This window comes from Melozone crissalis, unplaced genomic scaffold, assembly GCF_028551555.1.
Source record: "Melozone crissalis strain CALT ecotype California unplaced genomic scaffold, PUWL_Pcris_2 ptg000033l_1, whole genome shotgun sequence".
Classification (NCBI taxonomy): Eukaryota; Metazoa; Chordata; class Aves; order Passeriformes; family Passerellidae; genus Melozone; species Melozone crissalis.
Genome location: NW_026535811.1, coordinates 7,519,080 through 7,585,584, shown reverse-complemented (window position 1 = coordinate 7,585,584; position 66,505 = coordinate 7,519,080). Strand labels below are relative to the sequence as shown.

The 66,505-nt window shown below is 37.7% G+C and overlaps 2 protein-coding genes across 4 annotated transcripts; one reads left to right on the top strand and one right to left on the bottom strand.

Annotated features, from left to right (window-relative positions):
* Positions 1-30,631: 30,631 nt before the first annotated feature.
* On the bottom strand, positions 30,632-42,566 carry RIBC2 (RIB43A domain with coiled-coils 2). Its single transcript, XM_054282046.1, has 7 exons — positions 42,450-42,566; positions 38,990-39,071; positions 37,222-37,566; positions 36,506-36,624; positions 35,292-35,510; positions 33,779-33,945; positions 30,632-32,684 (listed from the first exon to the last, which is right to left on the bottom strand). The coding sequence occupies exons 1-7, from the start codon at positions 42,564-42,566 to the stop codon at positions 32,603-32,605; spliced, it is 1,131 nt and encodes a 376-aa protein (XP_054138021.1). The 3' UTR covers positions 30,632-32,602.
* Positions 42,567-43,127: 561 nt separating this feature from the next.
* Positions 43,128-66,070, top strand: SMC1B (structural maintenance of chromosomes 1B). Of its 3 annotated transcripts, none has more exons than XM_054281978.1 (25): positions 43,128-43,236; positions 44,836-45,024; positions 45,484-45,596; positions 46,334-46,537; positions 46,935-47,173; positions 47,643-47,901; positions 48,815-48,955; positions 50,013-50,095; positions 50,589-50,796; positions 50,975-51,160; positions 51,505-51,684; positions 52,587-52,733; positions 53,310-53,447; positions 53,935-54,051; positions 55,619-55,725; positions 56,475-56,616; positions 57,392-57,537; positions 58,640-58,793; positions 60,166-60,264; positions 60,947-61,103; positions 61,866-62,020; positions 63,373-63,524; positions 63,675-63,744; positions 65,153-65,263; positions 65,484-66,070. In XM_054281978.1, the coding sequence occupies exons 1-25, from the start codon at positions 43,128-43,130 to the stop codon at positions 65,595-65,597; spliced, it is 3,720 nt and encodes a 1,239-aa protein (XP_054137953.1). In that variant the 3' UTR covers positions 65,598-66,070. The 3 variants fall into 3 exon arrangements, with proteins under 3 accessions (XP_054137953.1, XP_054137952.1, XP_054137954.1); XM_054281977.1 differs by having other exon boundaries at positions 58,640-58,803; positions 60,173-60,264; XM_054281979.1 differs by lacking the exons at positions 63,373-63,524; positions 63,675-63,744.
* The last annotated feature ends 435 nt before the right edge of the window (positions 66,071-66,505 follow it).

Sequence of the window (66,505 nt, the reverse complement as noted above, 5' to 3'; positions counted from 1 at the left end):
AAAATCCCTTCTTCCCTCCCCCTACTCTTAAGAAGTCAGGATGAGAATTTCAACCCAAATGAGGCAGCTCTGATTTCTCTCCCCTCCCTTCTTCTTCATCTTTTTTTTTTTTTTTTGACCTCCTTATCTTATTTAAACAGGAACACAAACACTGATAGTGGTCAAAGGACCCAGTTGGCAATGCTGTTGCTGAGATCTTTCAGATAATGAGAGGGATAATATTTGCAGGCAAATGGAGATGGAAACACAGAGAGTTCAACACCCCTGTATACTTTGCCCTCGATTTTACACAAACAAAGAGTTGGGAGTCATTGTGCGTCTGCTTGAAGGTTCCTCGTGTAACTACTCAATAATGCAACTTTTGAGTGTCTCTCCTCAAAATGTCCAAATGGAAAAAGTGTTTAGGGCAGTAAGAGTTGAATGTGTGTTTTGTTCCTCACCCAGTTTTTTGTACTTTTCTAACACAAGAACATAAATACCACCATAAGGCCAAGAGTCCAACTATCCCAACAGTCTTCAGCCACAGTTGTAAAGTAGTGGAAGAGCATGAAGAAAAACACACAGTAATTGTCACAATTACTCTCCCAGCCTTCAGTTCCTTTGAGTTTGGAGCATTTCCTCAGGGAAATGTGTATTTAGTAGCCCTCAGTGAATTCCTACTCCAGGTATTTATCATGTCCCCCCATGAGTTCTTGTAAAACTTTATAATCCAAAATACCCTTTGGCAACTGGTTTCATGGACTCACCAGTGACTGTGTGAAGGGCCATTTCCTTTTGTTCCTTCTGAACCTGGTTCCAAAACCCTTCTGGTGCTGCCTCCCACACATGCTGCAGAAAGAGTTATCCAAGAACTGACCTCCATCCCCACTCAAAATGTCCACATTGTCTTCCTTTAACTGCTGGGATTTTTGTTTGGTTTGTTGTTTTTTGTTTGTTTGGTTGGTTATTTGTGTTGTTTTTTGGGGTTTTGTGTGTTTTGGTTTGTTTGTTTGTTTGTTTTTTGAGGTGGGGGTTTGTTGTTTTGGGGGTTTTTTTGTTTGCTTTGGTTTGGTTTTTTGGGTTTGGTGCTTTTGGTGGTTTTTGTTGTTGTGGATTTTAGTAGGTTTTTTGGGTTGGTTTTCTCTGTTTTATTGGGAAGGGGCAGCTGGAAAAGGGGAAGAGGGTTGGATGGCTGATTTTATTTGGGAGGGGGGATTTTAACTGGGGGATTTTCTACCATAAGCTATTAGTCTCTTTCTCTCTCTTTGCATGTCTATTTCTCTATCTCTCTCTCTTTGTTAAATGCCCTGACTCAGTTTAAAAGGATTTTACATCAGCTACAGTGGGACCTTTCCAGTGTTTCATTCCAACCTCCAAGCTACCATTTTTCATGTATCAGACAGCTGGGAGAGACACCTCACAAAGATTACACCTTGTCTAAAATTCATGCCAGTTTACTGAACCAGAGAAATCCCTTCTGTAATAACTCTGGGTTCAGTTCAATATTGCCTTTTTTCACTCTACATTAAAACCTCCCCTAATTGATTAAAGGTGGGTAGAAAGAACTTCACCCAGCATGCCTAAAACAGTGTAAAGTCATACATAATAGCCTGTCCACACATGGAGTTCCCCTGATTAACACCATGTGTGGACATTTTTACTCCAGAGTAAGAATTCCGTGTTGCTGTTTAGTTCACCCCCACAAACTGTACCAGAAATGAGGCAAATTTAAATAAAAGTTTTAGAAGCATTTCTAGCAAACATCATGGCTGTGGCCATCTGCAGATCTGACAATAGGTTTCTCCTTGGTTTGGGGTGGGGTTTTTTTGCTTAATGCACATTTCTACTATAAATTGGCACTCTCACCTACAGTCAGAGTGAGAGGCCTCGAGTACATGTGATTCCAATTACTGACCCCAAGCTTTGTAATGAGCTGAGCCATGCACTGCAGGCTCCATCCAGAGGTCCTGGGAGTCAGTGGAAAGCAAGGGCTTATGAGAGGGAACATTTTGCATAACCACATTTTTTTTTCTCTTATATCTGTTTGTGAAAGCTGAGTAATCTTTTGTATAGCTCTAAAACAAACAAATTCCTTAATGAGGATTTTGTTTCTACTTCAGAAGAATAAAAATCATTTGCAGAAGCTCAGATTAATGAGTAATGACAGCGTAACAAATCACTGCACAAGTCATTTCCAAGGGTCCTGTTGAGAGTAGATACATGCAAGCAGATTGACAAAGAACTTAGAACTATTTTATCAAATCCAGCCATCTATGGCAGCAGGTTCTAAGCTCCCTTTTGGCTCCTTAGGAATTCTTGAGATGGCCTGATTGTCTGTAAGGGCATCAACCTCTGTCTAGTGAACAAAGCTGACACGAAGTCCCAGCTGTTGTGCCTTCCAGCTCATCTCTTTTACTGCAGCTCCCAGAGCCTGATTTTTTTACCTCCCCACTTATCTGTTCCAGAAATTGAGTGAAAGAGCGGGAAATGAAATTGCACCGTCTTCCGTGTTTTCAGGAACAATGTTGCAAGGAAGTTAATAGAAGTCACCTAGAAATTAATTCTAACTGTAGGTTTTTTACTGTAAAGGGAAACTCCTTGGGCCCCATGGCAAAAAATGAAGCTACATATTGGCTCTTGTTATGTGCTGCATTAAAGATGCATAAAAAGGCCTCTTTTCCTACTTAACAGGAAGAATACATCACTGATTGGTACAGACAACCCAGGATTCATGTGGATCTTACCATCTCCCACTGTAAATATAAGACCTCAAACTCTACAGTAGGTAAATCCATGGTTGTTGGAGAACAAATGACCACTCAGCTTGGCACCCAACACTAGTATGAGCATGGTACAACTGACATTCAGCCTTTTTCCTGCCTAGAGCAGGAAAAGGAAAAGAAACTTAGCCCAGTTTTCGGAGGTGGATGCACAGTAATCCTTGGTTATTTTTTGAAATGGCTACTGTCATTACAGATAGCAATTTCTTGCTTATTTTGAGTAAAAATCAATGTAGATTAGTTTTCACTAGCTCTCTGGGCTTGTATTCATGTTGAAGTTGTCACTTTGTGCATCACCACTGATCAACAAAGCCCCTTGGGCAGTATCACTCGGGGATACTTTATATGGACTTTCCATATCCTTGTCTGGAATTAATTTGGAATAAATCAGGATGCAGGCACATCCCCATCCTCAAATCCCAAACTACAAAACATCATACCAAATGGCTCCCAGCCTAGGTAAACAAAAGGAAATGGGAGGGCTGTGAGCCTCTGTGAGCCTACAAGTCCAAAATTTCACCTCCAAGAAGGCCCACCCAGACACCACCACAAGGCTTGTTAGAGCATCTTGTAGCTAAAGGCAGAGCTGGAATTCCTTCTACAATAATTACTATGTCATTCATAACAACCCTAAATTTAGACTCTTTTTCATATAAATTGTATTAAATATAAATAAAAATACACAAATAAGTAATAATAAATATTTATAAAATATAAATATATAATATATAATATATAATATATAATATGTATAATATATTATATATATTATATGGCTTTTATATAGTATATAATATATATTACAATATATATTATTTATATATTTATATTATTCATATAATGTATATTATATATGATATTGTATATATTATAATATATAATATTACATACATATTTAAGTAATTCTATATGTTAATATATGTCTATGTATAATTACATGGATGCCAGTAGTCCAAGCTACTATGTCATTTGCATATGCAAGAAATACTGATACAAGGGAATCTACCTGGGCTCTATGTTTCAAATCCCTAAAGACTGTCAGAATAGGCTTGGCTTACCTTCAAGAGCTTTCCTTGTCACAGACAAAACCTCTTTTCACTCTTTGCATGGATCAGTTACATATTCCAGGCTGGGACTCATAACCCTGAGTACTTTTCAAGAACATTGCTTCTAAGCATATTGAGGTTTTGCCCACTTTGGAGTTTGTATCTATTTTTCACAGGCTGCCTACATTTTGTTTTCTCTCCTTTCTGATTTAGGGAAATAGTTATAGCACTCTTGGACACTCAGAACACACCCTGGTTGTCCATTAATATGGATGGGGACTGCTTCTAAGACAAGAGGGGAGTTTATCTGGCCATAAAAGAACGCTTTGATGATCTATGTAATTTCCCTTGTGGCATTATTTGTAGAATTCAGGAATAACTCAATCTGACATTCATGGGGCATTTCCTGCCTCTCCTTCTAGAGATGCATCCTCCCAGCCTCTCAGATCTCACTTCCCATAAATTTCCTTTCCCCTTCTAAACTTTCTCCTGTCCCCACACACTGAACTAGCTGGATGTGGGGATGTGCAAGGTGTTTTCCATGACCTGAGCACCAGGAAGGCTGGGATCCTTTGGATAAGCTGGAGAACAGTGTGAGTCATGCACACACAGGTAGGAGGGGACAACAGCATCTGCTTTGGACTCTGCTTGGAGCCTCCACAACAGCAGAGATCAGTTGCTATTTAGCTGCAGTCTAAATAAAATCTCATTATAAAAGGAGGGCAAAATCCATCAGTGAAGTAGATGGCTGTTCTGGCAAAGGCCATTTCCCCTCCTGATAACCGTGGTAAATCTGAACTCCATCCCTTGTCAAACAAAATTAATATCTGAGTCTGTGACCCAATGATCTTTGGGCACCAGAAAATATACAAATGAATATAAGACATTTCAGTCTTGAATAAATAAAATCCCAGAGTCAGTTGTACCCACTAGCATCAAACCAGGAGTAGTTTTCTATGTTTCCTCATGGTCACTGAAGACCTGCATCATTCAGTGCTGGTTTTTCATTGTTTTATGAATTTCCTATATTATTACAAGTCTTTTTGCACCGTTCTAATAAATAAGAACCCATCCTACCCGACTACAAACAATTCCAGCTTGTCAGAAAACCTTTATCTTACCAGTAGAAACTGATTTAAAACATTATAATGTAAGCAGGCAGTCAGTGGAAAGAGTATGAACACTGATAGAACTCTGCAACAAATTCATGTGTACTCATTTCCTCCTTCTCCCCCAGATTCACAGACAGCCTGTTTCTTTTCCTCAGCCTCAATTTCCTTATCAGAGGTTCTCAAACTTTATTTGCTCATGTGCCATATCTTTTAGACTTCACAGCCTTGGGCTGCATATCTCTGTCCCAGGCACCCAAGATCAGTCTTGGTGGCCTGATTCTACAAACAAATGTTAATAATACTGTTTACAGGGAGTGTGGCTTGCATTTACAAAATGCTGACACAATTCTGAGCAGTGGCTATGAAAGGGTACCTTAATAAACATGAATTTAAAAGTTATTGTAGTGCAGCAAACTGTTTAGAATAAAAATATGATAAACTTACCATATTTTCTGGCACAATTCCACAGAAACTGTTTGATACCTGGTGTGTGTGAAATTGGTACACACTGGGTTTCAATTGGGAGGGTGAATGGATCAGAAGATCCATGTACAGCTGCAAAGTATAAACATGGAATGAGCTTCATGTTCCATGCTGGGTGTGCCCTGTGGTTCTCAGTTTCATTTGTTTGTGCTCCAGCATTAGCCACAGCCTATGGGGATGGGGAGGCTCAGAGTCTTTGGAGAGCTATAGTATACTCCAAGTTTTGGATAATATTGAGCTTTTCTGTCTGTCAGGGACTATGTCATACCTTTCTTAGCTCCTGGCTGAGCTCTGGAAGCAGAGTAAGCAACAAGGTTTTGGTTCTGGCTAAAAGAACTTGAAACAACTAACTCTTTTTTTTCCAGACTACTCTTTCCTTACACTCTTATTTATTTTGACTTTGATCTCACAACTGTTCTTTGATATAGTCCTAGAGTTTGGGATTGAGTCATTGAGACATTCCTGCAAGGGGGAAGAACAGCCCTCAAGTGAATATATGAAAATAGGATATGGCATACAGACAGATAGCAGCAACTCACACCAAAAGGAGGTAGGAAAAACATCCAGGTTTCTCACAAAAATAACCCCCCACACCCTGAAAGTTCTAAATATTTAGAAATTATTTATCCAGGAGAAATATGGCCTGCATAACTGCAAGTTTGAGCAGAATTTAACAGACATTCTGTTTCTAGCTCATTCTCTCTGGCTTCTGAGATATCTTTTGGCCAAATACTGGAACTCTTTGTGCCTCATGTTGTCTATAGGGATAACCTGATTTGCAAAATGTTTTGAGTTTCATAAAATTAAATAAGGTGCATAAGAATTAGGTGTTAGAAACTAGCAGCTTTAAGCTATTAACTTCCCAAGATTGTGGCATGAAGTATTTTGGGCCAATTATAATTCAACTTCCATTTCTCCTATTTCAAAGCAGCATCCTATATAGTCTATATTACAGTAACATTAGTGTTTAGAATAACTCTCATATTTCCTCCAAACTTAGAAATGAACAGACAGGCACATTTCCAGCTGAATAGCAGATACAGACATTTACTAGATAGTTATTTGTACTTCTGAAATATTCCACAAACACACAGGCTGCCATTATGAAGATCTAATGTCAATAATAGTTGCATTGCAAGTCAGAAAACAGGGTTCTTTCAAATAGGTGTATTTGGGTGCTATATAAATGGTGTCTTACCTCTCCTGCAGCAAATAGGTGGTGTGAAAAGCACTTGCAGAATCATTTACATGTATCCAGAAAAAGAAATGCCTTTATTCATCTCCGTTTATTAATATACTGTATTTAATAGCTCTGCTAAAGACAAGTGAAAGCTTGGCTCTATGGAAATCATTGGCAAAATTCCCACTGACTTCAGTGAGGCCAGTGCTGTTAACTCTTCCCTACAAGGAAAATCCAGATTGCCTAGGAAGCTGGCCTGCCTCTGCTAAGACCTCAGTCCAGGCTGCTTACAAGTTGAGCTGACTTTGTACAATTACGAAAGCTGTTATTCTTGAGAATTTGCCAAATCCTCAAGACAAAACTAGCATAATAAATTATCCCCAAACTTTTACCCTGGAGTAAAAGAAAACTTCTCATTTTATAAATGAAAGCACCTATGTAGACTTCCATATTCCAGTGGTTTCACTGACAGTTTTACAGAAATTAAAAAATTTATTATTATTTCCAAAAATAAACTCATGCTTATTAAACGAATACTGATGAAACATTATGTCTCCAAGTTTGACATCTCATTATAAATACACTAAAATATATAAAATTTGTTGAAATATAAGTATATTGTTTTGTACCTTCTGAAACTATCAGAATTAAGGATGATCTATAGTCTGTGAGGAAAGGCTAAGTAAATTGGGATTGTTCAGCCTGGAAAAGAGAAGGCTCTGGGGTGACATAATTGCCCCTTCCAGTACCTGAAGGGAGCCTGGAAGAAAGATGGAGAGAGAGTGTTTACAAGGGCTTGGAGTGAAAGAACAAAGGGGAGTGGTTTCAAACTGACAGAGAGTAGGTTTGGATTGGATATTGGGAAGAAATTCTCTGCTGTGAGGGTGGGCAGGCCCTGGCACAGATTGCCCAGAGAAGCTGTGGCTGCCCCATCCCTGGAAATGTTCAAGACCAAGTTGGACAGGGCTTGGAGCAACCTGGGATAGTGGAAGGTGTCCCTGCCCACGGCAGGGGGGTGAAAAGGGATGGACTGTAAGTTCCCTTCCAACACAGATATTCCATAATTTCAATACATATCTATTCCAGACCATTTACTACACCAAAACATTCGGTTTCCTTGTTCCCATCAAAACACAAAGATGACTTTGTGAATAGGAAAAAACCGCAAGGAACTTAATTTAATGTGGAACAGAAAATTCAGCAACATTGTGATACAACAAACCCCCTAAAAATCCAGCTGAGGAGAGTTCTCTGTATAAGTTATTTGAGGATTGTCCATATTTAGAGCTCTCTGTTAAACACACAGAAAGCAGATCCATGTTAGTGGTCATTGACTAAACTCTCTGTGTTCCTTTGTAAAGTCTTTGTAGCTGCTTTTCTTTCGGACTCTGTAAAGCTTCACAGTAGATGTTCAAGTACTGTTTTTCTGATCATAGCTGGAAGAAATTGGTCTGTTTGCTCTGAAGCAGCAAAGCTAAGAATAGCTTTACTTTGCAAAGAACTGCCACTGAAGAAACTGGCAATATTTCTGTTGGAGTGGTTCTCATGGGATGGTATGTAGCCTGATTTCAATACAGCCAAACACTTCATCTTTATTTAACAGTCTTATTAACTTCACTGGGATTACTCACACGCCTTAATTTATATTTGCCCTTAAATTCTTTATTGAACGGGGTTATATAAAACATCAAAAAAAAAAAAGTCGACTCATGTTTTTCATTTTCCAAACTGCATGTTAAGAACTTCATAATCATAGTGAAGTAGTTCTTCACTATGATTTCTGAAGCCAGAATTTGCCAGACTCCATCATGGGTCAAAAGAATCTTTTCCACACACATGCTGTTCGTGCCTCCTTCTGTATTTTCTGACAGCTCACAGAATCTGACGTCCTTCTCATTTCACTGCCTGTCACAGTGAGCTGTTTCCTTTCTTAGTAAAGTCAGCCTTACTACAAATGTTGGTAAATTCTCTTCTGGTTTGCTGTTCTGTTTCTAGTAAAAAAAAAAAAAAAGCCCATGCTGGAGTTTTCACTGCCAGATTTTTCTTCATTCCTCAACTGAGGATGAGAACCCAAATAGTAATGTCAGCGTTGCTTTCATATGTCAGTTATATGTAGATTTCAAAAGAAAAGGAAAAAAGAAAATTTCCCCCTTATATTCTGAGTTTATTTATTCTGTGAAGGAGGCAATGACTGTTTTTTTTAAGAGCTAGCAATCTTGGCATTCATCTTTTCTTCAGAATTTACTTTCACAGAGAACACACACACATACACACAAGAATGTGTTTGTATCTCAGGTAAGTGTATCCCATATTAATTTTCTTCATGAGTGAAGATCCAGGAGTAGGAACTTTCAGGAGATTACAGACAAACCCATTACCCCATTGTCTCAACCCCCTGCCTGTTGTTCATTGTGTTTTAGCTAAAAACAGTCATCTCTTCCAGGCATGGTTCTGCATAGTGGAATCACTCCTTTATTTGCTTATGTGGATTTTAGCTGGCCACTCCTAGAGGATCTAGCACTGTGGAGTGACATTTGTAAAACCAGACCCCTAAATATTCCCTTCATATTCATATAAACAGCAACTAGCAGTAGTAATGGTCTATGAAATATTAATAAAAGCCTAAAGAATTCGTCTGTTCTCTCTTCCTACATTCCTGGGCTCCTCCTCATACAATATAATTAATATTTACCTTAGACATCAGATAAAATACTGGAGCTTTAAGCTGTCAGAACTGCTAATACCTTCTCATCAGATTGATGGCTTTTGAGATGAAAGATTAACTAGAGATCTTTCCTGCTAGAAAGACAAGTTTGTTCTTAAGAGAACTGCCAGGATAGAAATGAGACTTAATTATGTATGTGATTTCAAAAAGCCCTCATTATTTTACCAGCAGGATGGCAAGGTCAGAAAGTAGTTATGAGAAAGATTTTATCCCCCTTTATAATCTTTCAGAATTATATTATTTTTCAAGCTTATTGTGAATATTCACAGCATTTTCTAATGCTTACCTACAGCGTGATGTCCCAAATTGCCCTTCCATCCAGACATATGAAGAGAGAGGAATGTCAAAATATTTCTTCCCACATTTTCTTAACTGGAAGGTCCTAGAGAAAACTTCTGTCCTGTCTATGAAGCTTCCATTTAAGACATGGCTAAGGAACAACAATTTGTACTTTTCTTCCACCATGGACCTCTGCATCCCCATGGATCCCCATCCCCTGTGGGTGGATTTCTGCATCCCCACGGATCCCCAGGGGTTGTGCATGGATCTCTGCATCCCCTGTGGATCCCCAGGGCCTGCAGGGGCTCAGCTGCTTCACCCTGGTCTCACCACAGCTGCAGAGGAATCTCGGCTCTGGCCCCTGGAGCACCTCCTGCCCCTCCTTCTCCACTGACCCCAGTGTCTCCAGGTTGTTTCCCTCCCACATTCTCACCTCCTCCTCTTTATCTGGAATTAAAGCTGCCCCACTATCTTTGTTTCGATTTTCTTCTCAAATATGTTATCCCAGAGGTGTTACCATCGTCTCTAATTGGCCCAGCCTTGGCCAGTGGCATGTCCATCTTCAGAGCCATCAGATATTGGCTCTGCTGGACATGGAGGAAGCTTCCAGCAGCTTCTCACAGAAGCCACCTCTGTGGATCCTCCACTACCAAAAAACAGACTGTGCAAAACCAACACATCAACAGACACAGATGAGAAACATTCACATCAGCCTGCAGCAATTTTGAGCCCTGTATTATGACCACTTGAGAACCAGAATGCACACACAATGATCCCTCTCTATCTCTGTCCCACGGGACACTCTTCAAAATATGGTTTTTCAAGATTTATTTAGAATATAAGAAAATCCTTAGGCAATGTGGGTTTGTCTGGCTTCCATTTTCATGTGTTTGTACTAAGTTTGGCTTTGGCATTCCTGTGTGCCACCCAAGTTGTATTTTATTTGGAGGCATTTTCATGTTGCTCTCTACTTCAGAGGACTCAGCAAAGGAATACATGTTTTACACTTTGCAACATGGAACTGGAACTGCCACTATAGCATGTATAACTACATTTAGATATTGAATTGTCTAGGCACTCTTATTTATCTCAAAAACAGGATATGTATTTTCTGGGACAAACACAACCACCTTCTCTTTTGACTCTAATGGCTATGAAAAGCACCCATAATTACTAGTGAAACACCACAAAAGTGCCAAGTTTGAGCACGTGTTTCTTCCTTTTTTGTTTATTTATGTATCTATGCATACATTGTTACACTGGCCTGGCTCTTGCTTCAACATATGCCCAATTTCAGCTGAAAAGCTCAGGAGGTTAATGTTCAGTGTCTCCCAAAATGAAAAATTCTTGTTTAAAAGACCTTTTGTACACTTCAGGAAGTTACATGGCTTTGCCTTCAGACTCTTACATTCCAACCATAATTTCAGGGAAAGACTGAACAGATACTGAGTCTAAAAACTCATCCATGGCATGAAGAAAAACAAAAGTGATATAATAACCAAAAATTCAATGGAAGCACAAATATCTATATGTCAAGATTCTCAATCTCATGGCTCATGTAAATCCTCATGGCTCCACTCTTTTAATCAAAATTGTGACAATTTGCAACAGAAGAGGATTGGCTACTGTTGGGAAAAAAAGGAGGTGCAGTATCCTATGAATTTCTATATGTAGGGCAGGAAGTTTATCAATGTGTCCTCAACGATACTGTAGTTCATCTCTTAATTTAAAAAATAAGAAAAAAAGAGAAAATGAGAAGAAAAGAGATGGGAGGGAAAGGAAAGGAAAGGAAAGGAAAGGAAAGGAAAGGAAAGGAAAGGAAAGGAAAGGAAAGGAAAGGAAAGGAAAGGAAAGGAAAGGGAAAGGAAAAGGACTTTTAAAGTTTGAAATTTAGAATAACACAAATCACTGTAAAGTCAGACCTTTAACACTTCATGGTATAATGCACTACACTGAGGTGTAATACTTAAAAATATTGACACTGCTTGTAAAATCATATATAGGACTTGAATTTAAAGTTCTTTCTCTTATTACATTTCCCATCTCCTTTTTTATGCTTTTTTTTTCCAGAGTAAAAACTTCTTGCAGCCTCTGCTTCAAATACAAGAAAATCTGGTCCCAGTTGTCACTAATTGGGAACAGGTTAGCAGAGGGATTTACAGAGAGATGCCTGAAGTTACAAATCATCATGTGGGATCTGACAACAGCCTGTTTCACTGGGCTGTTTTATTTCATTGTATGTTAATAAGCTTTAACCAGTACCATGCAAAGCACAGAGGACACATTCAAGCAGAGAAATTACATTAATATAGGTCTTTCTAAAAGCTCTTAGTGTTTGTAACACACCAAGTACCATGTAAATATCTCTTCTAGCCAGGGATTCAGCATAAGCACAAACTGAAATGAGAAGTACATTAATCAGTGTCTTTTGTTTCTTAACATCTGACATTTAAAAACTAAATTTAAGGACTAAAATGTCTTTCAGCAGATCACTAGTTAAAGAACATCTCAAAATTAATTTTCTCTAATAAACAAATATTTGGAGAGGGAAGGAAGAGTACAGGGAATTGCAGTTATTTATAATGTAAATTTGCTTTTGCTGTTGGAATCAGCAGGAACATTGCCATTAATTTCAAGGGTAGAAAGACTGAACTAAGTACAGTACAGTACTAAACAGTTGCACTAAACGAATAAACAGAAATATTTCCTGCCCATGGGGTTAAAACACTACACTAAAACACAAATATTTAATTTGAAATCTAGTCTTTAAAAAATAAAATTATCACATTACAAATAATCAAGACAGTTCTGCACATTTACATGCAAGCTTAGTCCAGAGACCACTGAAGTCAACTGACCATTCTCAACACATTTCAACTGGTTGAAACTGCCAGGTAGCACTCACTATTGGCCCATTATTGAACTTAGATATTACCACTTGTGTTCCATTAGAAATGTTTACTTCAAATTTATTTATTAGGCTTTTTTCCTGCTATACAATAAAAAAATGCAATTGCACATACAAATTCTGGTATGCTCCCAATGACAGTATTTTTTGAGCCTTATTGTCCATTTTCCTGTGTTTTATGTTAGTCATTAGCCCTGGTGCTAACTGAGAGTAAGACAGAAAAACAGTGGGAGTTGTCCTTCATTTTCTTTGCATTGTCTCAAATGACTATATAAGAACTTGGGTCCATTGAAATACACTGAAATATACATTGAAATATACTGAAATAAACATTGAAATAGGATCCAATCCAAGTTATGTGAAATATTTTCTGCTCTGGAGATTACTTTAGACATACTCTGCTCTTCAAATAAAATGAAAACTAGCAGGCAGTTAATATCTAACTAACCATATAATTATTATTTTAACATGTCATTTGTTTATATGTAAGTTCTTTTTCCTCTTCATTCCCTCACCATTTCATGGTCATGTGAATATCAAGATCCATGTTTGAATCATGCAGTTGAAACACTGATTTTGAAAAAAAAGGTTTTAAACAGTGAGATCCCACTGGTCCCACTTTGGCTTTCAAGATCACTTTTTGTCACTAGATCCATAACTCAATATAATTATTCTGACAAGTAACACCAGACACTCTCACTCCCTTTCCTGTAAGAGAGGTCTTTGGCATACTACAATATATTGTGGGAGCCACTGATCTTTATGGAAGGTATATCCCTATAGAAGTATCAGCTTAGGAGAAGGAGAGATGGCACTTAACTTTCACCAAAAAATTGAGTTTTTCACTTAAAAGAAAATCAATGTAAAAATCTCACTTAGTGCAATCACAAGCTGCATCTGAACTCCATCATGGAGTCACCTTTGTGTTGCTTTAAAACCACTCTGAAATTTTTCTGTTCATTTAATCCCTGGTTTCTATATTGGATTCATGTAAAGTCTCCAAACAGAAGAGCTCAGAAGGCTTAACAATGTATGTGAAATGGAGAAAAGCAAACTGCCATCTTGTAACAATTGCACAGAACATGCAAGTAAGGACACTAAGTTTTTACCAAGCCTTCTTAGAGGATATTTCAGGGTCTCAAAGGAAGTGCCCCAAGCACCCTTGCAAGCTCAGAATGTCTCCTCTTCAATATTTAGGGAGGAGTGCTTATTTGTGGCTTTGTGGCATCCAGAGTGCTCAAAGCATTACTAGTAATTACTATTAGTTAGGAGTTATACACTAAATTCATTATGGAAATTAACACTGAGATTACTGCAAGAATGAAAATCATCATACATTCTTACTATTCTCCCAAACTTCCTGAAGTACAAAGCAAAGAAGAAACAGACCAAAACATTTCAAAAGAAATGTTTTTGTTGGTACCAATTGTGTCTCCTTCTAAACAGCCAGTTTGGCTTCCCAGTGAGGAACAGGGAAAATAAATCTGTTATGTTGATCAGAAATGTAATTCTCAGACTACATTCAATTCATATTAAAAGATATCCACACAAGCACAGGTCTCCAGTCTCTCCTGTGGGGAAAAGAAAACAAGGGAATGAAATTTCTTCTCTAGACTAAAATTTTCATTGCTGCTAAACCAGCCCTTTACAGCCCCTTTAGAATTTAAATTTCAAACAGATTTGCCTAGCCCCTCTGATGTATTCAGGGCAACTTATAAACAGTAAAAGAAAGGTAATACAGTGGAGCCTCTTTGGCAGTTTGCCTGAATCCAAACACAGATCATCTGTTGGCAAGAGAGGAATGGTTTGGTTATGTCAGAAGTGGCATATGTTACTTTAGGAAACAAATTTCCTCTGCAGCAGGAATTTAAACACAAGTGCAGCTCCAAAGTATCTGAACAGTGCTCTTAACTGAACAAGAAAACTTGTTTGAATGAATGAATGAATGAATGAATGAATGAATGAATGAATGAATGCCCAACACACAGGAAGGGATGCAATCTATCTGAGGATTCAACTAATATGCTAGAATACAAAAAAAACCTAAATGCCATCCTGCAAAACAGTTATTACCATTGTTTATTATAGCTAAAGGATGAGAAAAAATTAAAATAACAAAATTATGATCTATGCTGCTTCTAATTTAGACTTGAGTCTTAGATGCACTGATATTGGGAGAAAAATTCTTAGTGAATGTTCCCTCTTTCTCTCCAAGCTTCAAAAATACTCTTATTCCAACTAAACATTTCGAATTCCTGCACTTTATTATTTACTAGATAGGCCAAGAAATCAACTGTCACATACAACGTGATATTATTTCATTACACGTTAGTCAGACATGAAGAACTAAAGTGCTTTGCTAACTTTACAGAATATTATTATTATTATTATTATTATTATTATTATTATTATTATTGGTCAATATATACTGCAGACAACAAATAAGATAAGCAAAGGACAGTGTAGCAAGAAAATTCCTAATTTTGTCAGAAATGCTGTAATGTATTGCTAGATTTAACATATACTTGTACATATATAAAAATACATTGATTTCATAATCAGCAGGAGTCTTTAGGTGAACTCAGCATCCTAGGGTGCCAACTATAAGCCTCATTTAATTGTTAATCAAGCAGGTATGTTAATGATGAACAGCATGCTAGCATCTGGATAGACAGGGAATTTTCAATGAGTAGAAGAGTGATTTCCCAATTAATCCCTTCATTTTAGCTTTACGCTAATATGAAAATATTATTTTCAAAATCCCAAACTTGCATAAATCTCATGAAGTTGATCAAAAAAGAGGATTAATTGCTGTTAATAGAACTAAGCTGAAGTTAATAATGTAAAATATACTTTTCTTAAATCCCTGGAATCCATTAAAGGAAACTGTGTTGTGGCTGTGGTGGACTGAATGTTAATCTAACACATATGCTTTGCAAATGCCTATTCATACATAAATTCTCAGATGAAATATTTGAAAGCATTATTATAATCTTGTACTGGAATATTCTTCTGGGTCTTAAACTGGGTGGTTTTAAGAAATATATACCTTAAGGAACCACATAATTTTTTGTTGAGTTTTAGCTGAAACAAAAAAACCACCCCAAGCCCCAGTAGGTTCTTCAGAAATAACTCTTCTAAAGGGTTTTGCATTCTAGAGTGCTATAGCAGCCTCAATGAGTCAGCAAATGAAGCACTATTCTGCTTGAATGAACATCAGTTGGTTTTGAACTCCTTTTTCTCATACCAGCCTTTTAAAACAGAAACATGAGTTTCTACACATGCTATATTGAAAATATGTATGGTAGATAAATAAGCTTAAAAAATAACAGCAGACATAAATCCCTAATTAAAGTGCCAAAGTAAATGTAATTTTTACTGCAATCAAGACTCTCTAATATTGTCTATATAGTTTTTTATGCCTCAGTTTTGAGTGACAACAAATACAATGAAATGTCCAAACCAGACTGCAATTTGGTCAGATTTGGAAGCCACTAAGTCCATTTAAGTAATTTTGGAAGTCATTAAGTTCCTTAGTATTTTACAAAAATATCAGCTCTAAATTCTTGCTTGGATATCTAAATAGTCTAATAATACAGTGCACCACAGGCCCCAAACAGGTGATTTTAGTCTTAAATTGTGTGATTTCAGTCTTCATTGTTTTTAAAAAAGTAACACTTTATTTGCACTTCTTAGGAACAGGAATTCAAGCCAGGGGACCATTTAGACTGGTATTTTTTTTTTTTGTAGCTGTAAGTGGATGCTCATTGAAGAACAACAGAGTAAAAACAGACTTTTCCTTCAGAAGTCCCTCAGTTTCCAGTTATATGCAGGTCACACGATTTCCTAAGCTTACTGGATTTTTTTCTGTTTAGTAATCTTAAGTGGACTCCTCTTCAAAGTGTTTGTCCACTTCCCCCTAAAATCCACATAAATATGAGCATCTGCAAAGCCTCCTGGTGAGCAGTTCCATGGGGCTGCTACTTTTTGCATAAAGAAATGCCATACTGTATTTGTTCTGAAATCAGCTTCATCTGATGGTCCTTAGTTTTTCTATGAAAAGAGACAGCAAACAGCTGAGCTGCATCAGCTATCCCTGTGAAATCCTGTGGATTTCTTATCAGCCCTCTAAATCACTCTTTTCTGAGTTAAAAATTGCTAACCTAGTAACCCAGTCCTTCTAGAGAAACTCCATCCTTTTGTTACTTTTTTTTTTTGCCTTTGCTGAATATTTTAAAGTTTTAATACATTCCTTTTTAAGACCAAGAGATCAGAATTTGCACAATATCCAAAAAACCATGATTGAACTATAAAGGTACATGGTGGCATAATGGTGTTCCCTGTTTTGTTTTCAGTCCTGGAAATGCCTAACAGTTGATTTGGTTTTATGACTGTCACTGAGCAATGAATCAATGTTTTATGAAACTAAAGATCATAACCTCAGAATCTTGCTCTTGAGTGGGAACAGCTGGTTCAGTTTTATGAGACTCCTGGGTTGTTTCTGCCATGTGTTTGATTTCACATTTATTTACTCTGAATTTCAGCTGCCATTTTATTGCCTGGTCATTTAGTCCTATAAGCTCTCCTTTACCATCTCCTCTTCTTCCCTCTATCCTCAATAACTTAGTATCTTCCAAACTTTTAATCTGAATGTTCATTTCTGCTTCTAGATTATTTATGAGTACATTGAAGTGAGTAGATCTTAGCACAGACCACTCCTGAAATTTGCAAATGACTCCTCATTGTAAAAACTACATTTTAGACTAATCCTCCTTAGCCAGTATTTTAGGTGACTTTTTAGCTAAGCAAGGACCTTCCTTTTTGGTCTGTGCTGATTAATTTTCTTAAAAGCTCTCAGTGACAGACCTCTTTAATTAAAAAAAAAATGCACTGCATATCTACATGAACTAAGACCTGAAATAACAACATGTTCCACAACTGCACTGATCCTCGGAAAGATCACCCAGAGGTCCATAAGGCAAAAATCTCTTGATTCTCTTACATAGATCATATTGAGTTAGGTTTTCCCATTTTAATTTTTATTATGAATTTATAACTGAATTCTGCATGGAGCAGAGATCACTGCACATTATAAACAGGAATAAGTTAGTATTTCCAAACTCAAAAATTTACTGTTTTACATATGCGGGGCAAAGAAAGAAAGAAAGGCACTCACTCAGGGAGGTTGTGGCTGCCCCATCCCTGGAAATGTTCAAAGCCAGGTTGGATAAAGCCTTTAGCAACCTGGTCTAGTGGGAGGTGTCCCTGCATATGACCTGGACTATATGACCTTTAAGGAGTATTTCAACCCCTTAACATTGTAAAATTCCATGATTCTATGAAGCTGCCTTGATTTGGACTTGATGATCTTAGAGACCTTTTCCAACCTTAATGATTCCATTTACATGGGTGGTCCACTGGATTGCTTGGCTTTTACTTTCACTGGAATGTACCATTCTGTAAGCCAAAATAACGTTTTACCAAAAATGTGAACTCAAATGATTCATTCTTTTCCTTTAATTAATAGAAGAAAAAGGACTAATTAATTCATTAGGAAAACCTTGAAACCTGGAAAACTAAAGTTGTTGAGGAGGAAAACTCATATCATTATTTCACCCCTTTCTAGTACTCTCAAAAACCTTCAAGGAAAAATACAGTGTTTAACTGTGATTATTTTCCTTCCCTATGAAAGAATATGATTTAAAATAACTGCATTCATTACAGTTACCTTTTTAAAGTGATACCCACAGCCAGTGTTCCATAGCCAGCTGCACCACCCTGTATCCTCTCTATATAACACTGGCTCATAGTCCCCTGAAAGCATGACCCAAACAGATACTCTTTTTTTTACTATCTAAAAGACATCAAATCTCCTAGGCCCATCCATGAAAGCTTCCTATGATGCAAAATCAATAAGTAAAAAAATTCTGTCTAGATCATGATATTCCAAAGGTATTGGATAAATTTCTAATTATTATTTAAATTGAGTCGCTATATTTATAAAGGCATTTAATTCTTTCTGCATTTGACATTAATTATCACCTAAGTATATTTAAAACTCCACCATGTAGGACAAAATGGGAAACAGAATTCCTTTTAGATGCAGAATGGATACATGGGCCAAAATACTTCTGATTAAAATTTAGGACAGAAAAAATCAGTGAGAGGTAAACACACAAATGGAGCACAGGCAAACAGAAAGATGGCAGTATTCACAGAATTAAATTGCCTTGCTTGTAATAATAGATGAACTGCTTACCCACTCTCAGTATCTTCAGTTTTTCATTCATTTATCAATATCAAACCTTAGTCACCCATCAAAGGAACTGTAAATTAAATGTAAGGGTGTAAAAGGACAAACAGTGCTGGTAGAGAAGATGCAGGTCATTCTCCTGTGTGGGGGCAGCAGTTTTACATCTATAGAACATTAGATTTAAATTTCTCCTCTTTTAATGAAGAGTAGTTCAGTGCAGATGTTTTGCAAAAGGGAACTGATGCAAGACACAAGGAGTAAGGAACGTGAGTTTCTGAAGCTGTGCTGTTCATGTCTGGTTGGTGACAGCCAGGCTTTGGCCAGCACTGAGGTTGGAAACCATATGGGAAGTGTCACAAACACTTGGAAAATACTGCTCTGAAAACTACTCGAGGCAGTGAGGAGCATGTTCCAATTACAGCATCATACTGTAAATCCAGTTGGCACGGATGCAAGGCAGGATGAAAAGCAACAGGCTGAAAATATGTTAGGGGCAATTGCTGGGACTTTGTCAATAAAAGCTGTGCACATGCGTGAACAACTTTTTGGCCTTTAGTAGTTAAAATGATAATACAATTAAGCACCAGGCATAGAAAAAATATGGTGTGTTTTTTACTTTTTTTAAAACTTAAAATTTGCTCTAATCATTTGAGACTGCAGTGAGTTAAAGACTTGATTTGTTTGCAGGGTATCTCAAACAAAATACATCTTTATCAAAAAATATATTTTGTCTAAAATATTAGCAAAACCCAAAATCAATTCAATATTATTCAAATAAATCCAATAGTGTCTGTTCTCCACCCAATCTATCTGCTCTATGTACAGGAAGTAGATGTTCAGTTCCCCAAAACATTTTACACCCAGATGTAAGAACTGAGTGTGGATAGTCAATCCTTTAACATCTCTGTGAGCACAAAGCCTCAATTCTTCACCAGTTATGCTTCTACTAAACTGCTGCATTAGGAACACTTAGAGGTCTCTGATAACAGAGGCTTATTTCCCTCCAGTGCAAGTTTGAAATTCAGTTTACCCACCTCTTCAGTGCACTTTACAATGCAGGATGAAAGAATTTTCCAAAAGACAAGAATCTTCCTAAGAAGAAACTTCTATAAGTGAAGAATCCCATTAGAAATCCCTCCTTTCTCTACCCAAGCATGTAACTCCAGGTACAAATGCCACCCCTTAGCATCAGGTGACACTGCTCTCTGCACAATAGAAAACCCAACCTGCCTTAGCAATGAATGGCAAATGCTTCCCATGGTGCTGCTCCTGCATTTTGTTCCATGCCAGGGAGCCAGTGTCAGGGGAATGTGACAGACATTGCTCTGTTCAGCACAGTCACATTTGCAAACCAGTTTTTAGCTTGGAATGTCAAAAATACCCATTCCTGCTCTGTGTTACTGCATTACTGCAATTTCCTTTTATATTTAACACTGCTGAGTGATTTGTAGTTGAACTGGTACAAATCACTGTAGATCAAAACTCTTCTTCTAGGGCAAATATTAAAGACTAAAAAAATAAAGAAACAGAGACAAAAAGGAAGCTAGATTGCCTAAAATACTTTTCAAAACAAAATTGCTCCTAGTGCTTTCACACATCTCTCTCTCATACATTATTTTCACAGACTGGGCCAAATTCAATAGACACATTGAATGGCCTGATCTCAGGTCACTACTTAATTAGATGACAGAGATTTATTACATGACAGGGAGGTGGTGAGAGAAAGAATAACCTTGGGCAAAAACAAAACTCCAAATCTGAGATATAAATACACATATTTATGGAGGAAGGAAGGAAGCACCGCCGCTTGTTATTTTGCACTTTTTCCAAAAAATATTAGTGCTAAATTAGGAACTGGCATAGTGACCTCCAAAATGATCACACACAGTTGCCTTGAATTCCCAGAAACAGAAGATTCAGATTTAAATGAGGGAGATTGCATTATAGATGATAAAAGGTTTATGTATCATGCTCTAGGAAAGTTTATTATTTCCTAATCACTGGGAAGAGTCTGTGGACTGGAAGGTGACATGGGGAAATTGACATTTTTGTGTAAGAGGCCCATTATAACAACCGAAAATAAGCAACTAGATCTTGGCATCTGTCACTGAAAACAAAAAGCACAAGTTGAAAAGATGGGAGAAAATGGATTTTTTTTTTCTTCTCATAGTTTTAAACAGCAAGTTGTGCAGAATCTACACATCTTCATGGCTGCCTCAAATTGTAAGATACAGTAAGATAGAGATTCCATACTCTCAAGAAGGTGGAGATACACAGGGTTATACATTTGCTCTTCATATTCTAAAATAATTTGGAATATTCTACCTCAGCTGGAGGGGAACACTATCTCACAGCAGGAGAAGACAAAAAACCACCTTCTCTGTCTCTCAACCTTTCCTTCCCCATCTCATGGAACTGCTTCAGTTGCAGTCTGTTGGTACTATTTGTGCATCTTGGAGTGTTTGTCTTTGGTTACAATTTAAGGGGTGTATTCTATCACCACCTACATCACCTTCTGATGAGCTGTCACTGGCTGGTTTTTGCATCAGCTGCCCAATGCTCACTCAGACTAAAGGGGGCCATCTCTGCTAATAGGCCTTCCAGAACTTCCCAGAATGACCCACAGAATTACATCATCCTGTTGTGAAAAGCCCCACTGAGGGTGGTACTGAATGTTCCTACCTGTACAAAATCTGGGGCTTGGGACCCCTCAATACCACCACTGAGTGTCCAGAGGGAAAGAGCTCTCAACAAGCACCACTGGACCTCCAGAGAAGGACCAGACCTTTCCACAGCATTACCACTTCAACAGGACCACAACCATCATCCCAGTTGAGCTGCTGCCAACACCCTGACCAGCAGGATGCCAGGCTGTATTCTGACATTGTCAGTTTAAGACAGTGTTTCTGTACTGTTGCCTTTATTGTAATTTTTTCTATGAAATTGTAGTTCTGACTTGGAATCTCTAGCAACATATTTGTGTGGAGTTAATTCCTCCTGCTGGTTTGCCTTCAAAACAGCACAGTGCTTTTTCCTATTTAAAAGATAGAAAGATATTGGTTCTGCTCTCCTGGAACTTCCAAGAATGTGTAATTTCTGAGAATTTCTTTGGAAAACCTACATTTTGTATATATGTATTTGCATATGAGTTGACTCATTATGAAAGTAGATTGATTAATTCTGTCCAGAATAACACTACTGAGTAAATAATCCCAGAAGGGATTAAAACTTCCTGGTTTTACATAGAAGAATTTTACTCCATCACAGCAACACTTTTATTACAGTATTAAATTAACAAATTTAATTTTACTCCATTTTACTTCATTTATTCCTCCTCCTTCTTTTAGTTATTTTATGTTTTCCTTTTCTTATTTCTCTGTCCAAGACCATTTCAGACTAATTTAATAACGTGGAAGAACAAATGAAAGCAAGGAGAAACCAACCTAAGGAAACTAACAGTCTATTTTACTTGTATATTACTTCAAAAATGACTTATAAAGTCTCACTTGCCTTGCTAAATTACACAGTTATCCAAATAGCCCTGAGGTTGTGCTTTAGAACTGTCTGGTACATAGCTGACATACAGATGTTCCTTCTCTGTTCCTCTGAATGTCACAGTGATATTGAGATAAAAGGCACCTAGATACACAAAGGAATATTTTCAATGAAGAAAAAATATATTCCCTTCATTTTTTTTAGAGGCAAGAAATGAAATCATAAAATTACAGAATGGTTATGTTTGGAAGCAACCTCTGGAAATGACGTGGAGACTCCCTCAGCCAAACAGAGCCACTTAGAAATGGTCACCCAGGACTGTATCCAGATGAATTTTGAGTATCTCTGAGAATCAAGGCTCATTTGCTCTGGGCAATCTGTTACAGTGCTCCATCATTCTCCTGGGAATGACTTCCAAGTACAAAAGCACAGCCCCATGCAAAAATGGCACCACACACTGTCCTATAATGAAATATAAACATTTAGAAAAAAAACACAGAAAAGCTAAAACTGAAAATTCAAGTTAGCAGTCAAGTAAATCATCACAAGAATACATTGCTCATTTTACTTCATATCTATTTGTGTGTTCTTACCTACTGTTAGTGATAATACTGTCAACCAAAGGTTTCAGTCTAGGTTTATTTTCTGTGACATGAATATGAAGATAACTCTACATGTTCACACTCAAGACCATCATATCCTTTGATTAAATCATAAGCACTGATAAGGAAACAGAGGATACCAAAAGTACTGAGACCCCATTGCTGACTTTAGTACCTTTGGATGTTGACATAAACCACTCTGAACCAAAACTCACCATGTCTCCTCAATGTAAATGTCCTTCAAGATTCCAGAAAAAAAAGACATCAGTAAATTTGTATATTGATGCAGCATGCAGCATAATGACAATTATATGGATTATACATATATTTTCTCTAGACATTCCAAAAAAATACAGCTAACACTGATAAAGACAACTATACTTTACATAGAAAGTAAGAATGAAATAAACTTTTAGGATATTTAGTTTGTGCACAGATTATTCAGGGCCTGCAGCTTCAGCACAGTCATAATTCAGCTCACAGAAGGACAGTGCTTTTAGGCAGATGAACAGAATTTGATTATTCTGTGCATCTAGGACCTCACATTTTAGCATATTAAAACTACTAACATGGCTCCATTCTAAAGATAAACAACAGTTTCTAGACACAACATCTTTTGTTTGTGTAAATGCTTTTTACTAAATCTGAGTAGCATTTGAAAACCATACATTTTTTGTTTAATGTTCCTTGCCAAGAATGAGAACACCATTTGGACTACAAGCTCAGTGACATCATTGCTGAAGAATGAAATTATTTTCCTGGCTACTTAAAAAACCTGGATACTATATAACATTTTTTAAAGTGTCTGTTCCTAGGATATACATGTCCATGTAATTGGCATTTCCCAGTGGGAACAAATCTTCTGTTTTCAGAGAGGTCAAACAGACCATGAAGAAGATAGGGCTCATAATTCCTTTTTCCTCAATGCACTACAGAGAAAGGAAAAGAAAATGGTGGAAATTTGCTCTTCACAGGAAAATATAAGAACATAAACAACTCATTGGATCAGACCAGTTGTCCATCTATCATAATATCCTGCCTTTGACAGTAACCTATGCATTAGAGGGAAGTAAGAGAAAGGCATAATAGACACCTTCCAAAGAACCTGCCCACAGTTGAACTTCCACCACTGAACTATGAGCTTCTGAGCCAGTGGAGCACTGAGGTATGCTTTATCTTTGAGTATGAACAGCTCCATTCCCTTGAATGAAATCATGCCTCCTCCCACCCTCCTTTAGTGATTTATCACACAGTGCTCCTTAATAATTTGTTTAAGCCCTGAACACAACTGTTGACATCATAATTTTCACAACATGCCCAAGGTGGTTCAATAGATTCTTACTAAGCATACAAAGAAATTGTTCAATTTCATTAAACCCTCTCAAAGATTCTATTTCCGTACTTTATGTGTTGCTTTCAAACATTTCCTTCTACAACAGTAAGCATATTGTCTTCCATTTTCATTGTCTCCTCTTCCCTTATCAGAGACTCAATAAGACAGCCCATTCACTGTGTTCTCAGTTGTAGAATTTGTGCAAAGCCCAAGTGGCTGGAGACACCTGAGCTAACCCAAACCAGACCTAATTTGGATTGCAGCTCTGCACAAATGCAACTCCTCTACTCTTGAGGTTGGCTGCATTTCAGGAGCAGTTGGTGTTATCATGTTGCACAGAAGGCAGTGAAACAAAAGTCACTTAAAACCTGAGGATGCCCATGAGAACTACAAAACTATTAAGTAAAAATAACATGAAACCTGTAATGGCTCGATGTACTTGGGTATTTGTTGAGATATTCAGGCCTACCAGCTGCCCAGTAGAACTTGACATCTATTTTACCTATCAGTTTGTCTTATGTATTTTTAAATCTCTCTCTAATGACATAAAATCTTTGGTATATTTATTGGTTTTTGCTCTAATCAGTTCTTCTGCTTTATCTGTCTTTATAATTTAATGCTATTATATAACTTTATTATTTGACTGCAGTGCTGTGAAATAGCAGTGCTGCAGTGCTGCTTCAAATTCAAAGTGAGCATAGAAAATAGATCTAATCTATATATTATTTTATACTGTTTGCTATTGAATAATTCTCATTTTGCAGACTAGAAATTAAACTGGAGAAAGCTTAAAATTGTCCTGGTCAGACATGACATGGGGCAGAGCAAGGATATGCAGTCATGGTCCCCAGTGTTCTGAAGTATTGCACAAACTGATTCTTTCTGAGATTCAATCATTTCTTCTTTCTCATCTCCAAAATGCTCTCTTTTGTACTTCAGAATTTTTTGGCAGAGGACGCTCACAGCCAAGCATAAGGTATTGGATCATGTTATCATGTTATTTCATTTCTTAATCAGTTTGGCTTTGGGGCTGTGACAAACTGGCTAAAACCTTTTCCTCATCAGTCCGTACTTGTCTCAGCTCTTTTTCTTCAGTGGCTACAATTTCTCTTTAATAGGTGTCATTATTATTTTTAGCAGCCATTGTCTTCCACTAGGTTTAAGGTATTATCATGCTTACTGGCTTTATCAGTGAAGTGTTATATGTGCTACCATTATAAAAAAGCACTTCCTAACATGTCTTGTTTTTCAGAGACCTGGGCTAGGGAAGGTTTGATATTTGTGCTTTGTCCATGGATCTCTGTGACTTGCTTTTTTTCCTATGGTTATAGGACTTGCACAGTGACAGAGTCCATATTTCCTGTCCTGCATTCCTGCTTTCCATTCACACATTGAATCCCTTACCAGTTTCAATCCAAAAAAAAGAAGGGAAAGTTTTCAAATAGAAATTTCTATTATATTCACAAGCTGAGCTTGGAGAAGGTAGAAAGAACAAAGGTGAAGGACCTGTTCAGGGAAAGGATGCAGCAGTTTGATACTTCTGTTCCATGTGGCTTCTGTTCCACGTGCCCTGACAGGCAGCACAGATGCAGATCTGAACAAAGCACAGCTTGTGGGCAGGTGACACAGGAGGGAGACAGAATTTTACTGCAAAATGGCATAATCAAGGAGAAGTTAAAATACCACTAAGTCATTTATGAATTAATTTCCATAAATGCATCATAATATCCAGAATACAGTAAGTCTCATATGCTAGAGACCTACTGTAAAAGTGATTTTCTTTAGTAGAGATGCTGCTATTACTCAAGTACTTTCTCTTGACATTTACCTTCATGACAACATCAACAATGCAATCCTACATCAGCTAGTCAAAAACTACAAAATTTTCCACTAAACTGCATGAATTAATACACACAGCAGAACTGAATAAACATTTAAGTTCATAGTAAGGCAGGTCTGTAGGCCCTGGGACAATAATTGTTATACAGGTATCTTTAAGAGTTCATCTTATTAACAAAAAATATTAGAATAAATAGAAGTAATTCACTGTGCTGGCCAAACTTGTTATACTCATTTTTTATTCATTAACTTTTTCTAGTAAGTTGCTCTTTTGTACTGAAATATGACAATAAAACAGTTTTCTAGCACTTAGGAAAGCCCTGAAGGAGGAGGCTGAGGCCTTTCTTTTCCCCCAAACCTTTATTATGTTGAGCTATAATTGGTAACTTCAGGGCACATGGGTTTTCTCTGACAGAAAAGAAAAATGTACTTTAGCACAATTCACATTTCTAGAAGAGAAAAATATGTACTGTTTCTTTAAAATCTTTTCAGCCTTACTTATGTCTAACAGAAGGCTTTTTTCTGCTCTTTGCTGATGCATTTCCTCATAAACTGAATTATGTCATAGTTCTATGGCTTTACTTATATACAGGTCAAATTGAAAACTGATGCTGTATTCCACCATCAGTTAATTTAATACAGCAAAGGCTTTCATCTTCAGTAAGGATGCAAAATCCTTTTCTTCTTCAATGCATGCAATTAACAATTTGAATTTTACAAGCAAGGGAGGAAAGAAAATCCCAAGCCAGGAGAACATTGCAGTGAGAGCCTCCCTTTTTCTGTAATATTCTTTTTTTGAGCTTCACTTTTTTCAACATGGAATTTAATTGGAAATACATACCCATCTGGTGGCCTGAAATTCTTCCATCTCTCTGCAACCTATACATTGATTATACCTTCCTGAAATCATGCAGGAAGAAACTCAAACTTTTATGTTCCATGTTTCAAAAAAGGTATCCAGACTGTAAGAGGACTAAGTCTCCCAAGTGTCCATTTGCATTGAGGAAGCCTGCGCAGAATGTGCAATTTCTTGTCAAACTATAAAAACTAAATCAGAAATGTGCAAGCAAAAGATTCTAACAGGTATGTAGGCAAACCCTGTCCTCCTTGCAGAATACTAATGCATCAACTAACATTGTAAACTACAGAATAAGAAGGGCAGACTTACTTCAGAGTGGAAGAGGCTTTATTGAAATTGTCACCTTCCATTTTCCTGAGCTCAGTACATGCTGCTTCCCATGTTCTGCCAGAGTGGTCTCATAGCTGTGCACACCTGAACTTTCCAATTATGGCTGCAGCTAGAAGTGTCCATAATCCTGACCAGAACCTCAGTGACCTCTGCTCTATTTTGTTCATAAATTCCCTGTAAAGAGGCTCAAAAGTGCAAAAAATTGGAAGCATGAAATATTACTTTCATCATTTACCCAGATTTTGATACAGCCATGGTTTGGTGTTTCTGACTTTTCATTCATATTTTACTTAATTATTTTTTCTACTTTTTTTTGGTTTTCCATTCTGTTTCTTGATGAGATATCTGAAATTCAGTTAATCAGCATGAAATCTATTTTTCCTCGGCTAAGACAAAACTTTCCACTACCCTTTGTATCTGTGAAATTCTATGATCTCAACTTAAAGAAAAATTATACTCTATTCCCTATGGGATGCTAATAATTGCTTGCCAAACTAAAAAACAAAAGGGAGAGAGAAGGGATGAAATTTTGGTTCCATCAGGGGTTGTGTTTACACAGGTTGTGTACCTTTCAAACATACAAAGGTACACACCCCACCAGAGCTCCCTTCTTTATGCCATACATGACTCATGCTCTCTGGAAGAACTGTTACACATCCTACTAAGGTCTCAAAAATAGAAAAGCAAAGGGCCTGAAGACAATTTTTTAGTGCAGTTCATCAAAGCAATAAGTTATTTCCCAGCTGGATAACACCAGCTGGATAACACTTGGCTAGCCTTAGCAGAACCTCTCATTCTTCAGTCATTTAAGCTTACAGGGAAAAACATTTTCTTTGTAGAAATAAGCTTATGATCTCTGCTGGAATGAACTCTGGCCCTGGCCATCCTTCCAAAAAACTACTATTTTATCTTTCTTTTTTTTTTTAAGCCAGCAGGAGCTGAGCAGATGGTTTAAAAAATTGCATTTTAATTTCTGTCTATGTGCACACATCTCTACTTACACATTCCATGCTCACATATATTGTGGGAGGCTAAAAACATTGATCCACTGCAATTCCAGTTATCCTGAGTCTAGGCCTGGGACTTGGATCTCTGAGCTGGACTTAAGTAACTACAGATAAAAGCAGACCTGCATCTCCCAAGAATTCACAACTCAAAATCATCATTGTTTCACACTGGCTGTTATTCCAGTAGAAGCATAAACTCAGGACTGTGGATCCTTCTGCATGTGAAAAGACAAACAGGATTTTCCAGTTAGAAGGTTTGCTTGAAACTATTTTACCCATTTTGCTACTCAGCAAACCCCAATTATTATATGTCCTTTTAAGTGAGTTTTCTCATATAGCATACTATGAAACTGTTGAGCAGTTGTACCATTTTTTCATCCATCTTTTCACTAATTTCCCCACTCATCCTGATTTCAGAGCAGTGTCATTGGTTTCAGGCATTTTAACCAATTTTCAAGACATCGTGTTTAAACATCTCATCACTTAATCACTGCTACTGCAATTAAATTAGCATTTAATTGCCACAGCATTAAATTAGTAACTCATATCTTAATATTACCATTTAAATATTTTGGTTTTTAAAATACTAACATCTTTATGCAGCTGGCTGTTTCTTTTGTCAATTTTTCCTGTATATGCTCTATTTTCTAATCCTCACTTCCTTCCTAGCATTTTCAAATATGAAACCTAAATTAACTCTTAAATTTTATTGATGGATAAAGCTCATTGAAAATCTAATAAAGCTCAAAGGTAAATAATTTTTATTTTTATTTGCTGTATCAAACACTCACAGTATTTACAGTACTCTGTTTTTTAGTGTATTTCAAGCACCACTGCAACAGCAAATATTCTCATTAGAAAGGCCATAGCACACACTGGAGCACTGTTTTGTTTAAGCTGGTGTGACAGTGATGCATCTGAATCCTCAGTATTCCACTCTCTTGTATTATTGCAAAATGTCATAGTTAAATTAGACTTTGTTTTATTAAAAAAAAATACACTTATCCCTATTTTCTAAGGAGCTCAGTGTGAATATTTTTTGCTGTGTGAACGGCAATTGTGCAATTTCTACTATGACATCTAGAGGCTGCTGCTTATTTTCTGTGGTTTCTTGTATGGGCAAGATTTTTGTGGTTTCTTCTGTGAAGAATCTGGATTGCTAATGAAAAGCCACAGGAATTAGATTTCTCAGGGTGAGAGTTCAGCACAATTCTGCCAAGCAGCACTTCATTTAGAGCATCAATAGCAAGAAACATTCCAAAGGGGAAATCAAACTGTGGCCAAGTTGGATGTGAAACTTAACAACATGCACCAAAAATAAAGTGTAAGGATCTCTAAAGTAAAGGTATGCAATTTATATTCCTTTCTGAATATGTCATAAGCAGGTGATCTTAAAAAGAATCCTGAAGGACACAAAAAATTTCTTAAAGCAGCAGAAAAAAATAACGGCATTGCAAACAGTTGAAGAGATTTTTTTGTATATTCACAAAAAATACATAAAACTACAGTGGTGGAGAGTAGGAATGATTCCAAACCAGAACACTGTGGAATTTATTGGTGGAGTTTCAAGCTGTTGTGTTGATTACAGACAGCCCAGGACAGCGTAACAAAATAGAAAGGAACAGGTTGCACAGAATGAAAATTCCCTTTGAAACTTCCCTTTGGAGGGAAATTGCTAAGTTCTACAAGCCCAGGGTAAAATGCTATTCAACATCCTAAAGAAGGAAGTAAATGTTGTGATCATATACTTTCCTGATCCTACTAACCTACCTGTGCAGTGAAAGGATGATGGGGAGATAAAATGATGTTAGATGAAGCTTAATAAAGGAAAACTCAAAAGTGACACATACCAAGAACCACCCTCCCCTTCCCCCCAATTTTAAGTATATATTTTGGGAGATCTGAACTAGTTGATACAACTGAAGAAAAAAATATATTTGAGATATTTTGAGATACTCTAGAGTTCTATAAAATACCTCTCAGTGGTAAACAATGGCCAAAACCCCCAATGTTAGAATTCTCTAGAAACACACATGTATTTGCATTATGGAAAATAGGAATTAACCAGAAAATATCATTATTACACAATCTTCTGACCCCCTCATCTCATAAAGGTTATATAGTCAAAATTTTTAAAGTACAGAAGCCATTAAAAAGGACTGAGAAACCTGTATAACTTCTACTGAGGAAAAACTGGACAAACTTCGAATTCTTCTTTCTATAAAAAGGGAAAATTAAATGGTCATGTCACAGCAGTCTAACACAACTTTAAACATATGAGGAACAGCTATCCACCTTTTAAAAACATTTTCATAAAAAGATTAACAAGAAGCAAGTGAAGCTCAAAGATGCCAAGTTCAAAAAACAAACAAACACAAGGTGAGTCTGCAGAAATACTTTTTGGCTGGTACATTTATTTACCTGGGTTCAAAAAGCAAAGGGTTTTTATCACCATTAATGACTGCAGTAACAACCAGCTGTTATAGCTCTGGAAGTCCTTGAGACAGTTTGCTGGAAAGAAGTATTCCTCCATCCTGGAGAAGATGATGGTTTAGCTGGATATTTATTCTGATAAATTTCTTAGTCCCTCTTTAGGGAAAGGAATGGAAGAAGAGGAACCATACCCAGAAATTCAAACTCATTTGCTTACACCAATTACAATAATTTCCAAGGTTTAACTATGCACTTTGCATTACATCACTATCAGTGAGAGACAGAAAAGAATTACATCTCATTTACATATATAATTAGATAGTTCATGTGTCAATGAACAAAAAAAAAGATCCCAATCCAATTTCTACAATCATATCAAAAAACGCTACTCCTCTTTATTCAGTGTTTTGAATCAGGCAGCAAGATTTTATCAGAGTGATCCCACAGGGCACTACTTCAGCTGAGCAAACAGACCTGTTTAAACAGTCCCCTTTCAAGAAAGGCTGCCTTCAAGCACCTTTAAAATCCTCCTACTAATGTCTCAAGAACCATGCATTCTTCATTATCTTCACTCTTCACAGAGATAAGGATAATTCATTTGAGTTTACCTCAGCCCTCAGTTTTTCTTAAGCATCTTTCCTCCTTTGCTTGGTGGAGGCATCTTCAACCTGTTTCACCACAAAGTTCATTACCAAACATTACCATTATTGCTGAGACAAATAACAATCAGTGGACTCCAAGCCAACATCATCAGGATGTTTTTACCTCAGATTTATGTCCCATATTTTGGCAAATTACAGTTTGAGATCTGTTTTCATAAATGGGCCCTATTTTTATTTAAAGTTCACAACATAGAGGTCTTGGATTTTTAGCTGAGTCTCTCATCTGACTCATTTTTTCTCCTCTTTCAGATATGCTGACTCCCAGGGTTAAGTCTTCCAACCCTTTTTGCAGTCCTTTCAATTCAGCTCTTTGTCTTCTGGATTTCATTTTCTTGTTAGCTCCACCATCCATTTCCCTTATGCAGTTACTTTCCTACATTGCTTCTCCATATTTTCTTCCCCTGTGTTGTGCTCACCCATTTTCAGATGCCAATGAGAGGCTCTTCAATTGCTAAGTCAATACTTCACCATGAAGACAGCGAGTACACAGGTTTCATGAAACCTGCACAAGCTGAGATTTTTCTCCTTGACTTTGGTGCACACCTGCTTTTTCACCCCTCTTCTGTCACACCTGTGAATTGTCCCCACTCTCCTTCAGCAGCACATTACATGAAACCTCCTCCATTATTTCCAAAGCATCAGGGTGTATGTAGGAATACTTTTCCCCTGTTTTTCACACTAAATCTAACACAGATTCTGTTTCAGTGCCTTGCCTCAGTGCAATAATCACCTCCATGACTACTGAACTCTTTTCTTCTTATTCCCACTGACCAACTTGACCACTTCTTCCTTTTTTCTTGCATTTCTGTCTGGCTGAGCTTTTTGCTTTTAGAGAATCCAAAACAAAAAACCCAAAATCAAACCACAAACGAACACAACATTTTCTGCCTAGGTCATCTTCCTTCCCTCCCAGAGAAGTGCATCTCTTGTGGTCTCTGGGAGGCAGCATTCCCCTCTGGCCAAGCTGCATAAAGCAGCACTAAAGTTAAAATTCAGATTTCTTTCCAGAAGTTGATTCCTATAGACATGAATAATGTAAATATTACAGCTAAGCCTGAGACACAAGAGTCAAATAATCTACTACTGAATCTACTAGTCCTATCAGAACAACAGTAATGTTTAAAAATTATTACAATGTTTTCCTTTTCGTAGAACAGATCTGTCTGTCCTTTAGTTTGAAAGCAGTGTTTGAACAGGGCAGGGAACAGATAAAAACAATAAAACATGGGATTGCTCAACTGAAAATTTTAATGTGTCTACATACTTCTGTATAATTCTGGTTGATTTATCCAGATCATCACCGGGTGGTTGTATTAAACTGTGCATAAAACTCCTCTGTTGGAATATTTGAATACTCTTCCTCTTTAAGATAAATGTTCCTAGAAATAAAAATTTTTAAAAGCTATTAGTAATTTTTGTTATTATTCAGAAGTAGCCTGAGAAGTCTAAAAAAGATATAATGCAGTAACACCCATAAATGTTCATAAATTATTATAAATGGAATTTAATGTAACTAAAACTTGTTCTGCAAAATTTATGCCACATCTCAATATAGAAAAATTGGTTTTTTGGTTCCTGAAATATCCTTCCAGAAATCTCAAGAGTAAAAATCCTGAATTAACACAATCCCAAACTTTTGTTTTCATAACAAGAAGGCATCATGTACTGGAAATGAAATTCATTTGCAAAAGGTATATATGAACCTGAGACTGACTCAGTTGGTCAGAGCATGGTGCTAATAATGCAAAGGTCAAGGGTTCATTTCCCATATGGGACATTCATTTAAGAGCTGGACTTGATGATCATTTTAGGTCCCTTCCAACTCTGACTATTATGTGCTTCTGTATTCATGCACAAAAAAAAAAAAAATCCAAAAAACAAAACTAGAAAAATAAAACACCAAATCATTATGTTTGTTTTTCTTGTCCTGCATGTATTATCTTTCTCCTTTCCCATAAGAGCAGACACAAGAACTGCCCTCCAAGACACATCCAGTGGTTAGTTAAAAAATCATCTAGTTCTGTCATACATAATGGAAATGCTGTTTGTGTTGCTAGCTTAACCCTGAGCTATCAGAAACTGGCAGCTCTACTGGCAGTTCATCCTTTTTAGTTTCAGATATATTAAAGAAGCATGTAATGGTTTTTCACCTTATAATATGATTTTCTGCATAGCTAATTATATTTATTCACTATTTTGCCACCTATATAAACAGTCTGTTGTCAGTGAAATGCTTTTAAGAATTACAGATTCATGTCAATCAGTAACACTCAAAACCTACTCTCTGAAGTTTGATCAAAGAGTAGTGGAAAACACACTTCAGGTGAATCGTTGAATTTTTTAAAAGCATGAAGTTGCAACAAAAACTAAGTTACAAACAGAACAAGTCAAAAGAGCTCTTTGAAAGCCGAGCCATTGGGTTAATAATGATGAAGAGCTTTTTTCATTTGAACAATGCTGGTTTGGTACTTACTTTGCTCTTTGCTCCTGAGAGAGCCCTGCATTGACAGCATCCAGGTCTCGGCGCTGCACCTGGTCCTGGCGCTGCTGGTGCCGCTCCCAGAGCAGCTGGGTCCTGGCAGCCTGCACGCGCTGCCGGTCCCACTCCGCATCCCTGCGGCGCTCCTGCTCTCTGGCTCTCTGCAGCAGGGACAAAAAGGCTTCATTTTCTCTTTCCAAGATGGGACTCCGTAGATAAAGTCTCATGGGTAAGTTTATCCAAACCTTGCTTGCCTTTATTGAGCACTAGGGGTAGCATTTGAATGGGGAGAAGGGAGCAAGGATTTTTAAACCATGCAGAAGCAAGATACGGCAAAAGAAAGAGCTATTCTTTTCTCTCTGTAAAACCCCAGAGCAGCAACAGATTTTTCTTTTAATTATTGTTAGCAAGAGTTGAAATTTCTTGAAGCAAGAGGTGCACAGACATCAGTATGGCTTACAATATGGCCAACTAAAATAGGGGAGCCACGAACACCACATGAGTAGAAACTTTTTTTTCCTCTGCCTCACTGTCTTGTCTGACACCCCACTGAACAGAAACAAAAAATCAGGCCTGCAAAAAACTTACTTTTCTTGGTTGTACTCATTTTCAGCCAGCCTAATGACTTGAATGGGTTCATTTCAGAGTAATAGGAGAGGCAGGGAAATGACAATTCTACCTTCAGCCTTAATAACAGTACTAGGTAAGATATAGTATAGCCTATGGTATTGTAAGGACTAAAAGATAAAATCAAACACTATTCCTTAGCTGCCATAAATGCAGCCTCTGCCCAAGGGAGGCAATTCACTTCCTACTTCACAATTTCTAGGCCTGGACACTCTTGATTTTATAGGAGCCTGGATATCTTCATTTTAACTGCCTGCTTCTATACACTTCTAGAGCAGCAACTATTACCATTGAAATTCTATTTTATAGCATGGCCTCATAGTTGTGTGGGATGGTAGAAATGAAACTCCATCACATTCTTACATTCATGCACTTTTAGGCCTCTGAAATATGCATGAGCAAGGTCACTGCACCTGCTCTATTTGCCTTGCTTGGGCACCCTTGAGAATGAGAATACTGCTTTGGCCTGCCCTGCTTTCACCTTCAGCTCCTGGATCTTCTTCCCCTATGGAGCAGCCCACTCCTTGCAGGCATCTTGTGCCCTCTCAGGTCACCATGAAGCCTGGCTCTCGAGCTGGGCAGGACTTTGCTGCTCAGCTGGACCATCATGGACCATGCCCTAAGATCCCCTTGGCCCTGGGCTCCCCCAGTCCAACTCCAGGGCTCCAGCCTACTCCATGACATGTCCAAGGAGCTTCAGAGGTACTGTGCCCAGTTAGACTGATTAAAGTTTGGGTAAAATCCAGATCAACGGAAAACACAGTCTCGTATTGGCATGTCCAGGGCAAACAATGGCATTTTTATTTTCCAAACATTGTCTATAGTATTATTACAACCAAGAAAACAAACAATGCATGAAAATGCATGTGAGCTTAAATACCTGTTTCTCCAGAACTTGTTCCTTTTGGAACTCACGAATTGCCATCAGCTGCTCCTGGTTCATCCCCTTCCATCGATCCACCAGCACACCCCCAGGACCGATTGCTTGGTCTGGGTTTTCAGAAAGGAAATCTCCTCGAAGGAGGCAGGTTATTTCATACATATCATCTTTCATTTTTTGAGCTTTTTCCAATTCATTTTTGTGATCTAGTTCAGCAACCTAAATTCAATGGAAAGAGAGAAGTGATGTTTTTTCCAAGAAAAATATGAACTAAGGGATGAAAAAATGTTAATGCATCATAAGAGATGATTTCCAACCTGCATACAGTTGTCAAAAGCATCACCTATAAAAAGTGATCATTGTCTTATTGGCCAAGATCAAAACCCTAATATCAAACAGTTCTTTAATGCTGTCATATCACATATAGCAAGTAAACTAGGGAAAAATAACTTTGTTTTATAAGAAAACACAGAATTAAATAAAAAATAATTCCACATTTATCCTCAAGTAAATGACGAGTATATATTTGGCAGACAAACACAATATGGAAGAAATTTACAATAAACATTTACAATCTCGAATCACTAGGCTTGATTTATATATTACACACTGAATCTAGGTGGAAAGCATGGGTAAGCCCTCAAAACAGACAGGAGATGTCCAGTTAAGGTCTGAAGATGCAGCCTTGATTCTCTTTGCTGATACAAAATGCAAACCTGAATCATATTATGTGAATGTATGTGAAATACTGCAGATCACAGTATGCATTTTCTATGGAAATCACTTCTTCTAACATTCATTACAAGGCACAGTCTCCTACTCAAAGGAAATTTTCCCTTTACAATACTCCAGAAATAAAATACAATCATCTTACTGCACATAATTACTTTTCAAAGAAGAATGAGACTAAATAAACTAATTTGAAGAAGAATGATAATGCTATGCATCTTTCATTTCTAATACTGTCTCATTCTTCTGTAATGCATAAACTAAACTATCTGGAATAATGCCTGGCTCCAGCATCCAGTGGACAGAGAGAAACCTTCTGCTTGCTAGGGCACACAGAGCACAGGGGATGGAATAGCCTTGGCAGTCAGGTGATAAGAAACCCCCATTGAAAACATGACTTCTCATTCTGATTTTGTGCATCTTATTTTCCTTCTCTGTCACCATATTTTCTAAAAAAATTACAAACCAACTAAGTATTAATTTACCTGGATTTTATTGAAATTTTTGGTAGCTGTACAAACAGCACGCCTGCTTTCCTCTTCTTTCCTTTGTTCTTCCATAATCTTTTGGTCAAGTTCAATCCTAAACTTGTCATAAAGATCATCTAAATTAGATTCAAATAAAACACAGTCAATATTCATGGATTTGATGTGCCATGTGAGTTAACCAGGGGAAGAGACAGGGGGGAGCTACAGATACAGTAGGCTGAGTAACTATTTCCAAATTCTACCATCAAAGCTGTCCATCTTGGGATTTCAGGTAATTAACTAATCAGTTTAATATGTAATATGCATTGTATTAATATATAGTATGTACAGTTTAATATGTAACCTATCTTGTCTAAACAGTTAGTGTTGAAATGAAAGAAATATGTTAAGTACTGCAGAAAATAATGTTTCATGACAAGCTGGGAAAGAAAAATCTGTATTATTTTTTCTACTCTAGCACAGAAGGGATTGGACAGTTTGGCCTGATGAAGCAAGCATACCAACTGGAGGCACAAACCAGAAATGAAATCTGGATGATATTACAATCACATGTTATGAAACAGAGACTTCCTAAGAAAAACAGTGAATACATTAAAGCTTATAAAGTAAAAACTGGTCTAGTATTTCTAAGTTAATATACAATACCATATTTTCATCAGATACACCACAACTTCAGAAAAAGAAGATTAAAGCTACATTATCTTTTTGGTTACCTGCCAATTTTTGGTCAGCTAATGCATTTTTTAAGTCTTTCTGTTGCTGAAGAGACCACTCCCTTATTTGCTCCTTTTGAAACTTCATCCTCTGCTCATGGTTTAAGTCTTCACCCACAAACTTCTGCATGCCAGAGATAGTACAGCGAGGATCATCATCTGAGACTCGAGCAGGTCTGTCCTTCTTTAGGGCTTGTGGATCATTCAGGTCAAATTCACGTCTTGTTTCTGGCCTCTGAAAATTCTGATGGAATTCAGTTAGAGCCCTATTGATGTCTCTGATTTCATTTTTCTGGCGTTCTTCTAGCAGACACATGAGCTTGTCATTTTTCTTCATGTGATGAGCTAGACAAAAATGAACACAATGAAACCACAAGTCTTAGGGGTCCATGAGTCATTGGACTGCTGACATAAGGTGAAAATAAAATTTTCAAGATGAATACACAGAATATAAGTTTTCAAACTTATGTTATGCCTTAGGAGAGTATTTGATCCATAAGTACCAGCCCAGCAAACACTCCAATGTTAGTAATATTTACTTTTGAAATATTTTCAGCTTTTTAGGTATAAATTATTTTATTTATTTACAATTATTACAATGAAATATGTGCAAGTGAAACAAATACAATAATAAGTACCAGCATTATGAGGTTTCATTTGGTGAAAACCTGCTACACAAGAAATGTACAGTAAACCAGTTGTTCCCACTTACTCTTAGTTTACAACTACAGCTGAAATACATTGTTGCTTGCCAGGAAGCAAGCCAAAATTGGGCTGCAATTGAAAGGAACATAGGTAGCTCTTCCATAGTTCCAATGATTTTTGTAACCATGGCACTAAAATCATTGGCTGGTATCAAATTTTGAACAGCTTAAGAGCTCCTGTCCATTTAATTGGAACTAAATAAATCCCAGCATTTTTAAGAAAAACATGCAACAAAACTCCCACCCAACTAGCCATTTTAGTTATTTAAAATAATTTGCTAGAAAATATAATTTCCTCTTTTGCCAGAAACTCCTGCTGGTAGTTTCCCAAGAGGCAGACCCTGACAGGTGTATTTTCCAGCCAGGAAAATCACAAGCAGCTGTAGTAGAAGCACAGCATGGAAGTGGCAGCTCCATTTCAGCTCCTCTTGAGGCACACAGAGAGCTCAGGCTGTGGGACCCCTTCATCTGATAGCCCAGGAAAGCATTCCATGCATGGAAGACCACAAAGAGTTTGAGGTCAGGGCACAGCATGAGATATTTGTGTGGCTGCAAGTTCTGACTCAGCAATGGCTCCTCTCATCACTTTACTGTACATGACTCATGCTTCCAGCAATAACAACCTAAAGAGGATTCCACAGAATCCATATATTCCATGGAAGAATGGCTAGATAAAAGATGAGCTCACTCTTCATAAAAGCAACTAAAACAGATTAGCCACTACTATACTGAAAAGGTATACTTGCCACTTACAATGGTAAGTATTTTTTTTTTTAAATCCTGTTGCATACTCAGGTTTTTAAATGATGCTATTGATCAATACCTTTTAAAAGAAAACACTGAAAATTCTGGCTTATCAGGCAATGTATCCCAGTTTAATCATGTCAATAGAAATCTTAAAATAACAAGGAGAATACATAGTGTGCCAATGTAGATGTATGAACATAAATAGGACATAAATTGGATGACTGAATTTAGAGAATATATGAAGGGATAAAAGAAAGCAAGAAATGGATTAAAACATTTCGCTATTCACAGAAATATCACAGTGTCTAGGAATTTACCAAATCTTTCATGCTCTGCTTTTTCAGCTGCTTCTTGAATTTTCCTTTCCTTGACCTGTGCATCCAATGCATCTTTATCAATCTATTAAAATAAAAAAAAAAAACAAAAGCAGCTCATTAGGAGAACAATTAAAACATTGTCAAGTTACACTGACTCACAGTTGTACAAGATAGATATAACCCCACTAGCAACAGAATTTATACACATTACTAATTTAGGTAAAACAAAATCCAGAAACAGAAATATTCTTGTTTGTTTGCTTTGTTTTAATAATGATAGGCATGTTCTTGCAGCTGATCAGATGAAAACACCACATTTACATGATCCACAGTGCTATAAATATTTTCAGCTGCATTACATAAAATATGTTTTTCCCCATTACAGCTGGCAATTTTATTTTATTGTTCTGCTTTCATTTATAAAGCAGGTAAGTGTTTTAACAGTAAAGATGACAGAAAGTTGTCATAGTTCATATTTGAAAAAATTACAAAGGGTTCACTATAAGAAAGGAATGGAAATGTTTCCTGTCTTATCAGAGAGATTCACATGGTTGCCAAAATGCACTACAGGACACAGGATCTGTGATGAGCTGCCAGATATGGAACAGAACATCCACATCCAAAGCAAGTGGGACCTGAGCAAAGGATAATACAGGGCACATCATCAAATGGGAGCAGACACCTCCATTTTGGGCAAAAGAATGTGGCCCCACATTTGTTAGCAGGTTGTGGCAAATTAATGGGCAGAAACATGGATTTTACTTCTTTTCTTTTCTTTCTTTTTTTTACAGACAAGTCACTTAACGTCCTAAAAGTTTTGTCAAAAATACAATGACAAATCTTCAAGAATCTGGTAAACAATTTTAATAGACTTTGGCAAAAACCTATTCAGATGAAAAGAGAAACAGATCACAGCTGAAAATACACATGGAAAATGCTGTAAAAGGACAATTGACAACAGCCATCAGCAAAGAGGTAAGTTTGCAAGCAAGGCTGAAACCATCAAGAATTCTATCCTCCAAAAACAGTGCTGTTGTGGACACTAAATATCAAGTCTTCCAGAGGTCTCATTGGGAAAGCCAAGCTGACAATACAACTACAGGAAATACTGCTAAGAGAAATTCAATACAAGTTCTTAGAGTGGCAATAATAGAGGTAGGTCAGTGTATCCACTTGTGTTACACTGTTGGCTCTGACCTCTCCAAAACACTTTCACTCGACACAAAAACATCCCTAAAACTGACATTTCCGGTCACATAAAACTATAGGTTTCACTTTGAAGCATTTAAATAAGAAATCTGTGAACAGTTTGAGGCAGCTAATTTCTAAACTAGTTCTATTTATGGATAAAGTTTACATGTAAATTGAAAGTAATTTTTCATTTGGATTACTCATCTGAACTCTTTAGAAAAATCAGTGATGTACTGAGGATAGAATCTTCAATCTGTAAGTGAAGAGGGCATTATCTTATTTTTACATTACTCAGTAACAAAACAGATACAGAAGTAAAAGTAATAATAAAACTATTAATAATAAAGAAAAAAAAAATAAAATCTGTGTTCCAATTCTGCTTTCCAGTACATTACCTCTATGGTTTTAAAATATTCAAACCCTGCTTTAGGATTTCTGGTTTCTAAGTCAAATATTGTCTTGATTTCTAAATTTCTCAGTGACTGCCACTCAGGTAAACTGGTCAGAGAACTGAAGCAAAGAATCTTAAAACCACACCGAAATATTGACATAGAATAGCTCTGTATGGATTTCCTGGCTCTTTATGGTTCAGACCTGGCCTAACTTCAAACCATAAGAACCAGATTCTGTCAGCATCATTGTTCAGGTACACTGAATGATGTTAAATCAAAATTCTCCAGATTAAATCTCCTTTATTTTAGGTGTTTATTTAATGTGAGCAGATCTATCAAAACCTGCCTGAGTCAGTACTACAAAATAAGGCAATTCTACAAAAGTATTTGGGTAACACCTTTGGATGGTGTACTCCAGTACAGCTCAATAAAATGCACCAGGATATGTTAGTTGTCAGCTATTTCATTAACTGAGAATTTATGGTTTGCAGTTCATTTTTAAGGCTCTAGAAAAGCCACTTTATAGAGAAAGTATGTTTTTCTGATTAAGAAATTTCAAGTATCTTAACCCATATCACAACTGCTAAAAAATGTTATTAGCTGCTTCCACTGAAGTATATTGTTGGTGAGTGTGGGGATGCTGTACCAGATGAAGACACCTGTCATGTTCAGTAAGTGGGAACTGCTGATTGCTCTGCAGATACAATGACTCTTGCATAAGAGTGAAAAGAATAAATTCAAGGCCCTGTCAGAGATAAGGTGAAGATATTTTTCCACTGACTTGAGACATGTTTCTGTACCTAAGAGAAGAGGATCCAATTGACATCTGTTGCAATTTTACCAGTTCAGTGAAGTCACCTCACAGCACTCTTCCCTCCATGCATGCTCACAACATCTTAATGAGGGCCTTTGGACATATCAAGAAGAGATTCAAAATACCATTGCATCCAAAGTCAAATAGGTATAGAGCACATTATTTCCTGACGTTCAGGATGCAAACTGCAGAGGGAACTCTGGAGAAAATCCACTAGCCTGAAGCATTCACATTTACACATCCACACCAAGAAAAATCAGACACAACAATTAATTACATATATATAAACAGGGATGGATCTGTCCTATTCGTCTGATGCAAAATGTGGGCTAATTGCAGGACACTTACATAAATCTCCCATAGCATCAATTCTAGCGAGGTCCAGGCAGAAAAAGGCAGTATAACAGAGCAGAGAGGTAAAAACCAATTACTTGCATCATTCAAATTTCATGAACTGACTCTGGAAGCTCTTGGCTTCCATCAGAGTATTACTACACAGAGATACAACACAGGGCTTGATCCCTCTGCTGTCAGGGGGCAATGACACCTTGCCCTTGAATCCAGAGCAGTGGGGTACAGATACACACGAGAAGCAATGGCCATAAAGGAAAACACAAGAAGTTTTGCCTCAACAGGAGGAAGAACCTCTTTCTATCGAGGGTGGCAGAGCACTGAACAGCTGCCCAGGGAGGTCATGGATCTTTACCCCTGAAGATATCCCAAACCCACCTGGGCACGTTCCTGTGTCACCCGCTCTGGGTGACCCTGCCTTGATAGGGGGATTGGAGTGGATGATCTTCAGAGGTCCCTTCCAACCCTAAATAGTCTATGATTTCTTTCACCGGTAACTTTAAAAGCAACTCTGAAAGTTGCATTTGTGCCCTCTCTTCCTGCTTGCTCCGCCTCTCACACACACGTGAGGAGGGGGCACTGGGTGCCGCTCTGACCGGCTCAGCCGCCCCTTCCCTCCCTGCACTCCCTCCCCGAGTTACGCCGTTCTCTTCAGAACCCCTGGGAACACCGGGGGGACACGGCGCCCTCCCTCCCGTGCTGCCGCCCTCACCCCTATGGTGCGGATCCGTGCGTTGAAGATGCGGCCCCGCCGCAGCAGCTCCCGCCGCCGCCGGCGCTCCAGGGCGGCGGCCTCCTCCAGCTCCCGCTGCGGCCCCAGCCCGCTCATGGCGCCGGAGGGAACACCGGGGCTGGACTGAGAGCGGTGGCCGGGAACAGCGGTGGCGGCCAGCCGGGACACAAGGCGGCCGGTCGCGATGGGAACAGCGGCACGGCGGCGCTGGCTAGGCGGGACACAAGGAGGCCCGTCGCAATGGGAACGGGAGCGGCGCTGGCCAGGCGGCACACAAGGCGGCCCGTCGCGATGGCACCGGCCAGCCGGGAGACAAGGCGGCCGGTGGCGATGGGAACGGGAGCGGTGGCACCGGCCAGCCGGGACACAAGGCGGCCCGTCGCGATGGCACCGGCCAGCCGGGACAGAAGGCGGCCGGTGGCGATGGGAACGGGAGCGGCGACTCCCGAGCGCACCGCGGGGCGGAGCCGCCGCACGAGGCGCGCAGGCTGTGAGGGCGGGGCGGGCTCGCCCTTCCTTCCCTTTGAGGCGATAAAATCGTCGAAGAGGGTTGTGGGGTGGGGGTGGTTTTTTTTTGTGGGTAAAGTATCGTCGTCGATTGTTTGAGGGGGTTGAGTTGTGGAGCTCGGCAGCTCCTGAGCCCAGCTCCCCGCGGGGATGGGTTACCTGAAGCTGCTGGTGGTGACGGACTTCAAGTCATGGAGGGGCCAGCAGGTTATCGGGCCCTTCATGAGGTTTAACTGCATCATCGGGCCCAATGGATCAGGTATTGTGGGTGGGTAGGGGGCAGCTGCTCCATGAGCTGTCAGCATTGAGGGCTCAGTTTGGTGGAATTTAGCCTCACGGGCCTGCTGAAAATCTCCTCATGTGCACCTGAAGGTGTGGCAGTATAAATGAAGCCTAGGAAGCACCTGCTGTGTAATTTTTAGTTGAAAGTGTAGGTTTTCTCCAGGATGGAAGGGCAGGAGCAGGCTGCGGGGGAGAGAAGTTCTTGGTGCTTTCCAGCTGAAGCAGAAAGCCTATTTTGCAAACAGCACAGCTTGTCTTGGCCGTCTCAGCTTACAAAAATCAAATAAAGATGGTTTTATTTTAATATTCCGGGCTGTACCAGTGGAAACCTGCTTCTTGATGGGAGTTTGCGGGTTTTGCTGCGCTTCCTCCGGGAAGGGGAAGGTGGCTCTGTAAAATGGCGGCTGCTGTGGAGCGGGGCTGACACCGACGACGCTCTGAAGGGGCAGCAGCACCGTGTGATCCCAGAGTGCTGGATATTCTTTGTGAAAAACGCCAGTGGCTTGTTTCTAAAATTTTTAAAGTTTAATAGTAATAAAATGGTTATAAAAATAGCAATGCAATTAGAGTAAAACTGGTAGTATACATAGTATCTTGTCTGGGTCTGTAACTGGGGTAGCTCCTTTGAGAAGGAAAGGGATAATCCCTTGATAGTTAATTCTCTTGGAAAGAAGCTGTCTTTGCAGCCATATGGCCACAAATGTTTGTGAAACTACATGATAGCTGTTTTCCACTGTCTCCTCTTTAAAATAATTTCTGATCAATTAATGGAGAACCTGCAGGGTTGCTACTGTCTCCTCTTTAAAATAATTTCTGATCAATTAATGGAGAACCTGCAGGGTTGCTACCTTATTTTGTGACTTTTCCTGCTCTGCACTTTAGAGGCATTTGATCAGTTAGTCATCACTTAGCAAATTTGTTTAAAATATTTATATTTTAAATTCTTTTATATATGAAATTTTTTACTAACATGAGAATGCTGACAATAATGCACTAATTTTGGGCAAAAACATAAGTGTTAATCTTGAGATTGAATGGGAGGTGCTATAAGCTTCCCTGAATAATAAGAGTAATACAAAAGGATAAAAAAAGACTGTAGGTGAGAACTGTTAGGTGTAAGCTTTGCATTGAAACTTAGTGTAAAAAAATTCAGGTTATTATAATGCCAGATAGGCTTATTTTCTGCTGCCAGTGTGTTACATCTTAAAAATGTGTTTATTATGTGCAACAGCTTTTCCTCGATAAAATCACAAAATCATAGAATGGCTTCAGTGGGAAGGGACTCCGTATCTCATCTAGTTCCAATCCTCCATCATACTTTCCACTAGAACAGGTTGTTCCAAGTCCCATCCAACTTGGCCTTGAGCACTTCCAGGAGTGGGGCATCCACAGCTTCTTTGAGCAACCTGTGCCACTATCCCACCACCCTCACAGAGAAGAATTTCCTCCTAAAAGAATAAAAAAACATCATTAGAAATAAAAATTTTAAAGGATTTGGCAATTCTCCAGACTCTATAATTCTTAATAAAATGTTTCCATTTATGTCAAAAAAATCTTATTGTTTTTAATTTTCAAGGAAAATCTAACATAATGGATGCTGTTAGCTTTGTGATGTGTGAAAAAACAACAAACTTGCGAGTTAAAAGTATTCGAGAACTTATCCATGGAGCACATGTTGGAAAACCTGTTTCTTCTACAGCCAGTGTGAAGATTGTGTATTGTGAGGAAGATGGGGAAGAAAAAACATTTTCAAGAGTTATCCGTGGTAGGTTCTAGATTCTGCTGCAGGTACTGTCTATTGTGTGATATATAAAGAAATGAAGACCAAAAATGCCCAATATTAGTTCATAGTTGGGCAGATTAGTATAGTCCTTCAGATATAAATGAAAAATATATTTGAGTTAATTAGTTTAAAAATTTAAGCAAGTTATTATATGTTCTTTGCTTGGTATCCATCTCTACATGTTCCTTGAGGTCTGTAAGAAATGGGGTCTGACACCTTGCTGCAGGTGTCAGTTCCTTTAGAAAGTACTAAAATTGAAAACTAGAATTTTTAAACAGAAAAAATAAATTACTGAAAGGAATAAAGGAGTAATTGAAATCTATTGTGCTCTCTGAGAAAATTGCTCAGTTAAATTATTCCACTAGTTTAACTCTTTTCCAGTGGTTTTTATTTTTGTTGTGGCCAGTTTCAGCAGTAATTTTTTTTCCTTTCCTCCTTCAGGTAGTTGTTCTGAGTTTCTTTTCAATGACAAGTCTGTCAGCCGATCTGCTTACATATCTGAGCTAGAAAAAATAGGCATTCTTGTCAAGGCCAGGAATTGCCTTATTTTTCAGGTGAGCATTCAAGGTACTTTCAAGGGAGAACAAAAGATTCTTAGGTTATTTCATAGAATACACAGTTAAATATTGTCTAGAAATGAGAGCACCCTTAGCCACTACAAAGCAACATACTTTTTATTGATTTTAGCAAGAAATACAAGACTACAAAATACACTTTATAGGGTTGGTATGTAAATGCATACACTAGTAAGAAAGAGGCTAATCTGGAAGAAGTTGAGTGCTTCTGTTATTCACAATATATATAGAAAAGTATGGGTCTGTATAAATGCTTAGTGTATTTAATTGCAATAGTGCTAGAAACAAGTAATTTCATCTTTAAATACTCCTGTTAGTAAAGACACGTGAAAATGTAAAGGATTTCTTTTTAAGTTTGAGGGGTTGAAAATTCTATTCAGCTATCAGTTTTCAAGAATTTAATGAGATAGGCCTTAAGCTTTTGATGAATAATACATTTCACAAAATCATGTTACTTAGAATTGCTGGCAAAAATTCCTAAGGAAGAATGGATTTTCCCCTTTTACAGAAACATATATAGAAATCTGAGTGGCTGGAAGGTGATCCTCATTTTGGCATGCAGTTTTTCCTCAGGTTTGAATCTAGATGCATTTTCACCATCTGTGTTGACCATAAATAAATACAAAAGTCAATCTGTACTATATGCTCCTGAATTCATAAAGCATCAGAATGATGTATGTTGCTGCATAATGTATGTATTTTCAATTTTGGTTTAGGGAACAGTAGAGTCAATTGCCATGAAGAAGCCAAAGGAGAGAACTCAACTTTTTGAACAAATTAGTAATTCATGGGAATATGCTGAAGACTATGAACAAAAGAAGAAGAAAATGCAGCAAGCAGAAGAGGATGCACAGTTTAATTATAACAAGAAAAAAAGTGTGGCAGCAGAACGCAAACAAGCAAGGATAGAAAAAGAGGAGGTAACTTGAAGTTAATCAGTTTTTTTCGTGCTAAGTTACCAGATTTTGCATCTCTTGTGAACTTCAATAGTGTTTGTAAAAAGCACAACAAACCAACAAAACAAACCCACAAACTTTTTTTTGTTTTAGTCCTGTAGTTTTTTTAGTATGGCATACTGTATAATAATTTAGTGTCATTTGAAAAGGTAGAGGGTTACATGTAATCTAAATAAAAGAAAGTATAGGTTTGCCAGTATAATTAATTAAAAGTATTGGCTTCAATATTTGAGTTTTATGATTAGTGACCATTACTGGAATTAGAGCTACTTGTACACCATCAATTTCATCACTTGAAATTAGACTGCTAATGATAGAAAACAGTTTTTATAAACTATACGTTAAATTTTAATGTTGGTAGGCAGAGCATTACCAGATGTTAATCAAGGAACTGGATGAAGAAAGGATACAGCTGCAGCTTTTTCAGCTTTATCACAATGAAAAACAAATTAGCTTTCTGAAAAACAATTTGGATGAAAAGAATATGGAGGCTCATATCAAGAAAGAGGCTCTTTCTACAGCAGAAGATTCATTTAAAGTCAAGAAAAAAATGTTTGGGATGCTAAACAGGGACCAACAGCATATGGAAAAAGAAATGAAGTAGGTTTTCCAATCAGATTCTGTGATAGTTGAATAAAACATTATCTGCACTGGGAGTTGCTTGGCAGGTGTGCATTTCCTGGTGAAAATGTGGTTGATAGTCCAGTGCTGTGGAAGTCACTTCCTAGCAATTCGCTGAAGTAAAATCCAGAAATTATTTTTACCTCCTGTACCATGCCTAGTTATATTTTTCATTATATAATGATGTTTGCTATTAAATTTTAGGAGGTTATGTTTCACTTCTGAATTTACTGTTTTCACTGGATGTAAAAAAAATCCTCTGTGGGCGTACCCACAGTGTAAACCCTACCCTTAGAGTTTAAAACTGATTGATTGTATATGTGGCCTGCAGTGGGGAGGGAGTGTATTTTCTATCTTCCCTCTCTCTCCTTTTCCTGTGGCTTTGCACTTTTGGCTGTGTCTTGTTGGGGTTGGTTGTTTTGGGCTTGTTTCTGGTTCTGTTTTTTAGGACTCTGGAGGCATCACTGATTCAGCAGAGACCCCTCTATATAAAGGCAAAGGAAAACACATCCTACCAAATCAAGAAAGTAGAAATGTCTAAAAGATGTCTGAGGGACAAGGAGAGAGCCTGTGATAAGGAAAAGCAGAACATAAAAGAGCTAGAGATTGAATTGAGTGATATTGAGAAGGCATGGAGAGCATTTGAGGAGAAAACTGCAGAAGAGAGAATGGAGAGAGCAGAAGATATTGAGCTGGGGGAAAGTCAGGTAAACCTGGAGGCCCAAAAGTGCTGTTTACTAGAGAAGTCAAAAATGCTCCTGATTACACAGGAACTGTTATTGCACCAATGACCTGTGATTTTTAGTGATCTTTTTGTCCTTGAACTTAAACAAAACCAAAATTCTAAGTTTTGTTTAGACATGGTACACTGTGGGAGGGTAGGACAGAAAATATTTGTCAGGATCTCAGAGTGAGTGATTTTTGAGAACTGGCTTTTCATCTGAGGTATCAATTTGGGAAAACCAATGAAGACTTGGTAGTAGACATAACATCTCCTTTGAGAGGGAAAGGGCTACATCCCTTGATAGTAAATTCACTTGGAAAGAAGCTGTCTCTGCAACCATGTGGCCACAAATGTTTGTAAAACTACATGATAGCTTTTTTCCACTGTCTCCTCTTTAAAATAATTTCTGATCAATTAATGGAGAACCTGCAGGGTTGCTACCTTAGTTTGTGACTTTTCCTGCCCTGCACTTTAGAGGCATTTGGTCAGTTAGTCATCACTTAGCAGATTTGTTTAAAATATTTATATTTTAAATTCTTTTATATATTATTTTTTTTACTAACATGAGAATGCTGAAAGTACTGCACTAATTTTGGGCTATGCAAAAACACGAGTGTTAATCTTCAGATTGAATGGGAGGTGCTATAAGCTTCCCTGAACAATAAGAGTAATAAAAAAGGATAAAAAAAGACTGTAGGTGAGAACTGTTAGGTGTAAGCTTTGGGTTGAAAATTAGTGTAAAAAAATTCAGGTTGTTACAACACAATCAGAAGCTAGAAGAGTCTTCTGGATAATTTTCATAAAATTTAGGTAGGTATAGTTGCTTAAGGCTGTAAGAACATGAATTTTCTCACTTTCCAAGGAGTGAATTTTTTGTTTTATTTCTTTTTGTGCAGTTAGAGAGGTACAAAGAGCTAAAGGAGGTGGCAAGAAAGAAAGTAGCTACACTGGCCCAGCAGCTGGAAAAGCTTCGTTGGGAGGATAAAGGAGATCAAGAAAGGCTGAAACTTAATCGCAGGAAGAAAAATGAAATTGAGGTATCTGTGTCAAACTAGAATTAGGTTCTTAGGAGAAAAATGTCTCTCTGGTATAACTATATAAACATGTTCAATGCTTTGATGTAATCAAATCCTCAGCAAAAGAGAGGTACATTGGAGGTACATGTGATAGAGCTCCAAACACCTCATTCTTGAACAGATAAGCTTGCTTCTGTGGAAAAGTCTATGTTTTGCTCCACGTGTATGAGGATATAAAGTGATCCTTACCATAATAGCTAAGCTAATATTTGTGCATCCATTTTTTCTTCATAAAATACAATTTCTTTTTTAATTACTAGTTACCAGAAAAATGTAGTTGGTATCTAGAAGTGAAATAAATTCCATTTTCTGTGCTTCTTAAACTGAGCAAGTCCCATTGTGCTGTTGAGAAAAGAATAAGGGTTACTTAAGAGTGCATGAAATATATATATGCAAACAATGTAGTGGGTGCAAGTTAACTCTTCATCCCTAGAACTATTTAAAACTATTTAAGAAGGACTTTGGGGGTTAAATTAAAGCTTAGTAAACTGTGTCGGTAGTAGTAGTTTTTGCCCTCTCTACTTGCTTCAGTTAATGTGTTTTTAATAAATTTGAGTAATTGAAAATTATTTTTTTACCTTTGGTGGGTTTTTTTTACTACAATGTTTTGTGTCAGTTTGGAAACTGTGTCAGCTTCCTTGGAAAAAGCTATTGATGTAAGGCCAAGAGTAGCGCCTCTTATATTTCAAGACCTATAATTTCCTGATGCTTTGTTTAAAAGTTTTTTTAATTTGTTGTTGTCTCAATTCTCTGTGCTGAAGAGGTTTTCCCTAAATTGTAGCTGAACGTGGAAAATCCTATAATGGCCTTGGTATAATAATTTCCCTATACTATTTGTTCAGGTGTAGCATGGCACCTAATGTTACAAAAGAGATGCTGTCACTTCACCATGAAATAGCAATAAAGAAGAAAAGATCTATCTCAGTACTTGTTCTTAATGTAGACCTGTATCTTAAAAACTTAAAACTGTCATTTTGCTCTGATTTATTTTTAACACATTCTGTTTGTGACTGCATAGGAAACCATTAAACAGACTGTGGAACAGGTAGAAGAGCATGAAAAGCGCATAGAGAAGTTGGAAGAATATGCTAAAGTATGCATGTATGTGTAAAAAAAATAAAAGCTAACTGGATTTCTTGGGTGTTAATCGTTTTCAAAACATAGCAGGTTTCTATTTCCTTCTAATTATTTTCTTTGAAATTTTAATAAGAACTAGAATTCTTATTAATTTTACTTAATATTTCAGTCACTTGGGCTGTCAAAATAAAGTAGGAAGTATGATGACTAATCCATATTTTGTTTGAATCAGTTCTATACGTATAAGTTCTCACAATTTATGTTACTGTGGGTATGGGGCTATTATTGGACAAATTCTGAGCAAGAAAACAGGAGAATTTTGTACTTGTGCTGTTCTAGAAAGCATTAATATTTACATTGTGTATTAACACAGCTTGGTTCTTGCCTCCTGGGTCTTGTCTTCTGCCTGATATTTACTGCTTGTGAAGTTAGGTGACTTCAGAATGACCTTCATTTATACTGAAAGGGTGTATAAATGAAATTGTGAATTGTTTTTTATTTTTGCTTCTGTTCAAAGTGCATCACTAACAGAAAAAAAGCAGCAGGAGGAAGTGCTGGCTAAGGAGATTGAGAATGCAACAATCCGAATGGCTGAAGTGAACGAGGACTTGAACAAAATAGTTGGTGAGCTGCAGAATGCCAAGATTGATTACCATGAAGGAAGGCGTGAGCAGATGAGAGCAGAGATCCTGGAAAGTCTAAAAAGGCTCTACCCAGATTCTGTGGTAATGGAATGGCCTCATTTAAGTGCTTTATTTTAGAGTTAAGACTTAAAAGTTCTGCAGCAGGCTGAGGAAGCAGCTGGAGTAAATTGGACAGTCTGGAATATCTTTCTAACTTTTGTTCTTGCTTGAGTGTGTAGTATTAATATTAACTAATACTTCTCTGTATTTTAATCTTCAGTTTGGAAGATTGCTTGACTTGTGTCAGCCTATTCATAAAAAATACCAGCTGGCTGTTACCAAGGTATTCAGCAAATACATGACTGCTATTGTTGTTGCCACTGAAAAAATAGCAAGAGATTGCATTCGGTTCCTAAAACAGGAACGAGCTGAACCTGAAACTTTTCTTGCTTTGGATTACCTTGATGTAAGTATGTTTTTCCTTCTCCTGTCATCAGCAAGCTACTACACTTTTAAGTCTTGGTACTGGCTCATCTTGAACTGTCTTGTTTATTCTCCATGCATTGGTGTCCTTTGATTTGATGCATAGGTTATACAATTATATCTTATGCCATCATAAGTAGCAATGCAATAGGTAATGCAGATTGAAGGACAGTGGTGTACAGAGAAAATAAACCTCAGATCTGTTTTTAGTCTTGCAGTGAGGGAGCTCCCTGTTGTGTTGATCTGTACATCCTGTCCCCAGACTACTCAGATTTGGACATGCTTTGCTTCAACAGCATTTAACAACACTGCTTGTTTGCCTTACAGGTTAAACCAATTAACGAGAGGCTAAGGGAGATAAAAGAAGCTAAAATGATGGTGGATGTTGTACAAACCCAATTTGCTCCACTGAAAAAAGTGATTCAGTTTGTGAGTGGGAATGCCTTGATCTGTGAAACCATTAAGGAAGCAAAACGCATTGCATTTGATGGACCAGTGAGGCTGAAAGTGAGAAGCCAAAGTTTATTGCATACATTTTCCATTGCAGTTATATATTGGATGCCATTAAATAATTCTTCTGTAAACATGCTGGAGTACTGCAGATCAACACAGAGCTGGTACTCTAATCCCACAGAAACAAATCACTAGATACTTCACTTGTCTGATTTTGCCTCTGACACTAAGTTGAAGTGGTTTTCTGGAAAAAGGAGGCAAATGAACGGATAATTAGTGTCCAAATATGGGTGTTGGTGTAGTCCTGGTTATGAGGAGTAGGAGGAATGGATAATTATGCTTCTTAAACTGTCTGATTTAATAACACAGACTTTATCTTATAAAATACTTTAAAATATCTGCCAGAATATCTTGATTGTAGATATGGATTATGTTAAGAACTGCAAGCTTCTCTGTCACTTTCTGCAGTTCTTTATTCTTATTCCTGTGTCTATTGCTGCAGACAGTATTTTATTCACTTAATAAACCTTCTGAAATTTTGATTAAGAGAGTTTTAAGTTGAAGGTGAGTGTGAAGTCATTTTTACTTGAAATAAAGTCACAGACACCCATGTTCTTTACAAAAATGTACACTTTGACTTTACTCTGTTACCATGTTGGTCTGTTCTACACCTTTTAAGTAAAAGTGTTTACACAAGGGGCTATATGCAAGGAAATAATTCAGTTTCATTTTATTTTCTGATCAGCTGTAATAATACCAAAATACCTAAGAAGGTACAGATTTCCTCTTTGCTTCAAATGCCTCAAGTTAGCAGGTTTGGAAAAGAAAAGAAAAATTTGAGTCCAACTCAAATGTGGTTGTTACTTGTTTTACTACCATATCTTGGTCACTAGTGCATGGGATACTTTGGCTGGGTTTTTTTCAGATTTATTTGGATATAAATTATTTTCTTGCAGACAGTGTCTCTTGATGGAACCTTATTTTTGAAATCTGGAGTGATTTCTGGAGGATCAAGTGATTTAAGATTTAAAGCTAGATGTTGGGATGAGAAAGAAATGAATAAAATGAAAGAAAGAAGAGATAGCTTGATTACTGAGTTAAAGGTAGGTCTCTTAAAAGCACTTAACTGCAGAAGTCATGCTGTGTCTAACTTAATTCACCTCTGGGAAGGTGATTTTCTAAAAGTTTAATTTGCAAAGCTTCTAGAAGATGCAGACAGGATGCAATAGCTGTCCATCCTCTTCTAGTTAATAAGGAACTCTGCATCTCAGTTCTTAGCTGTGGTTCTCAGCTCACAGGCAGAAATACAGGACAACACTGTTGGTCCAAGCTCCCTCCTGGAAAACATTAAGAGTACTAAAGACTTGTAATGAAAAGGACAATATAGTTGTGTAAACATGGGAATGTTGGCATGAACCAAAACCTGCCAGTGAAAAATTATTTGCCGTACCTTTAGTTGGCTTTTTTTAAGAGGGATGGAGTTGTAATTTCATCTGCAAGTGGATACTCTCTTGGGAGAAATAAATCCATCATGATATTAATATTGCATGTGACCTGTGCTATCAGCCTTTACCTTGAATGAGGCCTAGGTCAGTGGGGCTAGCTTTAACATCTGAAAAACAGGTAATTTTCACAGTTCATCTTTTAAAAAGCTTTTTCTCTCACCATAACACTTTCAGGGCTTGATGAGGATCAGACGGAAGGAGGCTGACCTGAAGCAGCTGCGTGCTCAGTGCCAAGGAACTCAGACACGACTTAAATATTCACAGCGTGAATTAGACCTCATTAAAAAGAAACATCTTGCTAATCTCTTCATGGTACAATATTAAATCTTTATCATTTTCGTGTTTAATAACTGTATTGTTTTAACTGCAATTACTGATCGAGTAATGCTACTTCCTTACATAGTTTTTTAAAGTCAGTTAAAGTTTTACATACAAGAGTTTCAGCTGAGGAATTGATAAAATATAAAAAACAAAGATTGCAAAGTACTTTACATGAGGCTTTTTCTACTGTGGTTTAAAACTTGAGTTTCTGGTAAGCTTGGTTTATCATCTAGTAACCTTCAGAAGTCTGTAAGTCAAAGTGCACTTTATGAGGTACTTAGTTTGCTTTTCCACTTGTTAAAACTGTAATTGTTACATGCAGATTGGCAGTAATAGTGGCTAAGTGGCATTTGAGAAGAAAATACTTAATGTTTTTAATCAGAAAAAACCTCTTAACCTGGAACAGAGCTGTCCCTTAATTTCTAGAAAGCTGATCTTCCTATTGAGAAAAATTACTATCTTTTTCCTTTCTTTCTAGGAAAAATCAAAACTGGAAAGCGAACTGGTAAATATTGAGGCTCAGCATGATATGCTGAATGAAGGAATAGTACACAGAAAAGAAAAAATAGAAGAGTTTCAGAAGAAAATTAACCAGGTAATGTCTTCTGTCAGAGCTTTTAGAGCTCATGCTATTAGGCTACAGAAGCTTAAGTTTTACTGATGTAGACACTTTGGCCATCTCATCCCTTGGTTTCCCTGTAATTTCCCAATCTTCCAGTGGTCCCTAGAGCAGTTCATACAGACAGTGGACAGATTGCAGAGCAGGATTGTGGTGAAGAGACTAAAGGCATTCAGGGAAGGGAATGTTAGTAAAGCATAATGTGATGCCAAGAGGGGTTTCCTGCTGGGTTCTGCTGGAGTAGGCAGCAATTGACCTCTTGGGGAAATAGGCACCTCATCCCTACCTGTGTTTTGAAGCTGCCTTTGTTCCTACTCTTGTCAAGCAAAGAAATCTGTTACAAGCTGTGGAAAAATGGTACTGCAGTTTTATCTGGGAAATACAGAACCCAGGACTTAGATGCTGGGTGTAAATGAATATTGTTGGAGCAGGAGACATTCCTCACCACTGTCTGCAATAACTCAGGCTGTATCATACATCTGTAATTTAGTTCCTGGCTTCTGACCCACTCTCATCAGTCAGTCTGGGATTAATCCATGACTGGAATTCTACATGTAAGAACAAGCCAAAATTGCTGCCTGTTCTGTGTCTTGCTGGGGGTGCAGGCATGAGGGAGTGCAGATGTCTGTCACCTGCAAACACTGAGGAAGTCATTGATGGTTAACTGTGTAAGAATTCCAGATACAGGAAGTTCTTTTGCTTGTTCTGAAAAAAGCAAAAATGTAGATTTGGAACCAATCATCAGTTTCCAATGAGTAGTGTGACTTGGATAGTGTAACTTGGTTTGTAGTATTTGATACCTGGCTAAAAATCCTAAACAATACCAAAACAATATAAATAATATCAGGCTTTGACCTGTAGAGTTCTCTTAAAATTTTGTCCAGTCCATTGTGTTTCCTTTTAAATAGGAATTTATAGGAATGGACTGTTGCTATTTCTTCCTTCAGTCCGGTCATATACACTGTACCTAGTATTCACCTGCTTAAATTGTAAAAAAAAAAAAAAAAAAAAAATTAGAATTGATTTTGACTGATGCTTTTGTTAATATATGCTGTATAATTAGGAAATTAGCTGTTCTGTGACAGAGGTTTTGCTATGACTTTTCTATAAACAGAGCATAGTAGTTAATATTGATGGATCTCTTGAAAGGATTCAAATAAAGAACTGAACTACAACTCCAGGAAATCTAGTGTATCTGATTGGTGTCCTGTCTAGATTTCTCTTCTTCAGCTGCCTAAGAACAGCAGGCAAAACCAGGGAAGCTGGTTCCACTGTGATGACTTCTGTCTTCAGAATGACCAGCTGCTGTCTAGAAGAGCTTAGACTGAAGTTACACTTGGTAGATCTCAAATGCCTTATGTCTGGCATTTGGACTGAAAGTGTTATTTGAAAATCTCAAGTACAAATTAATTCTCAGTAGTTGTCAGCTGTTTTCTTGAAGTACCTTAAAAATCTAGCCTGTAGCATGAAGTGATTGAATATTTTACATCTGTGAGTTGCACAATAATATAATCATTTTTGTTCCATTTCTCTGTTTTTGAAGGTTGAAGATGATGTGTTCCGGGAGTTCTGTGAAGAAATTGGCATAGAAAATATTCGTGTGTATGAACAAGAGCATGTGAGACAGCAAGAGGAGATTGATAAGAGAAGGTGATATCTGTCACTAAAATGTGAACCAGTGGCTGGTATAAGATTGGGCACACTGGTACTGGAGAAACTCCCTCACAGGAAACAACACAGAGTCATAGGAGAATGTAGAAGGTTCTCCTTGTCACTTTATTAGGCCACTGCTGTAGATTAGTTAGACCAGGATTAGTTAGATCACTGCTGTGATTTGGGTTTGTTAGACACAGTCAGTGACAGCTTGCAACAAACTTGATAGGCAACATTTACTATTTTGGTAGCAGTATTGTAATAAAATAAAAAATAGTTTTCTAATACCCACATTGAAAAATGGTACTATCTCAGATTGAGAATGGCATGAAGGGTCACTTATGTGTGAATAAATCTCAAGGAAAACTGGGTGTAAGATGCAGGTATAGGAACATACTCTTGTGAGGAAAACAGGTTCTTCAAGGCAGCCTCAGCTGGTGTTTCCCTCACAGACACGTGTCTCTGCACCACAGATTTGTATCTTAGGAGGAGAATGTTACAATGAACTGATGGTTGAAGTTCAGGTGTCACTTTCCATATTGATGTGGCTATATTCTATATTGTATTTTTTAACCAGTATCACTGTATATTTGTGATTTCCCATATATTCACAGGATGTAGTAGAATCAATGTAATGCAGATTTTTGTGTTCACATAGAGGATACATAATGGTATCTAAATAGAGTCCCGTCACAGTTAATAGCCTGCTTTGTAAGAAATGGTTTTAAATCCTGTACCTTAACTAGGCTGGAGTTTGAAAATCAGAGGACACGACTGAACATTCAGCTGGAGTATAACCGTGATCATCTGCAAAAATTAACAAACTCAGTCAGCAAGTTGAGGGAGACAATTCATAAAGATGAAGCTGAGATTACCACGCTACAGAAGGTAATAATAAAAACAATTTCTCTGTCTCTGTAATTCAATACATTCTTTCCTCTCAGTTTCAGTTTTGAATAAGTGTAGTTGATGCTGTGGATTAATTTTTCTAGGGGTTATTTCAGGGTTGACTGTGTAATTGCTTAGACAAATGCAGATGCATATTGCATTTTAACTTTGGAATAAACTGCCATATCTGAATGCTTATTTATTATTAAAAATAAGCTTACTAAAAATTAAGTTTTGGATTACTGTCTGTACAGTATTATTTTATATTTTGTTGGGTTACTTTATTCTGTTGATATGAAGAGGCAACATAGTACTATAGATAAAACCAGCAGTATGTGGCTCAGATTCAACAAAGATTTTATGAGTCAGAGCAAGCAAGTCTGGTGCTTTTACATCTTTAAGCTATTTTACAGCCACTAATACATTTGAAATAATGCTAAAATAAATAATGCAATTTAGATTTTTAGTTGAAGTAATATGTATGGGTTCCTCCTTCACAATGTTCTTTATCCTGTACTGTGCTGATGGTGCTTGTTAAAGAAACAAATTTGTGATCCCTCACAGAAAAGGGAAGGAGAAGATCTGTGCTTTGGACAAAAAACAAAATGTGAAATGTGTAAAACTGCCACAAAGTGGGGGAACCCTCCCCCATGCCTTTCAGATCTTCACTGTAACACATTTGAATGTAACAGGTTTAACTCCTTCTTTCTGTATAGTAGAGGTTCCAGATCTAGATTCTTAGTGGAAGGTTAAAAATCTAAATATTTCTCTGCAGGATGAGGAAAAGCTTCTAAAAAAAGTGAATGAACTTTTGGAGGAGCAGCAGCGCCTTAAGGATAAACTAAGTGCTCATAAAGCTGAGCTTGCAAAAAGCCAAAGTGAAGTTGAAGAGTTCAGAAAGACGATGTTAACTCTTAATAGGTAACTCCTATTTGTACTCCTGGAAAGATGATTAAAGGGATAATATTTAGAATGGATTGACTGATCACATGTTTGTATTTATCTTTGGTTTTCTTGTGGAAGTGTTATTAGAGATATAATGATTTGCATCTACAGTGTGCCTTAGTTGAACAGTGTTTCTAATTCAGTGTGTGCAGGAGAGTATTTCAAGAGGGCCATCCCATAAACCATTCAGAATTATTTTATTATCTACCCAGTCTTGGGCCTCACTGTGATCTCTGAGCACAGATCTCTCATCCCTTGTGGAGAATATGAAGTAGCCTAAGGCTTGATTGGCAGCATGTGAAATTCCCTTGCAGTTGCACAGTTCAGTTTGAGTTGTACAGTGGGTCTGATTAATGGGAACACTTATTTTCCAATTTTATTGTTATTTTTCCAGACTCTTCATATGTTAGATACATTAAACTAATACTAACTTTAGGTCATTTTTTTCTCCTATTTTTATATTAAATCAACTCCTTTATGGACAGTTTATACTTCAGTTCTGTTGTGCTTGCTTATTGCTGATGTCCTTTAATCAGAAGTCATCACTCTGTTTAAAAACCCCATCACATTGGCACAGTGTGGTTATGTAAACTTGTGGAATTTTCTATTAACTCATGACTGTATGCCTTGTAATTTATGTTTTGTATGATTTTAACAGTATTTCTACTGATGGTAACTTGATGCTACCACAGGAATTGGTTGTAAAGAATCAAGCTGTTTCAGGGAGAGTAATGGTAAAAGATACTTGGTGACCTGTTAAAGGATCAAATCTCCATACATGTTCGCTAGAGCTGAACAGAACAGAGGCAGTCTGTAATTAGGAAAGATGGATATTTGAATGTGCTTTTAATGCACTGAGACTGAGGCTCCCTCTGGAGTAATTTGGGAGAATGGAGAGGATGGCAGAAGTACCATTTTCCTTTAGTTTGGTGGGGGTTATTGAGGAATAACCCAGAAACAGCCCTCTTGGTGCTTGGAATCTGTTTTCTGTGCTGTATTTTTCATGCTGTGTTTCTGTGGATGTTATTAGCAGTGCTGTTTCCACTTTTGAGTTGTTTTGTGCCTTTTGTGCATGTAGAGAAGCCACAAAGTTGCAGAGGGAAGCTACAGCTCTGGAAACCTCCCTGGAAGAGATGAGATTAAGGAGACACAATCTGCTGCTTGAGTGCAAGGTGCAGGACTTGAAAATCAAGTTACTGGCTGGATCACTGGATGACATCAGTGAAGTAGAGGTACCTGCAAGTGTTTACAGAAGATAAATATCATGGGGGAGCACTTACTCATGAATTTAATTTTTCTTTCCTTACAGGACTGTTTCTCTTACATAGGAATGTTCAAACCAAGGCACTCTATTCATGTGATCAGGTCTCTTTCATTCAAAAGGAGGATTTATTTTTATTTTTGTAGACAGAAATACTGTTTGCAAGTCTTTGCTTGTGCTTGAAACATACTCTTGTGAAATATATAAAATCTTGTACAAGAAAATTGGTATGAAGATAAGTAAGAGGATACACAGGGGTCAGTTCAGAAATGTAAATAAATACGGCATGTGCAAGATCATATTTGGTCTATCATCCATAATATAAATGCTGTGTATAAAATCATTCTTTTGTGTTTAGTAGATGTAGATATTCACAGAAATCAGGGATAGGCTAAAATAGAAACATTCCTTCTATCTGATGGCTGCCCCTCGTTATTTGTCTCCATCTGCCCTCTTTTCCAATATACCTCTCATGAGGAGAAATAAACTTTCTGCACTGTTACAGAAGAAATGAGCTGTGGGTTTTGAAGAACTTTGAACAAGTGTGTGAATTTTGAAGGAGTCTTGTTGAACCCATTCCTTGGGAAAGTATTTTTGCTGGAGGTGGAGGATAGGTGTGAACTGGGCAGCAGACAAAATGCAGGCAGTGAGGTGGGGTGGGCAGTCAGTGAAGGGAAAGAGGAACTGCCAGTGATCCAAGGATGTGGGAACTCTGCTCTCACTGTCTCTGAATAAGGAAGAGAGGAAACCAAGGAGGGCAGCAGAAGGAATAACAATGTGGATTCTTAATTAACCTCACAGAGAAGACCAGCAAGATTTGGTTGTGAGAAAAAATCTTGGTGGGAAAGGGGTCTAATAATGAGAGATAGGACATGTTTCATTGTTTGAAATTCAGGTGACAGGCAGTACAAGATTCTCTGCTTGTGCTATACAGAACTGAAGCTCCTCAATTCTTTTGAGTTTGAGTGGAAGGAATGCCTCAGCTTTCACAGCCTTCCCTTAGAAGGACTGAGGTATCAGTGAGTGTGCATCTTTCCAGTCAGGATATTTACAGTATGTACAGTGTTGTAAATATGTAGTAAACAGGTTGCTGCTGCTTTTAGCATAGCTTCAAGCTGAATTTGGCAGATGTTTTCATCTTAATTTAACAGGGGTGTGTGTGTTAATTAGGCTCATGAGATCTTAACTGTTCATTCCATTTGGGCCAAGCAAGAGCCATGGATTACATACACCTCATACCATGTTACCACTGTCTCTTAATTTTAAAACCTTTTAATGAGTTGGTTTTACAGTTTCAAAGTGAACTGTTGTATTTCTGAACTGGAATGTCCTTCGTCTTACAGCCAGGAGCTGAACTAGAAGGAACCCAGGCTTTATTAGGGATCTATGAGAGGGAAGAGGGAATTCAGATAGACTACAGCACCCTAGAAGCTGACCTAAAGGTAATCTTTTGTCTGAAATTATTAGAGATGGAGTGTCTGATTTTTATTTTTGTGAAAGGTGTTTTATTTGTTATTTATTTTGTTCTTCACCCTAGTCTTTAAGTGACACTTGGTAAAACCACTGCAAAGCTGAAGGGGATGTGTATGTGTGCTCTGGTTTTGTACTCATGATGTAGCATTGACTGATGTGTGGGATTTCTACATAGGTCGGTTTCCCATGTAACTGGCTTTAACTTACAGCTTACCTGAACCACAAAAATGGAACTGAGAGACTTAATATAACCTTGATTTTTTTTTCCTTCCTCCTTTGCCTTCTGCCTGCACAGAACAGAGGATGAATCTGTCATTAGTAGAACTTATTTCAAAGAATTCACTCAGAACCCCTTTAAAAATCAAGAAGTGAAGCACTAATCCTGCTACTGTGTTGTATTTTAAAAAGGGAATTGAGAGCAAATAATTGGCTTCTTGTTTTTAAAGGTCTTGGGGAAGAAGAGTGAGGGCCTGGTAGACTCATTGCAAGAAATAAGACCTGGGTGGCATTTTCAGTTGTGTTTCAAGTTAAAGCTATTAATGAGTGGGGTAATTGTTTCAGGAACCATGAGTGCTTGCTGTATGTATTGAAATGTCTTGGCCTAAAAGCAAATTAAATTGCTCTGTTGTTTTGGTTTTTTTTTCCCTTTAGGAACTAGAATCTGATAAAGATATAGAGGATCAAGTGAAGCAAATGCAGCAAGAAATCAAAGCTAAAGAGGTCACATTAATGAAGACAGCTGCTCCAAACCTGAGGGCAGGAGAGAAGTTACTGATAGCTCGGGGCAAGTTCCAAGAATCGATAGACGGTAACACTGAGTCTTTCATATCACTCACTTTTGTGATTCCACTCTCATTGAAATTCCTTCTCTTGGGCTTGGTCCTGCTGGCTTTGCCTGTTTCAGATATTAAGGGATTTCTTTGTGCTCAATTATTTATCCTCAGTTATCTTTTTAATTACATGTTCAACAATTCATTAAGATACACTTGAGTGTTGAGTAGTTTCTTGAAATACAGTTTGAATGATTGGGAAGATATTTGTTCCTCACATGACATCATAAAGTGTTTTTTACTTTCTTTCTGAGAAGTACTGACTTTAATGTTAAAATTTTTTAAATTTTTCTTATATAACTGAAGAAACCGTGTATGTTGTCCAAAATTCATACATGAGCATTTCTGAAAATAATTATCTCCAGAGAGTTTTGAAGATATTTACAATTTAAGAAACTTCAGGGGTTCTGGAGCTGTACCAGGTCAGTGCTGGTGCTGCTTAGAGCTGCCTGCTTCCCAGAGGAATTAGGACAAGAATATTCTTCCTTGCTCCAGATAAATGTGGCACAGAGCCGATTGAATATATCACAACTTTGCTGGTTTGTGGGTCTTCCATTTGAAATTTGGAAGGAAACTCACACTATACTGATATGTTCACTCACACTATACTGATATGTTCCTTTTTCTGCAGTAAGTATTTTCTTTGATGCTGTTCAAGGTACCCAGTATACATTTGTTCTGTGTATTTGCTCAAAGACTTCTTAAGGAATAATTCCTGTGATTTTGGTTTTTTTCCATAGCTTTTGAGAACAGCAGAAAGGAGGCCAGAATATGCAAGCAGGAATTTGAAGAGGTGAAAAAAAGGAGATATGAGCTGTTCAGCAGGTGCTTTGAGCATGCCTCCATAGCCATTGACAGGATCTACAAGAGGCTCTGCAGGAACAGCAGTGCTCAGGTGAGTTGTGCACAGGGGCTGTGCCTTGAAGGCCATACTGGATGCTTTGTTATCTAGAATATAAAGTAGCACTGTTTTCCAAAGACCTTAAGAAGAAAATCACAGAAATAAAGACTACAGAAGTTTAGGGTCAGAGAAGGAATAGGCAATAAGCCTAAGTATGCTTGACATTAGACAGAGATAGGTAATCTGTGAGCAAAAATTCAGCTATGCTTAGTTTAACTCTGCTTTTAGCAGACTTGTAAATTATCAGAACACAAGTGTGAAATGTAATTGAGTACTCAGTTAAAAATAACATTGTTTACACATTAGGTTACACTAATAATAATCATTAGTACAGACAACTGAAAATCATAAATCAGTGCTAGTGTTTTGTAGAAGGTCTTGAAGCACCTTCTACCCCACTTAAATATTTAGAAAACATAAACAGACATAATATGTTTGCAACTTTTAAGAAACATGTAGAAAAATTCTCACAGTTATCATTGTTATTGTTCCTGTGTTAATACCAAAAGTCAAGAGGGAACTCCCAAATGCTTTGGTTATGTCAAATTTCATAGACTGTGGAATTTTTAAAGGATTGAACTCTTAAGATTTTGTTGTTTTCTTCAGCATGTTGTGTGTTTGTTTGGTTTTCTTCCATGATGTCTGTGATCTGAGAGGAGACATTTGAAATCAGGTTAAATAAGGAAGTTTCTCTTGCCTGTCTCCAGTTATGCAGAGGGGAAGACTCTGTATTATTTTGTCTCTTCTATTAATGAGAAAAATAAACCATCTAGTAGAGATCTTGCCCATCATACCTTTAGTGGTTAGGGGAAATGGTGGTTCCTTTAAAATAATGCTTTTAAATTTTGTCCCTGGGAACCAAGATACAAAGCACAGAAGAAGACTTTAATATGAGCAGTCTTTGTCCAGCTCAAAGCTAGGTTCTGTAAAGCTAACCTTTCACCAAAAAAAGGTAATTTTGCAAATATATTGTCTTCCAGGCCAAAAAAGAAGAAATCTACTTTTGAAGTGTAATATTTTAATAATTTAAAAATTCAAAGCCATTACATAAAGGGTGATAAAATCAAGGTTATTCAGTAGTTGAAAGTCTGGAAATAACAAATAAGTGGCACCATTTCCATACTGGTTTTGTTACTGAGCCTCTGGGATCCTGATTTGTTGACAAAACCATTTTCTCCAGGAACTGGCTACTGCTGCTCTCAGCATGGATGAACAACTTCCCTAAAAGGGAAGCAGACTCACTGGCTTCCTCACTATCTCAGGCAATATTTAAACCCTAAAAATACCCATCTAAATACTTGGATAAATCTCACTATTAATTAACAATTAAATGTGTTTGTTTCTAGGCCTTCCTTAGCCCAGAGAATCCTGAGGAGCCCTATCTGGAAGGGATTGGCTTTCACTGCGTGGCTCCGGGCAAGCGCTTCATGCCCATGGACAGCTTGTCAGGAGGGGAAAAAACTGTGGCAGCCCTGGCTCTGGTGTTTGCTGTGCACAGGTAAGAGAGCTGTTCTAATTATTTAATTACAATAAATATAAGAATAATATTGCAAAATGCTATCAACTTTATTTATGGAGTAAGTAAGTAATTAGAATGTTGATTAACATTTTGGTATCTCCATGCAAAATACTGCCTTGTCTTCTACAGCTTTCGTCCAGCTCCTTTTTTTATTTTGGATGAGATAGATGCTGCACTGGACAACACAAACATTGATAAAGTAAGTTGCTCTTTTACCAACAGTATCTGGTACCTTCTGTAAAAGGATGGCTACCTCTATTGCAGGGTGTTGGGATACAGAGATTGTTTAGCCTGACTGAATCTGATTTAATTTAGCTTGGATTTAGGGCTGAACTAATGAGTCTATGAGAGAGAAAAGTCCCATGGCTTTTCTTCATTAAAACACCTTCCTGCCCTCTTAATTTCTGTTTCCCTTTCTGGCAGTAATTGTTCAATGTAGCAAGAACAGAGGCTGGAGCACAAACAGCAGAGAGGGGGAGACTCAGAACAGGGAGAATTTTACAGGGAGGAATCCTAAAGCTCCCCACATATGCCTGGATTTTCTTCTGTGGAAGCACTCTTTTTCAGAACAGTATTTCTACTAGCATTACTGCTAATGTCAGTCTTGGTAGAGCCTAACAAACAAAAGCATTTGTTTAAACACCAAATATTTTGGTTTTTCCCCTGATGGCATTAACTGTGATGTGCCAAGTACCCCAGAGTTTGCTTGGAGGGTACCTCTGGAAAGATAGCTGGAAATCTCTACCATTTGTGCCTGCCAGATAGAATTAAATTCCTTCTTGGAGATTACTGACTCACTGTGAGAGGTTCCTGAACCTGAATTCCCTAAATAATCCTTAGGATGCAAGTCCACAGGAGTTACCCAGGCCCTGGGGTTGTTTCAACTTTGTGCACTGTGTTTCAGCAGCATCAGATGGGATGCAGTGGGGCTATAATGAAGATCCCTAAGGAAGTTTTAGGGTTTGGCTCTCTCACTAGTTAGAACTACACTCTGAAGTTTGTAACTTACTAACAAGAGTTCTTCCCATAACTTACCAACAGTTCTTCCAGTAAAAAATCAATTTCCATGTCATGTAGATAGAAGCGTGCAGGCAGAGGGTTCATTAAAAAGGTACTGGTTTTCCTTTATGCAGCATTTAATTTATGTTGAGGGAAATTGCAATCTCACCAGTTAATAACTTAAATTTTCTATCTTTAAGTTGCATTACCATTGAGAAACTTGCTGCTGTCTGCAGTGAACTAATTTAAGATTATTATACAGCCAGTAGCAAACTTTTCACACTTCTAAAAAAAACTTTAGGGATTTCCACCTTTCTTTCTAGTTATATAAAGTAGAATTGTTATTCATTGTCACTGCTGTCTTTTTATAGCTTTATTCACTGGAATGAACCATTGTTTTCTTGAATGTTTTCAAAAAGCAGCACACCTGAGCAATTGTCTTAAAACCATGCAAAATATCTGTCTTTTAAAACTGGTTTATTTCTCATTTTAGCAATCATGATGGAATTCTGCAGCTAGCACAGTTCAGTCCTTCCCTCACCATTCCCTAATCACAGCATTGTTTCAGGTTGCCAGAACTAACTGAAATACTTGCTTTCTCTCCAAAGGTCTCGAGTTTCATTAGAGAACAGGCACATGAGCAGTTCCAAATGATAGTTATTTCCCTGAAGGAAGAGTTCTATTGCAAGGCAGATGCACTGATTGGAGTGTGTCCTGAGGTAACAATAACTATGGGTAAATAATGCACAGGGGGTTGTGCAAGTGCTGGGTCACACCTGCAGTGTTGCTCACAGTTGGTGGCTGGGTGTGTCCTGCTGAGCAGGTACAGCTTTGGGGAACATCCTTTGGGGAACTCCAGCTCATGATGGCATCTCCTAGTTACAAAATGCTTATTTCAAGTACCAGCAGTGTGTTACATGTGCTCCTCCCTGTTCCCAGTACGATGATGTCATGTTCAGCCAAGTCCTGACCCTGGATCTTACCGAGTACCCCGAGGAGGAGGAGGAGCAGGACACAGCAGAGAAGCCCAGCCAAGGTTCTTTCTTCCAGTAGTGCATGGATGGTGTCAGGGCCAGGTGACAGCAGGAACTGGGCTCACAGCTGGCTGTTAAAACCTGAGTTTGAATGGGGCTGTCAGAGGTTGACAGGGAAATTTTAATGTTCACTTTTCAAGTGAAGCAGTTTTGCAGATTAAAGGAATCAGCTGCTACTCCTTGATGCAGTTTTGTTAAGGAGTGAGAGCCTGAGGCTGTTTCTGAGGTATGCACACTGGTACCCAAAGCTTTCATTCCAAGTATTTTGGCTGTAAGAAGTGCTGCAGGTTCATTTCCATAAGTAGAGTATCCCAAAGAACAAGCCTCTTGTTTTTCTTAGGAAAAGTCCACAGTGCCAGCATGCTGTTCAGGTGCTCACTGCTCCAGTCAGGACCTTTTGTGTTGTAGCTGCCTCTGTTTGCCTTCAGAATAGGATTATTTCCTCTTTCCTAAAACAGTAAGGCACTGGAGTGTGTTCATTCTCTGGGGTGACTTCTGTGACAATCAGACTTCAGTTCTCCACTGCAGCCTTACACAAGTGTTGAATAACTGTACAAAAACTTGGGATGCAGCTCTAGAGCTGTGATGTAACCTTGAGAAATTTCACCTCTGAGCTATTTCACCTCGTACAGAAGTGGAAAGAATGAGTCATGCTATAGAGGCAAATGAAATACATACATTTGAATATATAAAAAATGTAATGTTATTATGTAGCTGTCCCAGTACACTGAAGTTACTTTGCTGGCTGTTTCTCATCTAAACACATGGAAGTTAATGAATTTTTCATCTAAAGTTAATGAAGTTGGGTAAAGGAAACTGGAAGCTGGAATCACTTTATCTGGCTTATGTTCCACCTCTGTGTATGCTGAAAAGCTTTCCTTGGTTTATGGCTGTTAATAATTTTATCTTGTGTTCAGAGCAGGTTCT

Bases quoted from the DNA above. Each gene is read 5' to 3' on its own strand.
- RIBC2 (XM_054282046.1), bottom strand. From the start codon at position 42,566: ATGAGCGGGCTGGGGCCGCAGCGGGAGCTGGAGGAGGCCGCCGCCCTG. The intron at 39,072-42,449 runs GTGAGGGCGGCA...TTATTTTAATAG, and splicing joins CACGGATCCGCACCATAGGG to ATTGATAAAGATGCATTGGA. The intron at 32,685-33,778 runs GTAAGTACCAAA...TTTTATTTCTAG, and splicing joins TCTCAGGAGCAAAGAGCAAA to GAACATTTATCTTAAAGAGG.
- SMC1B (XM_054281977.1), top strand. From the start codon at position 43,128: ATGGGTTACCTGAAGCTGCTGGTGGTGACGGACTTCAAGTCATGGAGG. The intron at 48,956-50,012 runs GTATCTGTGTCA...GTGACTGCATAG, and splicing joins GGAAGAAAAATGAAATTGAG to GAAACCATTAAACAGACTGT. The intron at 51,161-51,504 runs GTAAGTATGTTT...TTTGCCTTACAG, and splicing joins TTGCTTTGGATTACCTTGAT to GTTAAACCAATTAACGAGAG.